The sequence below is a fragment of the Malus domestica genome, chromosome 03 (assembly GCF_042453785.1).
Source record: "Malus domestica chromosome 03, GDT2T_hap1".
In the NCBI taxonomy this organism is placed as follows: Eukaryota; Viridiplantae; Streptophyta; class Magnoliopsida; order Rosales; family Rosaceae; genus Malus; species Malus domestica.
Window position 1 is genome coordinate 10,348,413 of NC_091663.1, and position 69,998 is coordinate 10,418,410.

The 69,998-nt window shown below is 37.3% G+C and overlaps 7 protein-coding genes across 27 annotated transcripts; 3 read left to right on the forward strand and 4 right to left on the reverse strand.

The window, feature by feature from the left end:
- Positions 1-14,788: 14,788 nt before the first annotated feature.
- Positions 14,789-17,193, forward strand: LOC103422853 (uncharacterized). Of its 10 annotated transcripts, none has more exons than XM_070818957.1 (6): positions 14,975-15,143; positions 15,174-15,204; positions 15,304-15,538; positions 15,719-15,894; positions 16,072-16,363; positions 16,881-17,193. In XM_070818957.1, exons 1-6 carry the CDS (start codon positions 15,027-15,029, stop codon positions 16,945-16,947), a joined length of 918 nt encoding a protein of 305 aa, XP_070675058.1. In that variant the 5' UTR covers positions 14,975-15,026; the 3' UTR covers positions 16,948-17,193. The 10 variants fall into 10 exon arrangements, with proteins under 10 accessions (XP_070675057.1, XP_070675058.1, XP_070675061.1 ...); XM_070818960.1 differs by having other exon boundaries at positions 14,987-15,143; positions 15,174-15,208; XM_070818961.1 differs by having other exon boundaries at positions 14,989-15,143; positions 15,174-15,196.
- Positions 17,194-28,902: 11,709 nt separating this feature from the next.
- On the forward strand, positions 28,903-35,266 carry LOC103422909 (4-hydroxy-3-methylbut-2-en-1-yl diphosphate synthase (ferredoxin), chloroplastic). Of its 6 annotated transcripts, none has more exons than XM_008360975.4 (20): positions 28,903-29,429; positions 29,955-30,185; positions 30,694-30,851; positions 30,970-31,076; positions 31,164-31,264; positions 31,347-31,423; positions 31,710-31,829; positions 31,926-32,156; positions 32,463-32,579; positions 32,683-32,757; positions 32,842-32,919; positions 33,004-33,063; positions 33,149-33,211; positions 33,409-33,553; positions 33,628-33,766; positions 33,993-34,070; positions 34,148-34,307; positions 34,404-34,502; positions 34,584-34,688; positions 34,851-35,266. In XM_008360975.4, the coding sequence occupies exons 2-20, from the start codon at positions 29,978-29,980 to the stop codon at positions 34,950-34,952; spliced, it is 2,223 nt and encodes a 740-aa protein (XP_008359197.3). In that variant the 5' UTR covers positions 28,903-29,429; positions 29,955-29,977; the 3' UTR covers positions 34,953-35,266. The 6 variants fall into 6 exon arrangements, with proteins under 6 accessions (XP_008359197.3, XP_028955643.2, XP_028955642.2 ...); XM_029099810.2 differs by having other exon boundaries at positions 28,923-29,429; positions 29,960-30,185; XM_029099809.2 differs by having other exon boundaries at positions 29,058-29,535.
- Positions 35,267-42,434: 7,168 nt separating this feature from the next.
- On the reverse strand, positions 42,435-46,970 carry LOC103418849 (protein disulfide isomerase-like 1-4). Its single transcript, XM_029099811.2, has 12 exons — positions 46,116-46,970; positions 45,877-46,006; positions 45,141-45,306; positions 44,930-45,048; positions 44,735-44,815; positions 43,923-44,009; positions 43,718-43,792; positions 43,560-43,628; positions 43,395-43,475; positions 43,174-43,308; positions 42,940-42,996; positions 42,435-42,821 (listed from the first exon to the last, which is right to left on the reverse strand). The coding sequence occupies exons 1-12, from the start codon at positions 46,661-46,663 to the stop codon at positions 42,651-42,653; spliced, it is 1,719 nt and encodes a 572-aa protein (XP_028955644.2). The 5' UTR covers positions 46,664-46,970; the 3' UTR covers positions 42,435-42,650.
- Positions 46,971-50,955: 3,985 nt separating this feature from the next.
- LOC103405444 (uncharacterized) lies at positions 50,956-51,684 on the reverse strand. The gene is made up of 3 exons (XM_070819542.1): positions 51,642-51,684; positions 51,497-51,595; positions 50,956-51,407 (listed from the first exon to the last, which is right to left on the reverse strand). Exons 1-3 carry the CDS (start codon positions 51,682-51,684, stop codon positions 50,956-50,958), a joined length of 594 nt encoding a protein of 197 aa, XP_070675643.1.
- Positions 51,685-54,319: 2,635 nt separating this feature from the next.
- On the reverse strand, positions 54,320-60,625 carry LOC103422945 (probable serine/threonine-protein kinase PBL28). 7 transcript variants are annotated; one of them, XM_070818310.1, is made up of 10 exons: positions 60,417-60,550; positions 59,461-59,600; positions 58,798-58,933; positions 57,790-58,079; positions 56,788-57,023; positions 56,540-56,666; positions 56,387-56,458; positions 56,124-56,298; positions 55,430-55,562; positions 54,320-54,699 (listed from the first exon to the last, which is right to left on the reverse strand). In XM_070818310.1, the coding sequence occupies exons 2-10, from the start codon at positions 59,543-59,545 to the stop codon at positions 54,454-54,456; spliced, it is 1,500 nt and encodes a 499-aa protein (XP_070674411.1). In that variant the 5' UTR covers positions 59,546-59,600; positions 60,417-60,550; the 3' UTR covers positions 54,320-54,453. The 7 variants fall into 7 exon arrangements, with proteins under 7 accessions (XP_070674411.1, XP_008359234.3, XP_017183513.3 ...); XM_008361012.4 differs by having other exon boundaries at positions 57,790-58,145; XM_017328024.3 differs by having other exon boundaries at positions 57,790-58,145; positions 59,461-59,521; positions 60,417-60,545.
- Positions 60,626-63,351: 2,726 nt separating this feature from the next.
- Positions 63,352-65,565, forward strand: LOC103422934 (uncharacterized). Its single transcript, XM_008361002.4, has 3 exons — positions 63,352-63,507; positions 63,592-63,705; positions 65,252-65,565. The coding sequence occupies exons 1-3, from the start codon at positions 63,487-63,489 to the stop codon at positions 65,366-65,368; spliced, it is 252 nt and encodes an 83-aa protein (XP_008359224.1). The 5' UTR covers positions 63,352-63,486; the 3' UTR covers positions 65,369-65,565.
- Positions 65,566-66,553: 988 nt separating this feature from the next.
- Positions 66,554-67,231, reverse strand: LOC103422926 (uncharacterized). The gene has a single exon (XM_008360990.4). The coding sequence runs from the start codon at positions 67,156-67,158 to the stop codon at positions 66,748-66,750; it is 411 nt and encodes a 136-aa protein (XP_008359212.1). The 5' UTR covers positions 67,159-67,231; the 3' UTR covers positions 66,554-66,747.
- Between the last annotated feature and the right edge of the window lie 2,767 nt (positions 67,232-69,998).

The window sequence follows — 69,998 nt, forward strand, 5'->3', positions numbered from 1 at the left end:
AACCATCTCATACAAAAATACCCAATCAATGCATATTAGGGTTGCATTGTATTCATGGTTTGCATTAAATTCTTAGTCTAATCTTCAAAGTTTCATATCTTTCTTAGACTAAGCATTTGGATTCATGTTAGGTTCTTCTTCAACTATTTAACTGGACAACCTGACTAGTCGTTGAATCCTCATTTCATGAGCACATCATAACATCATATCATTTCATTGATCGTGTTGATATTCGGTGCCACAAGGTGATGAGCCCAGGAGGAGTTGCCACTTTGTGAAGACCAAATGAGTTCATCTCGTGTAAGGCAAGATTGCACAAAGGTAAAGCTGCTCCATAGATAGAGATCTAGGAATTGAGTTGGTGTGGTCTTTGTATGAACCTTGTTTACACTAGTGGATTTGACTCAGTGGAGAGTCCCCGGTTTTTTAACCCAGAGGTGGGTTTTTCGAGCCAAAAACTTCCTTGTGTTCAATACTTTGCAAATTTACCTTTATGTCCAAATAATCATTGTTAGAGATAAACTTTGTAGGGTGTGCTAGTATTGACACTTTGTTAACTAAGTAAACTTAACTCAAGAATAAAGGCTAAAACATTAACTGGAGTTCATTTGTCTTGCTTTAGCATTATCTGTCTACTTGGTTTATATGCTTGTGGCTATCTAACAACATGTACTAAGTTGACTAGTTCATCTGACTAGTCAATACAGTTGATTCTATGTTTTTATTGTAAGGTATTCCACCTGGTACCAATTTCAATTAGTATCAGAGCCTTGCTCTAGACATACATACAGTAATCTATGGGATTTTACTGGTATTGGGTGGTCTCACATCATGGATCGTGACCGTGTAACTCTCATCCATTCTTTAATGGTGTAAATTTTGCGATATGGAGTGAGAAGTTTCAAATATTCCTTGAGGCACAGGATTTCCTTGTTGTTGATTATCTTACTCTTAAGTAGAAGGCTCCCTCTAGAGTTGTTGATGAGGAGTTGGTGATCAAACTTAAAAGTGAATGAACTACTGGTGAAGTGACGTATGCTATGGCAAACAGGAAGGCACGAAATGCCATTATTTCAACCATATCATCAGCTCATTTTGCTCATAATCCCTATTGTATAACTGCCAAGCAAGTTTGGGATAAACTTCAAATCCTTCATGAAGATGACAAGCAAGTGAGGGATTTGAAGCTTCAAATGACCCTATCAAAGTCTGAAGATCTACGAATGCTTGAGTCTGAAACCTTCTTTGCCTTTTATGAAAATGTTGAAATGTTGATGAATGAAGCCTTGTGATTAGGGAAACGACAAGTGTTCAAAAGATCTTGAGATCTTTGCCCAAAATATTCCAAGCAAAGAAGGCTACCATCCAAGAGTTTCAAGATTTAAATTAGATTAAACTCAGGAAGTTAGTTGGGAAACTCATTACTTATGAGACGGAGCTTGATATGGATGATGGTGTCATCAAAAAAGGAAAAGATGTCTCTCTTCAAAGTGTTGATCACAACAACGTTACAAGCAACTCTTATGATTTGCTCTCAGAATATGATCTTGCCCTATTTGTCAAGCAATTTATAAGAGGTCTCAAAAACAAAGGAAGGGATGTCAAATGGTCTGATAGGTCATCAAATAATCATGGGAAACCTTTTCCTAGTGAAAAATCTAGTGATTCCTCAGGAAAGAAAAACAAAAAACCATCAAAATTTTCTGGTCCTTGCTATACATGTGGTGGAAGTAGGCATCGTGCCGCTGAGTGTGCCAACATTAGACTTCTTTATTAGAATCATGAAAAGGCTATGATAGCCACTTAGAGTGACAGTGATGATCAATATTTTATGTCATCAGACAAGTCATCAGATAATGAAGAAGAGATTGTTGCATTAGTTGCATTTGTTGATGGAGCATTTATCCAGTGAAAATGATGTGTTGTTGGATAATACTAATGTGTCATCGTCTCAGGAGTTGTCAAGCTTGTATGAATCGCTGTTTGATGAGATGTGTGTTTCAGCATTGGATAATGCTGAGCTTACCAAAAAGGTATCTATGTTGCAAGAAGAGGTTATGTCTCTTCGGCTAGTTAGGTCAGAACTGTGTGACAAAATTATAAGGTTAGAGGCTGAACTCTAAAAGTTAAATGAAAAAGGCTCATTCTATGGTGATGATGATGAAAATGATGACTTAATCACATCTCTTGAAGATCATGTTCAGAGTTTAATGATATTGCATGAAAGTTTGCTTCAACAAATTCATTTATTACGGGAAAATAATGAATTGTATCGGGAATCTAATTTGAAGCTAACTTCGGAATTGAATAAGGCTACATGCAAGTTAAATTGTCTGTCTATGGGTGCTGACTTATCAGAAAGAGTATCGTTATTGGAAGCAATTTGAAGGTGATAATGTGGTTGCTTGTGATGAAACCAGTTAAAGTTCTATGGGTGTGAACATGCATGCCTCTAAGGAACTTCCGGTTATATCTCCTTTGGCTGACTCTACTTCAATGTCTAGATTCATCCCCAAATGTCATCATTGTGGTGATCTTGGCCATACTAGACCTAGGTGTAGAAAACTGCATCTGGAAATGAAAAATGATCTAAATGAACAAGTTGAGCGTTTAACCATAGAAGTCAGCATAATGTCTAATATTGTTAATTCTTCAAGCTCAAGAGATGTCAAGCCAAGTTCAAGTGGCTTTCAATGTGGATTTGGATAGTGTTTGATTGCTCAAAGTCCAACATCATCCTTTAGGCCAGACACTTGGTACCTTGACAGTGGTTGTTCTCATCATATGACCGATGACAAAGATGCTTTTCTATCTCTTGCACCATTCAAAATTGGTATGATTGAGTTTGGTGGAGGAGACAAGGCTAAGATTGTTGGACAATGAGTGGTGAAGATTCTTGGACTTCTTATGCTTGAAGATGTTTGTTATGTGGTTGGATTGTCAACTAATCTCCTTAGTATTGGTCAACTTTGTGACGAAGTTGCTAATAAAGTTTGCTTTTCCAAGATGATTTGCAGAATTGTTGGTAAACATGGGAAGAACATGTTGGTGGTTCCAATATCGAAGGAAATTTACTATACAATTGTTGCCTCTAAGTATGATGATTGCTCAAGTTGGAACACAGATCTTTTTTAGCAAATGGTCCAATGTGGAAAATTGCAAGTCTTCATTTCTGAATGCTACTTGTGGGAACCTTACATTTTGGGAAGGCATCTTATTATATCTCACACAAAAGGGTATTGCTTTGAACTTGCCAAAGACTGTTGTCTAGATAATGAAATTTTGATCACTCAATCTTCATTGTTGATTCATGGTGAGATGCCACTCATATTGACTGCTGGAGGTATAACAACACCAAGGTAGTTTTCATTCTCTTTTCTGAATGCAAACTCTTCATATACCTTGTTTGATTGCATCTCTGCATTGTGGTTTGTTCTTCTATTTGTTGATATTAATTTGATTTTTGATGTGGATCATGATCAAGATTATGCATTAATTGTTTGGATTTTCATTTTCAAATAACCTTCAAGTGGCTTGGGAACAAACATTTGTATCTTAGGAGATTCTTGCAAGGAAATGTTGTTGATATAAACTTGGTGCCATTTGAGGAACAATTAGTTATGTATTTCATAAGTCTTTTGGAAAATCGAAGATGCAAAAATCTTCGATGGTCTATTGACTTCTGTGCCTTTGACTGAACAGGTTGAGTTGCCTTGCTTCCATTTCGTTATTTTTCTGCGTCTCATTTCTTGTTCTTTTGTCTGTCTTGTTAATCAACTCATCAGTTAAGTATGTTTGTCACTTTGTGCATCTCTTAACTGTCTCACTTATTGGCATTTTGTATATTCACCTTTTTTAATTCCTTTTCTGTGATGTCAAAGGTTCTCCTTGTTATGACTTGATAGTTTGTGAACAATCTTTGTCTCATTTGACAAAAACACTTGTTGATTTGAGGGTTAGACTTACTTTGGTCTTGATTGAGGTGTAGTAACAATCATTCTCTATAAATTGGGCTAAGTGTTTATTCCAATACAAAACACCACTTATTTTGTTCTTCATTGTGCTCAAATCCCCTCAAAAGTAAAATCATTTATCTGAGCTTCAATCACTTCGCTCATGAGCAAAGTTCTCAAAAATTCAAAAAAAAAAAAAGGGGGGGGGGGAAGAAAAGAAAATTCCAAATTTCTCAAAAGTATTGTCTCATGCAATGTCATGATTATTCAATTCCTCTCCCTGTCTCAAGAAAGTCTCAAAATGTGTCTTAGTTTGTCAAAGTGCAAGTCTTACCAATCCTATCAATGGTCATGTGCACTGTATCTCTTTTGCCAACTTATAAGTTCTTTTGGGCTTGGTTCTTCATTGTGAGTAGTTTTTTGTTTAGATATTAGCTCAATTTATGTTGTGAGGGTTGTGTCTTAATCTCAATAGGTTATTAAAAGTTTGATCAGCTTTTGAATTAAATCTTTGCTTAGTTGCGTGTAACTTAGTTTTCAATGGCTATCACCAATCATTTTCCCATACCTTGACACATCATGGATCTGGTATGAACGAGTGTTAATCTATGTTGTGCTATACTTGTGTGACTTTAAAGATTTATTCTTGAAGTATTGCATTGCATGTTTCTTTTCAAATATGCTTACTTTGTCAGAAAATAAAATTTAAATTTGTCGTGGAAACTTGGTTATTGAATCTGTTCGTACTTGGATTTTCTCTGTGAGGTTCCTAGTTGGTTATAACTCAAATGGTGCTACGTTTGTATATGTAGCTTGTTTTCTTATGTTTGCTGTTGTCTTCTTTTGTGATTACATCTTGTTGCACTTTATTAGTTGTGTTGTAGTAAATTCCAACCTTCTGACTAGTCACGCTGTCTAATAAGAAGGGTGAGGTTCATTAAGGGTATTCTTATCTTTACACCGTCTGTTTTTAATTATGTGCATCTCATTCATTGGTTTTTCATCGCACAACTTATATTTCTTCACAATGTCCTAGGTTTTAACCTTCTCTAACCCAGCTAAGTTTTTACCTTCCTCATTTTGTGCCGTTTGCTTTGAGTTCCTTTTCCCTCATTTCTCAAACTCTCTCGTCGGAAAAATTTTCTTACCAATGGTCAGCATCTCTACTTCTGCTCGTGCTTAGCCCTCTAGTCACTCTACTTGATCACAAACCATAAAGAATTCCTCTGAAGCTACAAGTGATGATCAAATTCCTATCTTTTCATCCACTCAAGCCAATAACTTTTTCTCTATGGTGGCTGCTCGAAAGGTAGTGCCTGAATGAAGGATCATCTGGGATGATCTCTCCTTGGCTGATGATATCCGTTCTGATGACTTAGTTGATCCATACAGACTTTATAGGGTAAATTCTCCTCCTAATTTCAATTTATCTATGGTTCAAGAGTTCTACTTTAACATTCCATTAAACTTTCCTGAGTCGGATAGGTCTATTTATGTTCATGGTATTATAATTGTTTTTTATCCATCATTTACGATGTCCTTAGACTTGATCCGTCTTCTATATTCGTGCCATCAAAACATAATGTTGCAATTAGTCAATATGACATGTGTGCTTACCATCTTGAGGCCTATGTTGATCCGTTTATTTCTCTTGTTAAAGCGCAGGTGTCAAAACCTCGTCTCAGACATTTCTGTATGATTTGGTCGGATTTTATCCGTAGAAATATCTTAGGAACGTCGAATAATGGTAACCCTACCCTTGAGTCAGCCAGAGCATTATTTGCCATGTTAGCTCACTATGATGTACCTTTTGGTTCTCTGATTTTCAAGTCAATTATGTCTAAGTCCAAACGTGTTGGAACTCACCAGAGAGGGTCCACCATTCATCCTTGTTTGATCACTCAGTTGTGTGAGCATGTTGATGTTCAAAAATGTTCTGATGATCTTTGCCTTAGAACCATTAAGGACCTTGATAGAAATGTGATGAACCTAAGCAATGTAATGTATGTTGTAGCTCAGGGTGATGCCAGACCAATTCCTCCATCCAATGCCTCTCAAGACAAAAAAAATTGCTTATCTTAAGTTTGAAATTAACTCCCTTAGAAAGCAATTTGTTGAGTTTAAGTCTTTGGTTGGTCATTCTCTGTCTTCACCACTTGTCAGTAACTCATTCTCTACACCTTCTCTAAGTCAAACTTCCCTGAATCCTTAATCATTCGTCCCTAAGCCTTCTCTACATCCTCCAAAGCTTGTCCCTCAACATCCCGTGGATCCATCCTCTGTATCTTTTCACACTGCTGCTTCCTCCTGCCATTCTAGTGTCGTTACTGCCAAGATGGCTGCTATCTACGCTGCTAAAGGAAATGGAGTGTCCATCAATGTCACCTAGCATTTCTCTTCCACTCCTACCTCGAAGGGAAAACACATCAGGTTCACATATTCCTTTGATGAAGATGAAGAAGGTCTTGGTCATGGTCCATGCCCTGGAGATATTCCTGTCGAAAATGCTATTGTTGTTGGATCTCATGTCAGCTCACATGTCTCATCACAATCAGATGAGTTATAGGTTTATGGGAGAGCACCTATAAGGGTTTAATATGCAAGTGTTGTGGGGGAGTTTCTTATTAGTTGGTTTTGAATAATGTTTCTGAAGTTGATTTTTATTTTTTTGCTTGGGCTTTTGATGTAATTAACCTTGCTACATTTGTTTTTGTTGTTGTTCCTTCATGCTACTTAGAACTTCTGAGCTTAATTTGCTAAATATCTGACTTTTTTGGTACTGAGAATTGTACTTGGTTTTAAGTTCTTTTGGTGTTCCAAATTTGCATTGTCTCATCATTGTTATCCCTTACCAGTTTTTGCGCTTATCTGTTTATCACTTTCTTCCTTTGTCTTAACATGACAAAATAGGGGAGAAAAATATCAACCAATATAAAAATTGTAAACATGCATCTTTTAAATTGTGTTTTGGAATATACACATGTTGGTATCACTTGAGCTTACTATGTTGTTTTAATCTCATAACCCATGATGAACCCCACTTGTCTCTTGTCGAGAAATATATGCTGTTGCAAGAGTTGTTACTTGCTTATCTCTTATCTTAGCTTGGTTTCTTGAGTACGAGTGATGTGTGAACTAGTTATAGGTTTGGGATTATTTTGTCAAGGAAAGCCAAAGGGGGAGATTGTTAAATACTAGTTTTATTGTTTGGCTTCCCTTGTCAAATCTTGTATTTGGTACCACACATGCTCATAGTTTAGAATCAGGGTGCAATGCTAATCTGGAATTACTATTAGGGATTGAACTTGTCAAGGCACCAGCCATCATCACTACAAAAGGTATGAATCATACATTTGCATATATGTCAAGCTTATTTTTCCAGAATCCTTTTGTCTAGTGTAGTTGTCTAGTTAGAATTTTTGTCTGTTTTCCAGCTATCTAGGCACTCAAAAAACGACAGCCCACATAGGCCATCTAACACCTTTTTTCGTGCATGGATCTCTGACCATTAATCTGAGAATGTCTCTTTGGCTCGTGACACGTGTCTCCTTGATCCCCTTGTCTAAATCATTCATCTCATCCATTATAAGGGTTTTCAAGGTTTCATTTGTTCCTTGGTTAGGATTTTCACATTTTCAAGAAAAGAGTGCATTTAGCCTAGAGCTCCCTCTTAAAGCTTCCAAATTGAAACTCTAGCCACAAAACCATCTCATGCACAAATACCCAATCACTGCATATTGGGGTTGCATTGTATTCATGGTTTTGCATTAAATTCTTAGTCTAATCTTCAAAGTTTCATATCTTTGTTAGACTAAGTTCTTAGTCTAACCTTCAAAGTTTCATATCTTTGTAGGGTGTGCTCGTATTGACACTTGGTTAATTAAGTAAACTTAACTCAAGGACAAAAGGCTAAAACATTAACTGGAGTTCATTTGTCTTGCTTTAACATTATCAGTCTACTTGGTTTATATGCTTGTGGCTATCTAACAACCTATTGACTAGTTCATCTGACTAGTCAGTACAATTGGTTCTATGTTTTTATTGTGGGGTATTCCACCTGGTACCAATTTCAAGCTCTCTATTTCTTGGTCTGACGTAGACACATCTGCACAATTATGTAACCATGAGGACGAAAAACGTAAAAAACTTATGGGGTAAATTACACAAAACTACCCCAACTATGGGTCGAAAGACACTATCATACCTCATTTTTTTTAAATGACAATGTCATACCTCATCTTACTAATTTATTCTAATGTCATACCTCCGTTAGTTTTTTTGTTAATTTCTCTGTTAAATGCTGACGTAGCTTGAGGTGAGGCTCACTCACTAATCCAACTAAATTAAAAAATAATTAAATATTAAAAAATTAAAAATTAAAAAACTAAACAAAACTGTAAAATTCTGTTTTAGAGTTTTAGCATGGGAAAACTAATATCAATCTCACAGATACAAAAAAACTAATATCAATCTCACAGATACGAAAAACCAAACATCATCAGTAAGTATTATTTCTCCACAGGTAATTGAAAAGACTAAGATTTCTGTCAGAGAAGTAGCTCTCACCTCTGTATCTATCTAACCAATTCGTGCGACTAGTTCCAATTCCCAAACATACTGAAACAATGAACCATCTCAAAGACTCAAAATCACTCTTACAAAAAAAATGAAACAGTGTCATGTGCATCACGACCAACCTCATTCAAATCATGAGCCAAAATTTTCAGTGGAGTCAAACAGATTTGTGTTATACGTTTGAAGTTTGTCAAATTTGGAAAGGATGCGAGGAATGAACCTATACAATGTCTTTAGCGATAACAATTGTTACGTAGTCAAAAGTGTGTAATAAAGAGGAAATGCAAGATCCCATGTAAGATATCCACCGAGGTTATATTTGTCTTGTTTTAGCCTCATCTCAAGGTAACACCACATGCTTCCTCTCCGTCCTCCCTGTCCTATTTTGGCAAAAGTCCTGCACTTCCTAGACTAGTTTCTTCTACATTTTGCTAGAGCAGCCCTATTTTTATATAACTACCTTCTACATTGGTGAAGTAACCATCAAATTTGGAGAGAAAGTGATCTATCAGATAAGAATATGACATTACTTTGGAGATCCCTACCGACAATTGTATGTATTGAACTTATAATATGCTTGCAACATTCTCTCCCAAATGCCAATTTGCTCAGCTTAGGAATTTCTTCTGCCAATTGATCCTTGGTCCAACGAATCTCCACATTCGTTGCAATTGCAAGAAAGTAGGCCCATGGAGTTAGAGAAACTGATGCTACATGTTAGAGTAAAATTGACAGTTCTTAAACAAAACGCATGAGTCTATAATCTCCGACTAGTGCTTGTTTTCAGTTGTTATTATTTTCGTCTAAGTTTGTCTCACGCGCTCTCGATCACAAAATAGTAAGCGTTTTCAGAGACATCTACTCAGGTAAATTTGGCATGCATATTCATATGATCTAAGTTTGCATTCAATGGGCCATTTAGTTTAACTATGCTTTAGTTTAAGCCCATAATTTTAAGTCAGCTTACACACATATAAATAGGGGTCCTAATTACTTGGTTTAGTGCGGAAGCAATAAAGATATGAAATATACGAATAAATAAGAACCGAAAGCTAATTAATGTGCACTAATAAGCAGAAAGTGCTAGGAATGAGATATAAGTGTAAATACACCTAATCAGAGCATAGAAGTCTAGGTGCAGACCAGTAGGACAAATACTAGTTATACAGTACCAGAAGAAGTCCTACGAATATTATACATTGTCATAACTGCCAAGATCCACAAATGCCACCAACAACAATTCTACCTAAAACCTGGAGGGCCGCAAAACATAAAGTGTGAGTGGGAAAAAAAAAAGCTTTTCAAAATCATTTCATTTATCAAATGCTCTAAACCCTCGCCGTAAAACATGTATAATTTTCCCATAAATGGAATATATATATATATATATATATATATATATATATATATCAAATCATGCTTCACATATCCATAATCATAAGTATGCCATGCCAAAAATATAAAACAGAATAAGTAACTCAGGTGAAAATAAATTCATGGAAAATAACATATTAGTCGGAACCCCTGTAGAAGTCTGTACGGTTGAATTCATAGCTCATTAATCAATTTAGCCGGAGTCACTACAAGTGACCTATACGGCACTACACTGCACACAAGTTGGAACCACTGTAAGGGTATGTACAACAAGACTGGGTGTAATATAGTTATACTCAATGCTATACACTCATGATAGCTATGCGATAAATCGCTAGTCACCTACGAGTCGAAACCACCTAGGATGGTCTGTACGACAAGACTGTGCACCTAAATTTGATCCAATGTGAGCATAGGGTGCGGAAGGTGACATTATAAACAGGCATGTACCATATCTCTGGCTAAATCACAATCACCCGGGATGCAGGTTTATGAGCTTTCAATCACATCTCATATTATAAATATCTCATATAATAAAATATAACTCACCTGGTACTTATCTGAGCGTCCACAACACCAATTCATATTATACATCATATACTAATTCAAATGCTGAATATAAATTTATATGCATGGCATTTCAAAGCATACTTTTGTTTAAACACATTTTCTGGGAAATATCAAGTATATAAATATATACTAAAAATTAAAAGCCCACTCACTGGTATGTCGAAGGGTCGTAGCCCCCGAGTCACCCTTGACTGCGTTTGTCCTCGGGATAGGTTTCACCTATGTGCGAAATAACTGAATAAACGTTATTTAAAGCACATAACCAATACTAGCTAATAACTTCCCATACATTGCTCAATTGGGATGTTTGAATATACCAACGTGATCTACACAACCTCACGAACATCTCCATATTTTTAGAAAATTTTTTCGACCACCCACACGCTGGCCAAGGCAAGGCCAGATGCGCCGCCCACGTACGGGCACATGCCAAGCACACTAATAGTAACCCTAACAGCGTTAAGGAATATTCTGTTAATTCATAGCATAAATCGTTAAAACTAACCTGACGCCGTTAGAATATTCCGTCAACTTTGACGGAATATTCGCTCGTCTTCTTCTTTTGACTCCGATGACCGTCGCCGTCGCCGGAAAACTGGGAATTTTGATATTTCAATCATTACTTGACCAAATTACCTCAAATTTGTCCTAAAATGAAGCTTGTAACTAAACGAACAAAATCTTACCAATTTCGAGGCTTGAAATCCACAGAATCTTGACGGAGAAGACTCGATAATCCGGCCAAAACTTACAACTCGTCAAACTCGACTTTCCGACGTCCAAATTACTTGGTTTTTCTTCTCCGAGCTTCGTAAGGACGTTCTAAAGCTTCCTAAAAGCATGAAATCCTTTAAAAATCATGCATTTACGACTGCATGAACAGTGCTCAAATCGAAGGGTGATGGTTTCTTGGGTTTTACAAGCTTTCAAATCCTAAAAATGGTACGAATGGACTCAGGAGCTTGTAGGGAACAAGAATGTTACCTTTTTAACGTCGATCCGCGACTTGTTAAAGGGTTTTGAGGTTGACCGTACAGTTTGTACGGAAATGGAAGGAAATCCGAAAGGGAAGAGAGAGAGAGAGAGTCAACGGGAGAGAGGGAAAAAGTATGGGTGTTTGTGTGTGTGGTCCTAGTTGATCACAACCAACAAAACTAAGTCCTAAGTATTCAAAAACTTAGGAAAATTTTAGAATAAACCTCAATCAACATATCACACACCATAGGTTCAAGGGTAAAACCGTCATTTCACACCATCGAAACTAAATATTTCGGGACGGGCTGTGACAATTTAGGTACATTAAATTCATTATAATACATTTATGTGCATAGATTTAGGTACACACATTTCGATACATACATTTCGATATGAACATTTAGGTACATTAATTCAATATAATACATTTCTGTGCATACATTTAGGTACATTAATTTAATATAATACATTTCGATGCATATATTTTGGTACATACATTTCGGTACAAACATTTAAATACATTAGTTCAATATATATTTCGGTACACACATGTCAGTACTACCATTTAGGTACATTAATTGAATCTTTCAAGTTTGAAGGATGTTTAATAAAATTAATAAATTAAAAAACTCTTTTTTGGTCAAAAATAAATTAAATTTTGTATATTAATAAATTTAAATATTTAATGGGAGACATTAAATAAAATGCACATTAATTACTTTGAATTAAGGACACATTTAGGGATTATAATCAATATGTAATCTAACACCAGGTTTATTTTTAATTTCTATCTTCTTGAAGGATTAAAGTTAAAAAATCCCAAGAATAAAACATCAAATCTTTACTTTTAATTTTCTTACTATGATAAATTACATGGACATGAGCAATATATTAACAAAAACAACGAGAAGATTTGTTGTATCAAGCACGTGCACATTCATCTTGTTGCATTCAAGTTTTTATAGTCTTCAAAGAGGTCATGAGGTTAAATCTTGTACATGAGAGTTAGCGAAGATCTAAAAAAATCAACTACATACCCTCTGCTCGGTCTTTGACGGTGGCTTGAGTCGTGACCCTTGAGGATCGAGCGGATAGCTGCTCCTCATCAGTTGCCAAGATCAAGCTATCTTCTGGTGAAGACATCAAGGTAAATGAGGAATAACAGCTTCTTTGCTAGAGAAAATAAATCCTCCGGCAGCGTCGACGTTGCAACCTTATGAAGAATCTAGGATACAGAGGTTGTGAGTCGGCATCTACTTTCCCTTCTTCCTCCCATGCGACCCATTTCTAGAAATTGTTACAAACTTGGGTAAACAACACAACTTCGAGAGCAATAAGCGATTTCTCATCTTTGTTGGGAAAGATGATTTATAGAGCAAGGCCTTGGAATGGATAACCAAAAGAGAGAGATGGTCACACTAATTATCAAGGTAAGTTTCAAAGAAAGACCGTTTCAAGAATTGTGAATGCATTATACGTGTCTTCGACATCAGAAAAGTTAAACTCTGTGTAACTGCAACATTTATTTCACAATAAATATCGGATTAAAGATTTGATCCTTGATGTTATTCAAAAATAGTATTTGATTGCCAAAGAGGGTTGGCTCAGTTGGTAAGGTTCCTGTTTTTTACGTCGCCTCACCAAGGTTCGAGTTCTGCTACCAGCAATCCTCATTGGTGTGTAATATGTAAATTCTTACGCAAATCCATACCAGTGGCAACTTGCAGTTAGGTGAACGCGTAAGTCTTTCCAACTCGAGGTTGTGGGTATGCCATGGTGTTGGTGGTGAGAGTAATCAATTTCCCCCTAAATCTTTGGTTACCAACAAAAAAACAAGAAATAGTATTCGATTAATTGAGTTAACTCAAATCATTTTAAAGAGCTTTTCGCTGTAACTAGAACATGGTTACATACGTTACTATTTTTCTCAAACGATAATACGTAATTATTGTTTTAATTAATTATTTATAAGAAGTAGGACATAGCAAGTGTATTGTCCATCCTCAGTATAACACGTTAATGGTACAACTTATGTTCACAGTACCTAATTTTTTTTCTCTATTTTAAGCTTATAGCGTCAACTCAAACAGATTAATTATATATTTAGATCCATACGTCAAGCTAGAATTGAGCAATATCACTTCTAAAGCAACTCAATACTTTTTTATAGCGTGACAACTATTTAACAAGAGTTCAAGATTTCGAGTTAGTTAAATTGATCATAACAATATGTTTTCTCTCTACACTTGAGCTCGAATCCTCTTCCGTTTAGATTAATTTGATATAAACTATCGCTTGCATCAAAAAAATAAAAATACAAGGGTTTATTTTAAATAAAAAGACAAGGGTTAATATTTTGCAATGTCTCTAAGAGCAAGTCCACCCCTAAAAAAATGCGTCAGCACCTAGCCCATTTAATTCACTCAGTGAATAGTGATAGACTCCAATGAACAGTAATAGGCCAAATGCATCTCCACTCCTAAAAAAGGCGCTGACACAAAGTCTAAAAAATGCGCTTGCACCCAACTCATTTAAAATATTATTAAGTTTTTTATAAAATAATAAATAAATAAAATAGTTCTAAATTCGAATATGATTTTTAATCAATCTTGTCACACCACGTATCATTGTCAAAAAGTACTATTTTGTGGATAGATTTCCAATAAGATTTTCAACAAATACCGACGCACCACGTAGCCATTTTTTCCACATAAAAATATATATGAAAGCTTTGGTAGAAAGTGTTGAAAATATTGAAATGTGGTGTAAGGTGGAAGATGATGGTTAGGTATTTATAGAAAAATAATAATAAATTTTTTTTTAATTTTTTCCGTATTTTTTAACAATTTTTAATAATTTTTTATTAATTTTAATTAAGTTAATTAATCTAGACCGTTGGATTTGAAAAATATTCAAATCCAATAGCCCAGATGTTGACATGTGACCAACAGCCATAATTCTAACTGTTATGTCTTTTTTTCTTTTTCTTTTTTGGGTCTAAAATCGTGGACGGTTGATCTCTGGATCGGACGGCCGACAACTCGCCACATCACTAGCTGTTGGATATGATTTTCAAATTTTTTTTACAGTTGGAAATCCAACGGTCCAGAAAACGAGCCGTTGGGAATTCAATGGCCCAGAACGAGCCAGTGGCTTCTACCTCACGCCCTCTGTCATGATTGCAACAGTGGGCCCCACCGCCTTTTCCCTGTCTGAAATGTGCGCCTGACGCAAAAAAAAAAAATCAGTGTGCTATGACGTCATGCTAACACTAGGGTGACGTCACAAAGCCCAGCTGATTGCTTAACACATTTTGAGCCAGCCTATGGCCTGGCTTGGGCTGGGTGGAGGATTTTTAGGGGGTGCCGGTCCATTCTTTGTGCTTTGTGCCGACCTACCCCTTGGGGTGGACATGCTCTAAAGGGTTCATTTTTGCAATGTCCCTAAACTCGGTTTCAATCTCACTTTTATCTTGAAACTCAAATTTTGCTATTTTTAAACCCTCTAAAACTCAATTTTTGTTTACCACTTTGAGAAAAAGAAAAAAAGAAATCAAACACTTAAATTACCGTTATGTAAATGGGCATCCGGTCCTCGTCGTTGACTGACCTACGAGGGAGCAGAATAACTCAGAGGGATGTACGTTCCAACAAGAATCGCAGCCAGACTTCCCCTACTCGCCTCTCCTTCGCTTCCCTCCTCCTCTCCTCTCCGCCTCCGCAGCTTCTCCTCTTTATTCTCTCACCACCGTCAGTCAGTCAGTCTGTCTCTCTCTCTCTGTCTTGCGCACACACACATTGAGTAAGAAAACAAGCATATCAAACTTAGCTATTTCTTCTTCTTTTTTTTTCTCCAGGCGTGCGCAAATTGGGTAATTTAACGCCAACAGTGCACATCATTAGATTGAAACGCTGCACTGCGAAGAAGATGGCTTGGAGTTTGGAGAAGAGCGACGCGGGGGTTGAAACCCACTTGGGGGTGGTCCGTCCAGCCACTGAAGCTCACGCTGAAGAGGCCGTCGGAGCTCTCAGAGCCGGAGAAGTCATTGCCGTCCCCACCGATACGCTGTACGGCTTCGCTTGTGATGCTTGGTATGGAAATCAACCCTATGCACTCCACCTGTTTGTTTAAATGCTTCAGTGTCTAAAACCCTGTTTTTGGATATCGGTATAGTGCTCTATTTTTTTGTTATGATGATTTATAAGAAAGCGCGTACTTTTAATTTGTGTAATTTTGTAACCCATCCCTGAAATGGTGGAGAATAATTGCAGCTCTTTGGAAGCAGTGAACCGAATATATGAGATTAAAGGACGTAAGCATACAAGTCCTCTTGCAATTTGTGTTGGGGATGTTCTGGACATTGAGCGGTTTGCTGTCACAGACCATTTGCCCCATGGCTTGCTTGAGGCTCTCCTTCCAGGACCCGTTACTCTTGTACTAAGCCGAGGTATAGCAACAGAACAGAAATTTCTGAGTTCAAGAAAGAAAAAAAAGTTTAAGATTTTTTTTCTGATAGACACCACCATTTGATTGATGCTTGATATCAATAGGGTTGATTTCGTTTCTTCTTTGTCACTTTCACATTCAGTGTTAAATAAGAAAAGCTAGTTTGGGTATTTTGCAGGGGAGTCAAGTATTCTTGAGAAGTCTTTAAACCCAGGATTGGAGAGTATAGGAGTCCGAGTACCTGACTGTAACTTCATCAGGGACATTGCACGCAAATTGGGGAGTGCATTGGCCCTTACAAGTGCAAACCTAAGTGGGCAGCCAAGTAGTGTTTCCATCAAAGATTTTGAGAACCTCTGGGAACACTGTGCCTACGTTTACAATGGTGGTGTGCTTCCTTCAGGCCGTGCAGGCTCAACAGTTGTGGACCTCACCAGACTCGACAGGTACAAGATTCTTCGACCCGGAAGGTAAGAATCCCCTTGACTACACTACCTTTTCTGTGATGTAAATGGCTGGGAAAATGAAAATATATGACATTATTGTTGTGGTTTGTTATTTAAATCTAGAAGTCCTTAAGGAAATAATAGTTAGCATCTCATTAGAGATGAAGTACAGCTGAAGTATAACATATGGTGTATTTTGTCTCATCAATGCATTCTATTTATGGGAAATTTATGAAGTTTGTTTAGTACTCACTAGTCACTACACACTCAAAGATGGCAGTAATAAACTAATAATTGGTCTAATGATGCCTTTTCTGCCGTTGAATTTAACAAAACTGTCAGGATAGCTATCGGTAATAATCATTTTTCTCCAGTTTTAAAATGCAAATATGCTTAGGATTGTTTTGATGGATCAAATCCCGAATGTTGATCTTTAGATATGTCTTCTTTATATCCTTTTGTTTCTTTTTGCTTTGGGCATGCTGAACTTTAGTACAACCAGGTTCTAGTGGTGTAAATATTCCTTGCTTTGCCATTGCAGTGCGAGAGACGAAACTGTTGCAATTCTCGGAAGGTTTTCTCTTGAGGAAGAAGGAACAGCTACTTAAACCCACATGCATTGCAACTCCCATGCTTTACATGCCTTAATGGCTGTGACCTGGGCAGCTGGAAGGTATGAATCGACGATATATACACACTCATAATCCGGAATTGAAGCAAATTTGTGATTGTAGAATCCTATTTGTTTTTGTAATTTTATATGACCTGAAGCGATAGATGAAGTTTGGATACAAGTTAGATTGGTTAAGTTCATTCACCACTAAGCTATTATCTCAAGTTCTGTTATATTTTAATACTTTTATATTTTGATACGAATTATTTTGTTTCAGATGTATTTCAAATTTGTACTTCTGCAAGTATATATAGGTGTTAGGGGAGAGCAACTATATGGAACAGATTCATCGTCATGTAGCTTCCCAATCCAATAATATATTGCCATGTGGAGAAAAAATTGCACTTAACATGTATTATTGGATACAAGACGCCACATGGCAGTGAATCCATTGCATATAAGTCCCCGTGTCTGGGATAACGTCGTTTCACTTCTAGGCCTTTTAGGCAAGCCATGTTGGTACAACGTTATTTCCTTTTGATATCATGTCAAATTTGTAAGTGGAGGCTGTCATATTCACAAGCACAATAATATGGTCATCAGGACGTAACACGATACGATAACACGATTCAAGCTCAATATCATTCCTTAATCAGATTTCTTAGTCTCACGAACCCGGGTTAGCACTTGCACAGAAAAACAACACTTCTTCTAACTTCTTCACAAACCAACATGATATGTCAAATACGCGTAACTTAGCCATTTGAACTCATATAGCCTCATCCTGCATTCAACTTAAATTTAAATGTTAACAGTCATTTTTAAGAGTAAAAATGTGGTTTTTCGTAAAAGTGAACAGTACCGAGAGCTTTTCGTTAAAGTTCCCTAAAAATAATGAACGTGGATTTCAAAGTGGTAACCTGAAACACTTGTAAATATCTAGGCATATATTGGGCCTCAACTGGGCTTCATGAAAAATACTTGGAGGACTTAGCCCATTATTTATGTATTAAGGAGCGAGCCCTTATTCTATAAAAATGACTCCCTTACCACCATTAGAGAGCATCAACTCTAGCCCATCATTCATGTATTGAGGAGCGAGTCCTTATTCTATAAAAGGGACTCCCTCACCTTCAACGCCACAAGCCGAGCCAACCAAAGCAACATAAGCCACGAGCCGAGCAGCCTCGCAGCATGTGCTACTTTTAGTTGAGCTTCATTTCAGATTGAGTACTGCCTCATATCGAACATCAGTTCAAGACAACATCTAGTTACTTTGGCCCACACATGGACTGAATTTCAAGTCTCCAGCCAAAAGAATCTTTTGACTGAAAACTTGGGGGACTACTGTTTATACCATATTTAGGGCCTCGTATTTAGATTTCGTACAAATACTCAGGGGATTTAAATGTAAATATATGATAAAGGAATGGGCAAATATGTAATAAGTGATGAGTCCTTATTCTATAAAAGGACCCATCACCCTCACAATTAGGAGAGGCCAATTCCTAAGGCTCTTCACCCCTTCTCAAAGCCTCACTCTTAAAGGCTCTCACATTCTCTCCCTCACCTCTCAGATAAATACATAATCAGTGTGGACGTAGCCCAAACCTTGGGGTGAACCACGATACATCTTGTGTTATTTACATTACTTGCAGATTCACGGTCAGATTTACGTTGTTCCAAGACCTTCGGTTTTGTGCATCAACATTTGGCGCCGTCTGTGGGAATCGACACGAAAAGCTATGTCGGTTTTCTTTCAATTTTTCATCTCACCACCATGAAACCTTCACAACCTCACCACTATCCACCGTAGATCTGAAAAAACCACACATAACACAATCTTTATCTCTAGCAAAATCTCATAAACTCGTTTAGAGATGAGACCACAAACCAACCACTCTCTTTTCCTTTTCACCTTTGACCGTACTTCCTGCTCTGCACGACGTGCAATATGCAGTAGCAGGGATCGGTTTCCAGCTGTCAGTTTTGCCTCGCACGACATGTCGCCTCACAGGATCTGAAAGTAAGTATGTTGTCCAGCTATCAGTACTGAAAAATCTCTGTCAGTTCCGCTACTGATTTCCGCTCTCGAGTGGCAGTTCTATGGACTACCTTAACCTTGCAAAATCTGGAAGCAAGTATGCTGTCCAGGCTTACGAGGATTACGTGCTCAAGCATATGAGAAGAAAATATATACCGTGACTTTTGTTGCTGGTTCTTCGCCATCTGGTACACGCAGCTTTGCTCGGTTGGTATGGTCCGATGGGAAACGCACAATAGGCAGTCCAATTGCATTCACCTAGATATAATTTTGAACAGCAGCAGGCAATGGGAACAAATTGAAAAAGAGCAAAGCTGGTCTTCTTTCTCTTTCTCTCTCTTTTTCTCACGGAACTCCACCAGTCCGAAGGCTCAACCCTCCTTTCTTTAATCCAGCTTCATCGCAAACCAGATGGATATTAGTGTTATACAGGTAGTCGTGGCTTGAAAGTTTGTACCAGTGCAATACAGCAACATATGGAATTAGATCTTCCTAACGTGACAAATCTGTTTGCCACGGTGTACATCTTCCTTATAGTAATTTATTTCCAAGGGTTCCATGTGGTTCTGTCAGTGAGATCAAAGAATGCTTGTGGACAGCAGGGTTCTTATCCTATCAAGCTGTTCTACACTTCCCACATGCCCATCATTTTGCAGTTTGCACTTGTGTCCAACCTTTACTTTATCTCCCAGTTGCTTTACAGGAGGTAGAACGGAAATTTCCTTGTGAATCTTTTGGGCAAATGGAATGAGTCTGAATTTTCAGGAGGTTAATTCGTTCCTGTCAGTGGTTATGTGCAAGAGGACCGAAGGTGGGGAGCTGCACGGGAGGAAGAATCATGGGGGAGCACATGGGAGACAACGCAAGAGATCAAGAAAAGTAAAAGGAGAAAGCCATCATTTTCTGATTTCTGAGAAAGCAAAAGAAGAAAGCCATCATTTTCTGATTTCTGAGAAAGCAAAAGGAGAAAGCCATCATTTTCTGATTAAAGAGAAAGCAAAATAGAGGCATGTGGGGACACTGCAAAAGTAAGAAATAAACACCCCACCAGAATGGTGAGATTTACTTTTTTTGTTTTTGTATGATGTAATTTATTTTTCGTATCTTTTGGAGATATATGTACAAACCCCATCAGAGGGTAATAAAAAACTAAAAAATACTTCGGGGACTCAACTGGGCCTCATGAAAAATACTTGGGGGGACTTAACCCATTATTTATGTATTAAGGAGTGAGCCCTTATTCTATAAAATGAACTCCCTCACTACCATTAAAGATCATCAACTCTAGCCCATCATTCATATATTGAGGAACGAGTCCTTATTCTATAAAAGGGACTCCCTCACCTTCAACGCCACAAGCCGAGCCAACCAAGGCAACATAAGCCACGAGAATCGCAGCCTCGCAGCATGTGCTACTTCTAGTTGAGCGTCATTTCAGATTGAGCACCGCCTCATATTGAACATCAGTTCAAGACAACATCTAGTTACTTCGGCCCACACATGGATTGAATTTCAAGTATCCAGGCAAATGACTCTCTTGACTGAAGACTTGGGGGACTACTGTTTATACCATATTTAGGGCCTCGTATTTAGATCTCACATAAATACTCAGGGGACTTAAATGTAATTATATGATAAAGGAAGGGGCAAATATGTAATAAGTGATGAGTCCTTATTCTATAAAAGGACCCCTCACCCTCACATTTAGGAGAGGCCAATTCCTAAGGCTCTTCACCTCCTCTCAAAGCCTCACTCTCAGAGGCTCTCACATTCTTTCCCTCACCTCTCAGGTAAATACATAATCAGTGTGGACGTAGCCCAAACTTTGGGATGAACCACGATACATCTTGTGTTATTTACATTACTTGCAGATTCACAGTCGGATTTACGTTGTTCCAAGACCTCCGGTTTTGTGCATCAACATTTGGCGCCGTCTGTGGGAATCGACACGAAAATCTATGTTGGTTCTCTTTCAATTTTTCATCTCACCACCGTGAAACCTTCACAACCTCACCACTATCCACCGTAGATCTGAAAAAACCGCACAGAACACAATCTCTTTCTCTGACAAAATCTCATAAACTTATTCAGAGATGAGACCACAAATCAACCACCCTCTTCTTGTTTTCACCTTTGACCGTACTTACTGCTCCGCACGACGTGCAATATGCAGTAGCAGGGATCGGTTTTCAACTGTCAGTTTCGCCTCGCACGATGTGTCGCCTCGCAGGATCTGAAAGTAAGTATATTGTCCAGCTGTCAGTACCGAAAAATTTCTGTTAGTTCGGCAACTGATTTTCGCTCTCGAGTGGCAGTTCTATGGACTACCTTAACCTTGCAAAATCTGGAAGCAAGTATGCTGTCCAGGCTTGCGAGGATTACGTGCTCAAGCATACGAGAAGAAAACATATATCGTGACTTTTGTTGCTGGTTCTTCGCCATCTGGTACAAGAAGCTTTGCTCGGTTGGTATGGTCCGATAGGAAACGCACAGTAGGCAGTCCAATTGCATTCACCTAGATATAATTTTGAACAGCAGCAGGCAGTGGGAACAAATTGAAAAAGAAAAAAAGAAAAGAGCAAAGTTGGTATTCTCTCTCTCTCTCTCACGGAACTCCACCAGTCCGAAGGCTCAACCCTTATTTCTCTAATCCAGCTTCATCGCAAACCAGATGGATATTAGTGTTATATAGGTAGCAGTGGCTTGAAAGTCTGTACCAGTGCAGTACAACAACATATGGAATTAGATCTTCCTAACGTGACAAATCTGCTTGCCACGGTGTAAATCTTCCTTATAGTAATTTATTTCCAAAGGTTCCATGTGGTTCTGCCAGTGTGATCAAAGAATGCTTGTGGACAACAAGGTTTTTATCCTATCAAGCTGTTCTACACTTCCAACATGCCCATCATTTTGCAGTTTGCACTTATGTCCAACCTATACTTTATCTCCCAGTCGCTTTGCAGGAGGTATAACGGAAATTTCCTTGTGAATCTTTTGGGCAAATGGAAGGAGTCTGAATATTCAGGAGGTCAATTCATTCCTGTCAGTGGTCATGTGCAAGAGGACCGAAGGTGGGGAGCTGCACGGGAGGAAGAATCATGGGGGAGCACATGGGAGACAACGCAAGAGATCAAGAAAAGTAAAAGGAGAAAGCCATCATTTTCTGATTTCTGAGAAAGCAAAAGGAGAAAGCCATCATTTTCGGATTAAAGAGAAAGCAAAATAGAGGCATGTGAGGACACTGCAAAAGTAAGGAATAAACACCCCACTAGAGTGATGTGATTTACTTTTCTTGTTTTTGTATGATGTAATTTATTTTTCGTATCTTTCGAAGATATCTGTGCAAACCCCATCAGAGGATAATAAAAAAAAATACTTGGGGGACTCAACTGGGCCTCATGAAAAATACTTGGGGGACTTAGCCCATTATTTATGTATAAGGAGCGAGCCCTTATTCTATAAAAAGGACTCCCTCACCACCATTAGAGAGCATCAACTCTAGCCCATCATTCATGTATTGAGGAACGAGTCCTTATTTTATAAAAGGGACTCCTTCACCTTCAACGCCACAAGCCGAGCCAACCAAGGCAATATAAGCCATGAGCCTCGCAGCCTCGCAGCATGTGCTACTTCTGGTTGAGCGTCATTTTAGATTAAGCACCGCCTCATATCGAACATCAGTTCAAGACAACATCTAGTTACTTCGGCCCACACATGGACTGAATCTCAAGTCTCCAGCCAAATTACTCTTTTGACTTAAGACTTGGGGGACTACTGTTTATACCATATTTAAGGCCTCATATTTAGATCTCGTACAAATACTCGAGGGACTTAAATGTAATTATATGATAAAGGAAGAGGCAAATATGTAATAAGTGATGAGTCATTATTCTATAAAATGACCCATCACCCTCACAATTAGGAAAGGCCAATTCCTAAGGCTGCTCACCCATTCTCAAAGCCTCACTCTCAGAGGCTCTCACACTCTCTCCCTCACCTCTCAGATAAATACATAATCAGTGTGGATGTAGCCCAAACCTTAGGGTGATCCACGATATATCTTGTGTTATTAACATTACTTGCAAATTCATGGTCGGATTTACGTTGTTCCAAGACCTCCGGTTTTGTGCATCAACATTTGGCACCGTCTGTAGGAATCGACACGAAAAGCTATGTTGGTTCTCTTTCAATTTTTGATCTCACCACCGTGAAACCTTCACAACCTCATCATTATCCAACCTCATAACTATCCACCGTAGATCTGAAAAAACCACACAGAACACAATCTCTCTCTCTGACAAAATCTCATAAACTCATTCAGAGATGAGACCACAAACCAACCACCCTCTTCTCCTTTTCACCTTTGACCGTACTGTTGGAAATGTGCCCTAAAACCAATCATATGATGATACTTTACGGACATTTCACATGTTAAACTAATCTAGTTTAATATAAAGGGCAAAGATTATTGTTTGAGCCGTCTCATATAAATGTTATATGCTTAAATGATAAAGTCCAAGGAATATGTGATTGGGAGAATGCAATCTAATGAAGTTAGATTCATGAGACCATTCTTTCGTAGACACATCCTAAATGTTCCTGATCATAGGATTGCCAATTGGGCATTGACAGTCCGTCAAGATCGGTACGTGCTATGTCTTCTCTCAGGGAGAGTGACTAGTCTCGAGTCATTGGTGTGTGTGACATCAAGACAAGTACGTAGGTGCTCAGTAGAGAATGAGTTCACTGAACGCGATCAACGACGAGTTCTCATACTCATGTCACATGAGAACTCATGGTTGGGATAATGCAAAGTAGTCCTTTGACCTGAGGCATCACAATTGTCTTGTGGTTAAGTCCTTGATCTTTGATTATGTCAAACGTCATTCCATTGGAGTGTCCACGGCATCATTGGGGTTAAGCCACTTAGCCATGGAGGCAAGTGAATGCGCAACAAGGGATCTCTAACCTTCAAACCGTTGGGGGAGAATACTGTATGATATGATTTAGAATCTCTGGCCAGAGTATGAATGAGATTTAAGAATGCGTTCCAAATCACATTCAAGGTAATCATATAAGCACACGAATCACATTGGATAGTAGACATGAATAAATAAACTATCAAACCAAACAATGTGGTCAAGAGTATTGTATTAGAGAAAGACCGTATTGCATTTGTAATCCCAAACTGAATAGGTTTTCTCTACCTCTTCTGATTAGTTTGGGTAACCATGATATGCTGCAAGGTGTCACTCATGGTTTGTGGAAGCCCTAAACGTGTTTAATCACTAAAGGGAGAATTGAAAGTAAGTTTCAATTCACAATCGATGTAAAATGGTTTTAATCGCCCACTGCCTCGCTAAAAAGAACCTAATGGATCGCACACCGTGTAAGGTGGAGATTGAAGAAACAATGGAGATGAGTAAGAATGATTAAATGGTTTAATCATTTATTTATGGCAAGGATTAATTAATATGTTAATTAACATTAAGGCCCAATGGGCTTCGAACGTCAAGCCCATTAACTTAAGTTGTATGACAACTTAATGAATAATGATTCACAAAGGCCCAATTAGTCCAAAATATCCTAATGGCCGGCCATATTGTTTAGGGTAGTGAACTTGGACTTATTTACAAGTTTGCCACTCAAATGAATAAAGGTATAAAATATGACTTTATAGCCAAAATTCATTAGGGTTTTGTTTTGGAGAAAATTGGTGAGAACTTGTCTCTCCATTTCTCTCTAAAGAGGCCGGCCACCTTGGGGGGTGCATCTTGCAATCCCACTACTCCAAGGTCACTCATTTCTTCTCCAATCTCTCCTTGGTGAAGAGACTTAGAGGTTCTCAATTTTGGGAACTTGGAGAAACCTATTCTTCCATCCAAATCCATAGATTTAATATGCAAGGAATGAAAGCCCTCTCTTTGGGTGATTAGCCTTTGCTTATGCAAAGAGGAATCTACAAAGGTACAATTTCAACTCACTTTGTTTTGAGTTGAGTTTTGGTTCACCAATCTACTAGGCTTTGAATTTCATGGTTAATGTTTTGTTTTTAAGTGCATGCAAGCATGATTCCGCCTTTAATTGTTAATTGCATGCTTATAGATGTTGCTTAAATGAACATGTTTTCACAAAATATTCCTTCACGTACTTCCTGCTCCGCACGATGTGCAATATGCAGTAGCAGGGATCGGTTTCCAGCTGTCAGTTTCCCCTCGCACGACGTGTCGCCTCGCAGGATCTGAAAGCAAGTATGTTGTCCAGCTGTCAGTACCGAAAAATCTCTGTCAGTTCCGCGACTGATTTCCACTCTCAAGTGGCAGTTCTATAGACTACTTTAACCTTGCAAAATCTGGAAGCAAGTATGATGTCCAGGCTTGCGAGGATTACGCGCTCAAGCATATGAGAAGAAAACATATACCGTGACTTTTGTAGCTGGTTCTTCGCCGTCTCGTACAAGCAGCTTTACTCGGTTAGTATGGTCTGATGGGAAACACACATTAGGCAGTCCAATTGCATTCACCTAGATATAATTTTGAACAGTGGTAGGCAGTGGGAACAAATTGAAAACAAGGAAAAGAAAATAGCAAAGTTAGTCTTCTCTCTATCTCTTTCTCACGGAACTCCACCAGTCCGAAGGCTCAACCCTCATTTTTCTAATCCAGCTTCATCGCAAACCAGATGGATATTAGTGTTATACAGGTAGCCGTGGCTTGAAAGTCTGTACTAGTGCAGTACAGCAACATATGGAATTAGATCTTCCTAACGTGACAAATCTGCTTGCCACGGTGTAGATCTTCCTTATAGTAATTTATTTCCAAGGGTTCCATGTGGTTCTGCCAGTGAGATCAAAGAATGCTTGTGGACAGCAGGGTTCTTATCCTATCAAGCTGTTTTACACTTCCAACATGCCCATCATTTTGCAATTTGCACTTATGTCCAACCTTTACTTTATCTCCCAGTTGCTTTACAGGAGGTACAACGGAAATTTCCTTGTGAATCTTTTGGGCTAATGGAAGGAGTCTGAATATTCATGAGGTCAATTTGTTCCTGTCAGTGGTCATGTGCAAGAGGACCGAAGGTGGGGAGCTGCACGGGAGGAAGAATCATGGGGGAGCACATGGGAGACAATGCAAGAGATCAAGAAAAGTAAAAGGAGAAAGCCATCATTTTCTTATTTCTGAGAAAGCAAAAGGAGAAAGCCATCATTTTCTGATTAAAGAGAAAGCAAAATAGAGGCACGTGGGGACACTGCAAAAGCAAGGAATAAACTCCCCACCAGAATGGTGTGATTTACTTTTCTTGTTTTTGTATGATGTAATTTATTTTTCGTATCTTTCGGAGATATATGTACAAACCCCATCAAAGGGTAATAAAAAAAATACTTGAGGGACTTAACTGGGCCTCATGAAAAATACTTGGGGAACTTAGCCCATTATTTATGTATTAAGGAGTGAGCCCTTATTCTATAAAAGGGACTCCCTCATCACCATTAGAAAGCATCAACTCTAGCTCATCATTCATGTATTGAGAAGCGAGTCCTTATTCTATAAAAGGGACTCCCTCACCTTCAACGCCACAAGCCGAGCCAACCAAGGTAACATAAGCCACGAGCCTCGCAGCATGTGTTACTTCTAGTTGAGCGTCATTTCAAATTGAGCACCGCCTCATATCGACCATCAGTTCAAGACAACATCTAGTTACTTCGGCCCACACATGGACTAAATTTCAAGTCTCCAGCCAAAAGACTATCTTGACTGAAGACTTGGGAGACTACTGTTTATTCCATATTTAGGGCCTCATATTTAGATGTCATACAAATATTCGGGGGACTTAAATGTAATTATGTGATAAAGGAATTGGCAAATATGTAATAAGTGATGAGTCCTTATTCTATAAAATGACCCATCACCCTCACAATTAGGAGAAGCCAATTCCTAAGGCTCCTCACCCCCTCTCAAAACCTCACTCTCAGAGGCTCTCACATTCTCTCCCTTACCTTTCAGATAAATACATAATTAGTGTGTTATTTACATTACTTGCAGATTCACGGTCAGATTTATGTCATTCCAAGACCTCCAGTTTTGTGCATCAACATAACTAACAAAACATAGAAGATAAAAACAACTGAAGTGAAGCCACTTAGTATTACAGTCTAGTGGTATTCCTCTTCACTTATAAGTGAAAGGTCTTAGGTTCGATTCTCACCAAAGGCGAATTTGAACCATATTATTGCTAGCTCATTGTGAGGTTAAATCTACTCCCTCCCCCTTAGTGTAGATAATATCGTTTGCTAAAAAAAACACGAAACTGAAGAAATGTAATTTTTGAGGTTTTTGAAAGTAGTTATCCATCAACCAATGAGAAAGGATTCATCTCCAGAAAAGTGAAGTCCAAAGACAAAGTCCTTGAGTTGTGCTTTCATGGGCACTTTCTTCTAAGTTGTATTTCTCTATATTTGTTTTTTCAAGTTTGGGAGCCATCAATTCTGGTTCAAAGGCTTAGATGGGCAGACTAGAGCGTGTATGGAAGCGTGTGGGCAGCAATTTTAGTTGGAAGGCCAGCAGTTTAGTTTGTTAAGTTGTTGTCCGGCGACAGAATATGCCAAAACGGTGTATACAAGATTCCTAGTTGTGCTTACTCTTTGGCATCAAAACATAGAGAACTCATGCTCATCATTCCTTCTCTCCAAATTACGCATTTAGTGACGGGTTAAATTTTTTATTGGGGAAATCACATTTTACCACCTCACTTTGGATCACATAACAAATGCATTTCTCATTTTTTTAAACATTGCAATGTTATACATCAATATCATACCTCCGTTAAATTTTATGTCAATCTAATCATTAAATGATGACATGGGAGCCACATGGTACACTTTCTCGGCCAAATTTTGAAAAATAAAAAAAAATAAATTACATTTTACCATCTTAACTTTGAGTCACATGACAAACGCGTACCTCATTTTTCGAACATTGCAATGTCATACATCAACTTACGAATTCGTTGAAATATTAGACCTCGTTTTCTTATCCGTTAATTTGTCAGTTAACTACTGACGTGGTAGGCGTGGGCCCACTCCCTTGCCTACTGGGACTTCACATTGTTGACATGTCGAAGCTAGCGAACAAGTTCAATGTAGAATCGAGAGAGAACGAGCACCAAATACCGCCTTCCCAACCGAGCGTGTTGTCTTCGTCGTCGATCGAGTCGTCCGAGTTGGAGTGAGCACTTCTAGATATGTAGGCGAAGCGGGAGATGCAGACGTTGAGAAAGTAGGAAGCGAAAAGGAAGCCAGATGAGAAGAAAAGTCAAGGACGGAATGATTCCCCAGCAGAGAAGCAGCCGACAGTGAAGAAAGAGAGAACAGAGACGAATGTGAATTTGAATTTGCGCTATCCGGTTCAACAATAGGGTCAGTACCCGTACTCCCCCGTTGACAAGTAAGTAGCATGGAGTTTCAATAGGACACGTCAGCAATTAACAGAAAAATTGATGAATAAAGAAACGAGATTTGACATTGCAACAAATTCGTAAGGTTGTATATGTCATTGCAATGTTCAAAATATGAAATATATGTTTGTTATAAGACTCAAAGTTGAGATAGTAAAATGAAATTTGCTCTTTGATAAGAAAGTAAGGTGTACTTATCATTTAACGACTAAATTAACAAAAAAATTTAATAAAGATGTGACATTGCTATGAATTGTAGGTTAATGTACCCAAAAAACGATTGGCAAGTTTACACGTTCTAAAAAAAACACATGCACAACGAACATGGACAAGCTTTGATTGCATCGTTGTGGCGTTGGTTCCATGGCGCATAGATCATTAGACCTATATTTAATGCCGCTACCTACCACACTAAAATTATGATTGGTGATTTCATTTGTTACCTTTTCTACGCATATCAAATTTAATCCACACTAAATCTCGATGAAATAATTTACTGTTCATAAGCATATTGTGCTTCCAAATCGGTTTCATATTTTTATGCTAATATCGATTGTGTCCCTGGAGTCCCGTCATATATATACTGTATTTCTCTCTTTTTTTCTACCAACTCCCTTCTCCCTTGTGGTTTTGGGGAGGAAGGAGGCTGAAAATTACTAAGAAGAATAACACACGCAATTATTAATGGCTTCGTGCTTTGTATGGTTAGACGACTCATTAGATACCAAGATTAAACATTTACCAGAAAAATAGATACGAAAACAAATGGTTTTGTCCATATCCTTGCAGCCCAGACAATCCACAAATTGGTACAAATTCAACCATTGAAAAACAAATTTCCAAAAATCCATTGGCAACTCCCTTCTCTCACTCCCCATCCCACCACCAAATTTTCCAACTTCTGGAGTTCTAGAGCCTTCTTCTTCCCCTTCTCACTCTCAGCAGCTCCGACTGATCAACTCCACACATCACTCAAGGTAAACAGAAAAAACCCATCAGCACAATCACCAGCACTCCAAGTGTCCACCAATTGAGCATCCTTTTGAGCACTCTGGTTGTTGGTTTTGTAAAAACGCTTTCTAGGTTTGTTGATTTTGTAAAAACGCTTTTTGGGTTTTGAATTGCATTTGATTTATTTGTTTTTGTTATGTTTTGTGTTTTGTTGATTGTTTTGAGGTAATATATTATGTGACTTTATGCAAAATTTGATCAGGAAAGCAGAGAATTCAGTTGGTGTGAATGTGATTAGGTGGTGGATTAGTTTAGTGTTTTGGGCTCTGGGAAGGCTGAGAAATTTGTGAGGAAGATCATTGTTTTGAAGTTTCTTTAGCTGCTCAGCTTAAGGAAAGAGTGAATTTGAAAACCCACAAATTCTTTTTCCTGTTTATGTTTTGGTTCATGATTAATCAAAGTTCTTGTCTTGACATGGTAATTCTGAATTTTGATGTATAAAATGATGAGTTAACTGAATTTCTGGCAAATTGTGCTTTTGAATTGTGAAGGGTAGAGCTTTGCAGTCGTGGAAATGGCGACCGGAGCTGTACCGGCTTCTTTTACGGGTCTGAAAAGCAGGGACTCAAGTTTCGGGTTTGCTAAAAGTATGGATTTTGCGAGGGTTTCTGATTTGAAGAGGTTCAAGTCTGGCAGAACAAGAATCTCAGTGATACGAAACTCAAATCCAGGCTCGGATATTGCTGAGCTCAAGCCTGCATCTGAAGGCAGCCCTTTGTTAGGTTGTTGAACTCCCTAATTGGTTTAGTCAGCCTTTGTTTTAATGCATGTGTTGTGTTTTAGTCCTTGAAATTACTTTTGGCAGCGGCAAAGTAAAGCAGATTGCTATGTTTTCTTTTGCCTTGTTTCTGGGTTTCTCAGAAATGTTGAACAAGAAATAATCGGTAGTTATCATTAGCTGGTTGTAATGTTCCTGTTAATCAATAATTTATTTACATGGTTGGAAATAAATAGCTATTAACTAGAAAGTTGTGAAATAATTGTTTGCTGGATGAGATATATCTATAACGAAACCCAAGGTAATTGTTATTGTGAAAATGGAATTCTTGCCTAAACAAAGCTAATTGTATTAGGATCAGTCAAACTAAGCCTTGGCTTGATCACTTTTATTCAGTTTTCCGAGAGACGAAATGGAATGTAAGGTAGTATATATCAGCCTAAGTATGTTTTTCTACCTTTCTAAAATTTCTTTCATATTGTCTAATAATTTTTTTTTTTTTTTCAATTTAGTTCCTAGGCAAAAATATTGTGAATCCATACACAAAACTGTCAGGAGGAAAACGCGCACAGTTATGGTCGGAAATGTGGCTATTGGTAGTGAGCATCCCATAAGGATTCAAACAATGACCACAACTGACACAAAGGATGTTGCTGCTACAGTTGAACAGGTTTGGTAGTTCCCTTTTTTTCATTTATATACTGGTGGATTGACCCAACTTGGTATATCTATGATACCTCTGGGTCTGATTCAGATTGTTGGCATATCAATTTCTCCTTTGTTTGTAGGTAATGAGAATAGCAGATAAGGGAGCAGATATTGTTCGGATAACAGTTCAAGGGAGGAAAGAAGCAGATGCTTGTTTTGAAATTAAAAATTCCCTTGTGCAGAAAAAGTAGGCTTCGTTGTTGTATTTTGAGTGGTTAAAGATCTACTCTTTATGTTGTTTAAGGCCTGACCATGTTTCAATCTATATGTGCAGTTATGATATACCTTTGGTGGCAGATATTCATTTTGCTCCTACTGTTGCACTGCGGGTCGCTGAATGCTTTGACAAAATTCGTGTCAACCCTGGAAATTTTGGTACACAGTTCACTGTTCAATGGTTTTGTTATATTCTATTTGAAGGGAGTGATTGTGGATTCATTTATGTGTTTTATTGCAGCTGATAGACGGGCCCAGTTTGAGAAGTTGGAGTACACGGAAGATGACTATCAGAAAGAACTTGGGCACATTGAGCAGGTAACCATATATCTATCTGTACATGGCCTCTGCTCATGTCCACTGTTAAAAACACACAATAATGTTTGAGAAATTGATGCAGACTTAGATTTTCATTAAAGTTTGATAAGTATGTGTGAACTGGTAACTATTTTTTCCAAAAGTGAACTGACTAAAATAAAGAGATTTAAGAGGCAAGTATTTTGTAAAGCCTATATTGTTGGGTATCAAACGATCTATTATGTTGATACACAATCATGCTCTAATGTGCTCAGTTCAATGAAAATTATGTTCTCGACAACGGCAGGTTTTTACTCCATTGGTTGAAAAGTGTAAGAAGTATGGAAGAGCAATGCGTATTGGGACAAACCACGGGAGCCTTTCAGATCGTATAATGAGCTATTATGGGGATTCTCCTCGAGGAATGGTGAGCAAAACATTGTCTTTTTGCTGAAAATAGTTCAAGCTTGTTTGACGTACATACGAACTCATTGGGTGTCATTGACATGTTATTCCTCAACAGGTTGAATCTGCATTTGAGTTTGCAAGAATTTGCCGGAAGTTGGACTACCATAATTTTGTTTTTTCAATGAAAGCAAGCAACCCAGTTATCATGGTCCAGGCATATCGTTTGCTTGTAGCTGAAATGTATGTTCAAGGCTGGGATTATCCATTGCACTTGGGAGTTACTGAAGCTGGAGAAGGTGAGGATGGGCGAATGAAATCTGCAATTGGTATTGGAACCCTTCTTCAGGTACAATTGAATCATTAGTTGAGGTGTTGTGATTGATTCAAAACCAGTAAACATCGTAGGGATTATTTTGATTTATATGCCAGTAATGCACTATTTTGTTAAGTTGGCTTTAAGAATAAGTATTTGCGTACTGCAACTGTGCTTATGACAGATGGTAGGTTTATGATAGATGGAAGGTTTGTCTATTTGTGTATGTCGTGTGATCCTGCACTTAGTTCAAGAGATTGAAGCTAATATAAATGCAACGGGACAATACATTTACAAGTCATGTCTAGCCATAATGGAACACTAGAATTTTGTATGCAGGATGGCTTGGGTGATACAATTAGGGTTTCACTTACTGAAGCACCAGAGGAGGAGATAGATCCCTGCAGACGATTGGCCAACCTTGGTAAGAGAGCAGCGGATCTTCAGCAAGGAGTGGTAGGATTTTACAATCTTTTGTTAGTTGATTAATATTCTTGATCACTTCTATTTTAGAAATTGAAAGTCCAATCAGCTTTCTTGATGGCATTATTTGTATCAGGCTTCATTTGAAGAGAAGCACCGACATTATTTTGAATTTCAGCGTCGATCTGGTCAACTGCCAATACAAAAGGAGGTTAGCCAAGATCTTGAGATTGCATCACTTAGTGCATCATATTCTTTTTCCTTTAGCAGAGATAATGATGTCATCAAAACACAGGGTGAAGAGGTGGATTATAGAGGTGTCTTGCACCGTGATGGCTCTGTTCTGATGTCAGTATCCCTTGACCAGTTGAAGGTACAGTTGAAATCATACATCCATTATTTCATTTTATTGCTTTCGGGTGGAGAAAATAAACTGACCTTTTTGCTTTCGTTATAGACACCAGAGCTCCTGTACAAGTCACTAGCAACAAAACTTGTTCTCGGAATGCCATTTAAGGTCTACTATTATTCCATTTTAAGCTTCATATTGTACATCATTTAGGTTTACTGGGATTTTCATTTACATAGTTCTGTTGATACAGGATCTTGCAACCGTTGATTCAATCTTATTGAGACAACTTCCACCTGTTGATGATGCTGATTCTGTAAGAACCCTACTGTACTTTTCTTCATTGCTTTTGGAAATAATCATGTTCTCTCTCTCTCTCTCTCTCTCTCTCTCTCTCTTGCTCCCCCCACCGTTCCCCAAAATTTTAGTTATATCGTAAAAATAAGCTGCTTGAGCATTAAGTTCTTTGCAAGAACAAGAATAATGTGATAGTTTTCTTTGTATTATGATCAGCGGCTAGCTCTCAAAAGGTTGATAGATGTAAGTATGGGTGTTTTAACACCCTTGTCAGAACAGCTAACAAAGCCATTGCCCAATGCCATGGTTCTGGTAAATTCGAAGGAGTTATCAACTGGTGCATACAAGCTTTTGCCAGAAGGTGAAGCTTTGTTACTGAATTGAGTACTCCTGATCTATATTCTGTATTTCTTATTGCGAGTTATGGCCTTGTAGGTACACGGTTGGTGGTCTCATTACGTGGTGATGAACCTGATGAAGTGCTGGATATTCTCAAGGGCATTGATGCTACAATGATTCTCCATGATCTGCCCTTCGGTGAAGATAAAATAAGCCGAGTGCATGCTGCGAGGAGGTAATGACTTTATAACTCATATAAATCATCGAAATAAAATTTCCATTGTAAGAATTTCAATCTAGAATGGCATTTTCCTAGGCCCTAGACACTTCAACCATATGAAATTTGTTTTCTCCGTTCTTTGGGGCCATTGATTGTTAAATGATAGTCCATGTTTTAACTTCTTGTTATTGTTATGCACATCTTTCCTTCTCCTGATAATATGAAGTCTATGTTTCTGTAGGCTATTCGAGTATCTGGGAGACAATGCTCTAAACTTCCCCGTAATACACCATATTCAGTTTCCGAGTGGAATCCATGGGTAATTACATGATTGACTCTACCTTCTGTCAGAGATCCATGGTATTAGAACTTCTGGCTTAATTCCACTTCGTGCAGGGATGACTTGGTTATCGGTGCTGGTACCAATGCGGGGGCCCTTTTAGTAGATGGACTTGGAGATGGTCTTCTATTGGAAGCCCCAGACAAGGACTTTGATTACCTGAGAAACACATCTTTCAATTTACTACAAGGATGTAGAATGCGGAATACAAAGACGGTAGGGAGTTTTCTTACGAAATATAACTGAACTTGACATATCATGAAGAGAGGATGGTCTTAAACAATCGCTGTACATGCCTAAATTTCATTTCAGGAGTATGTTTCATGCCCATCCTGTGGCCGAACTTTGTTTGATCTTCAAGAAATAAGTGCACAAATACGAGAGAAGACATCACACTTGCCTGGCGTTTCGGTAATTACCTTATACCTTTCCTTGCAACTCAATGATCTTGAATGGTGATTGTGTAATTCGTTCTCTATTTCCATTTTCTAGATTGCGATCATGGGTTGCATTGTAAATGGACCCGGGGAGATGGCTGATGCAGACTTTGGGTATGTTGGTGGCGCTCCTGGAAAGATTGACCTCTACGTTGGGAAGGTATTTCCTCCGCCCAGCGTGAAATTTGATATCGGTTTAGTTTGAAGAACATAAATTAAATAACACAGAAGCAGCGCTTCAGCTTTATATTAGTCATTGCTACAGTTTGTTTCCAATCTTCAAAAACGTGCGAACCTGATACGAGGTTGAAATGTGTTTCAGACGGTGGTGAAGCGTGGAATTGAGATGGAGCATGCAACCGATGCCTTGATCCAGCTAATAAAAGATCACGGCCGCTGGGTTGACCCTCCTGCGGAAGAGTAAAAGCCGGTAATTTCTAATAACCGCAGATTGAAAACAATAAACGATGACTTGATCTCGAAGAAAATGTATTGCCTTAAATGTAATCCACAGTGCATGAAATTAGTACCGAGTTGCAGTGCAAGTATACAAAACAACAACGTAATTCTCCCGTTACTAAATTAAAACCTTAGGTTTAGCCGCTTTCATGTTGATCATATCGAAGATTGTGCGAGTGTCTGCTTCTGAAGTAAGTACTTTTGATTATAAGCGTTTCCATTCGAATGTTTTTATTAGACTTTATCTCCATCTACTCAATACGTGATATAATTACGAAATTTCTCTTACTTTGCACATATAACGTCGTGGCATTGAACAATTTTTCCTTTTCGTTTGAAAGAAACAATCAACGCTTGCTTTATTTTCTATTTGTTCAAGTTGAAGTTAAACCATCAAGGCTACTGTCGCAGAAGACCATTTATTGCCACCTATTTCATGGCCTCATTTGCTGCTGCTCAGTCGTCGCAAAAGCATTTTGCGATGGAAAAACCAGATTTTGCGAACATTGACGAGCCATAAACATGGTATATATTGGCACCAGTCAACATTCACAAGAGGCCAAAAGTTGAAAATGCCCCGCACTTGCATACCAAATTTATCGTTGACATATTTTTTTTATAAACGCTATTTATCTATACTAAAAATTTGTTTGGATGTGTTTTTAAAATGATTGAAAGCGTTTTTTGTTTTTTTAGAACCAATCTTTAACAAAAATACAAGTAAATCTTGAAAAAACACTTAAAGTGTTTATTGGAAGAAGCGCATAACTGGTGTTTCTTTTAGAAAGCACTTCAAGTGCTTTTAGAACCCAAATAATTTTTTTTTTAAAGCGCCTTCAATCATTTTAAAATTACATCCAAATGAGTATTAAGATGATAGGAGGGTGGGCTAAACTTCAGAATGACACCAATGCGAAAAGTCAAATACATTACAGTTTGACTAACTCTCATTCTTGGTGCAATTTCCTAATAATATTTGTGTGTACCAGTGTTACTTGGTGCAATTTCCTAAAAATATTTGGCCGACTCATTCTTCCGCATTTACATATTAAAGAGAAGATGTGTACGAACGAGATATCCAGCGACAAGAAGAAGAACGAGATATCCAGCGACAAGAAGAAGAAGGAAAAGGATTGAATAGGGTTATTTTATGCAGCGAACAACTCCGATCCAAACTACAGGACTAAATAGTTGTCCGACTGGACAGACACAAAACACCTGCTCCCACCCACTCATATTGTATGGTGCCTTAAAAGAGGTTCCTCCACTTGTGAATAAGTACGAGTTTGTAATTTACGAACTTTAATGTAAGAAGAAATTTCTCATTAGATATGAGTAGTGGCCGAGCCATGTTCAATGATGACCCAAAAGTGAAATTTACAGATGCATGGTAACAAGAAAAAGACGTCCTTTAGCATCAGGAGGTTTTTCATGACACGGATAGACCACCACCACGATATCCTCTGTCAGATTCAATGACAAGTCACAAAGTCAGCAGTGGCCATATTCTCTCTTGTGGAATTTCCTCACTTTTCACTTTTTAAAAGTTTATTAGAATAATGATTTATTATAATTGATCGATATCAAATATGTGTAATATTCCCATCATATGTTGACGTCAAACTAATCAAATATTAAAAATCATCACTTTAATCGATTTCCCTATTTAATTTTGGCCATAAGGAAGTTGTGGTCTTTGTGCATAGGGTTGGACACGGTGCGTTCCGCTTAAATTGTTCAATTTGAAGCTGTTCCGTTTAAATTTATTACTCAAACCATACAATTCAACTTACAATAGTTCCGGTTCGATTCTGAGTGGTTCCACCAACATAGAAGCTGAAACCGATATGAACGATTAGGTTCGATTCTTGAACTTATGTTGATTGTTTTTTATCAGAATGAATTTTTACAATTTATTTTATCATGGGTCGATTCGATTTTGGGATCCTACAGTTTTATGCCCATCCATAGCCTGTGCTCTCATTTAATCTTTAAACTTTAAAGATGCCGAAGCAAAAGTAAAAGCTACAAAAGCATAAAAATGGAGAGAAGGTAGAAAAGAGGAATAAGGTTACAGTAGCCCAAGTTTTTTCACTTTACCAAAAAAAAAAAATTCTTTGCACAAAGTCGACATATCCACTTCGAAAAAAAAAAAAAAAGCAATAAAACGAAACCAACAAAAAGAATAGAATATAGACCAAAACAGTAAAAGTAATACCCACAAATCTTCATCGCATTGCAATCAACCGGAAAAATCAAATAAAAAACAAAAAAAATTAATAAAAATAACTTAAAATTTTTGAATTTTAATTATAAAGACAAAATAAAATGTAAAATAAATAATAATAGATTTAATTTTTTAGTGTTAAAATGTAATTTTTCGTTAAATGATCATTACCGCAAGTTTTTCGTTAAAATTTCCTTACATATAATCGAAATCGCAATTAAAATGACACATAATCATCAAATTAGAAGAAAAACGAGTAACTCCACATCTGTAAATCCAATTATTATATTATTTCTAAAATAGAGAAGCAATACATCACTCATATTTGACTAATCAAGTATCTTACCCCCAAAATTTAAAAAGAAAATAATAAAAATAATCTACCTATCACCACTCCTCCGCCACCGCCGCCGCCGGCGCGCCAAAAAATCAAGAATCGAATTGAATCACCATTTTTCACCGCCGTAGAAAACCCCAATTCAATCATATACTAAACATGCCCAGAATTTAAACAAAAAATTACGAGAAATTAATACCAGAAAATTTAAGATTTAACAGTAACCTCCATAAGTAGAAGAGCTTCGCGTATGAAGACGATTGAGTGTTTCTTCAGAGAATCTCTCTCCTGGCGGCGTAACTGTACTGAGATCTACGGACGTTATCTTGACGCTTCTTGTACACGAATCCTCCCAGCCCTACCAAACTGACTCCGACGATGACTCCGAACGCGATCCCCGCCTTCTTTCCCGTGCTCATTCCTCCTTCGGAGGACTCCTCTCCGTCGCCGTCGGCGCTGATGTTATTGTGGTTGATGTCGCTAGGAACCGACGGAGGTTCGCTGTCAGGCGACGGCGATGGAGTCGATTGCGGCGGAGCGGGAGGAGAAGATGGTATTGGTGAATCAGCCGGAGCGTTCGACGGAGATGGAGGGAGGGAAATCAGGGATGGAGATGGCGGTGAAGGTGAATCGGCGCCGGGTTGCGGCGATGGAGTCGGCGAGGGCTCTGGCGAAGAGGAAGAAGAAACGGCGGTGCTGAATTGGATTAGGAGGAAAGCGAGAAGCAGAGGCGAGAGGAGTTCGATGAACCTCGACATTGTTGACGGAGGAGGCGGCGTCGGCTCGAGGCGTTTGTTTCCCGAGAAAATGTGGATCTGATGGGAAAGTGAGAAGAGAGGAAGTTGAGATTTTGGGAAGCAGTTTTGAAATGGAGTGGAGGAGATCTGAATTTGAAAGGAGGAGACCTCGGGAGAAGGGAAAAGGGGGACGGCCGAGATTGAAGGGGAGGGAAGAGGCGGATTCAGATCTGGACACTTAGGTGGAGTAAAAAAGCAGGGAGAGGAGCGATACACTGGATCTAGAAAAATGCTGAGGGGATTTAAGTTGGGTTTTTTTGGAAGTGTGGAAAAGAGTTGGATGATATTGTAATTCTATTATTTTATTTGGTCTTATTTATAAAGAGTTGTGTTTTTTTTTCTTTTTCATTTTTTGTTGGAAAGGCAACCCTATTATGAACTATATTTTATTGAATTTGAAATGAAAACGGTATTTTAGACTATACTATTTTACGAGATTCATTCAATATTATAGTCTGATAATATTCTTTTTATTTGTAAATGAAATTTTTTTTTTAGTACATCGATATTTTACACTAAGAGGAGGAGGAGTTCAACAAAACCACACAATGGGCAACCTAATTTGGTATTGAATTCGCCATCTACGATATTCGAACCTAAGATCTCTTACTTCCAAGTGAAGAAGAATATTACCAAACTTTAGTACTGAGTGGCTGTAAATGGAAGTTTTAAATTCAATATTATTAACAGTTCAATCTTTAAATATGTGTAAATGAAGATAATAATATCACTTACATTTCAAAAAAGAAAATACATTATTGTATAAAAAAATGTATCAGACTCCAAATGCAAAGGGAGCGGCCACTTAATACTAGGGACGAATGATATATCTCTTCACTTGTAAGTAAAAAGTCTTAAATTCGATTCTCGCCAAAAGCGAGTTTAAATCATATTATTGCTAATCCTAAGGAAGATAAACTTACTTCATCCTCTTTAGTGTAGATAATATCGTTTATTAAAAAAAAAATTGCAAAGGGAGTGAACACACGAAGGAGAGGAAGGGACAACGTTTAAAAGGTGAGTTGGAGATGACTTGAATTGTAAGGACATGAGAAATATGAGCTTTGGTTGCTTGGTGGGTTTATTATGAATATTAATTTCTTTATTTATGGGATGACTTGAATTGGAAGGAGATAAGAAGTGTGATTTATCAAACACAATAAACGCGGCAAGAAATATCTTTATTTATGTTTTGCCAGCTACTGTTTTTTATGCAATTTGCACATGATATGATGGGGACTAATTTGTATTTTTGTTACCTTTTAAAAACCCTAACTCCAAATTGGAAAGGAATATTTGATCATCCAAAAAAAAAAAAGGAATATCTAGGAAGAAAAATGTGGAGTGAAATAGGGATGGATGTGTGACTCAACCTGAACTTGACCTTAGATGGGTGGGTGGTCGAATCCAAGGGCCACTAGATCGTGTTTAGTTGTCACACGGGAATCGCCGTATCGGGTACAATGGTTAACAAGTTGTGTTTGACAATAACCAGATCTTGTTCTTAGCTAGAGTTATTAAGTCATGTAAGTCAATAATTAAGTCGAATGTGGAGTCGACGTGGGTTTTATTTGTCGTAACATGAGGACCAGAGTATTGACAACAAAAAAAACACAAAAGAAAAATCCAACATGAATGCTGAGAACAAAAGTTTGGAATCAAAGTTATAAGTTTTAGTGTAAATGTTGGGGTTTCCAAATGAATGTGGCTTCATAATCCCCCTCCCGACAATTTAGATAAATTTGAAGTAGAATATTGCATTTGGTTCATAATTTTTTCATTTCGGAAACAAAAACCGAACAGCTGTTTTATACCTTATCAGTTATGGCATTACAAATACGTGACAGGATGGCAGTGCTAAATTGCTAATGGCTTAATTTATTTTTCTTTTTTGAAAGAGGACAAATATGGAAATTAAACTATATACACCATTGATACCAACCACAAAATTAAAAACTTTATTATCTTTTGTCAAAAAAAAAAAAACATAAAGTACAACAAAAGAATGCATTATACATGAATTTATGGGACAAGGATCATTTTCAGATCTTCTTTGTGGGGATCTGGAGATCAATCAATCGTGTCCGTTCAACGTACATTATACGGCCAATTTTCGTTAGGTACTATTTATATTTAATTTTAAATTTTAAATTTCATAGGATTTTTAACCGCACAATGTACGATGAACAAACACGATTAATTAAACTTTCAAATCCCCACAAAGAACATGTAGAGAGGATCCTATTCCTTTATGGACATGATTGTCCATCCAAATATAGGATAAATAACGAACAGTGGAGCAGAGAGGTGTGGTTTTTTCGTCATTGACAATATGGCTGTCCAACTATATATGATAAGATAATTAACAATTATTATTCACTTAATCTAAGGAAAACTAATGAAAAAAACTTGAAAACTTTGAGTTTTAATGATAAAGACAAAATAAAAGCTAAAGTGAATAGTATCAGGTTTGACTTTTTAGTGTAAAAATGTGGTTTTTCATTAAAGTGAATAGTACTGCGGGCTTTTCGTTAAAACTTCCTTTAATCTATACCATTACACTATTATTAAGAGAACCCTCTTTGTCAACTTTTTTCCCTTTTTTTCTTATTTTGCCCTCATTTTTGATACACTATTGACAAAAAGGAGGGCAAAATAATAATTTTGTACATTTTGACAAAATGACAATCATATCCCTATTTTTCCTATTTTACCCTCTTTTTTTTTTTTTTTTTTTTTTGAGAAAATGACAATCATATACTTATTTTTTCAATTTTACCCTCACTTTTGATACACAATATTTACATAAGGATGACAAAATAGGAAAAAAAAAAGGGGGGAGGGGGGGGGAAGCTGATAAGGAGGCTTCTCTTAATAATAGTATAATAGTATAGAAAAAAAATGCACTTATTACAAGAAATTGTTTAAACACACAAAATGTGCGCTCTCTATGAAATTAATTATGCCCATGCAAAACATATTAGAGTCCATTTGCACATGGATATGGTTTCACAAGCATTATGCATACATGGATCTGCTTAAAAAGCAATAACAATTATTAAAATTCCAAATAATGGCTAATGGGTATTGAAAAGAATTTGCATGACACGGATTTATCTTCATGTGCTAAATAATATATAGAGATGTGTACGTTTTTATCCGCCTTACTACTGTAGTGTGTAGAGCCATAGTTGGTAACATGTCGCCCCTAGATTTTTAAATCCGGTGGGCATATTTGAATAACACTGAATATAATTTGAAGCGTTAGGATGTTCATTTTCTTCTTTACTAATCCATCTTAAATTCTAAGGGTGACAATTTTGTTGTCTTATCATGTAACGCTACTAGATCTTGATTGCATGAGAGGCTGTTCTATTTATGCCAACTCACATTGGGCTACAGGTGCCCTCCAATGTTTGACCCAAACAAAAAAAAAGGTACCCTACAACCGATGGACGCCCCTACCTAAGTCTCTAGATATGCAAACGAGAACGTAAAAAGTGTGTATGAGACGAAAAAGAACATCTTTTTCTTGAAAAATAGCCTTAAACCACTTAAATTAAAGAGAACTTTAGGGTGCGTTTGGTACGCAGACGGGACGGGACGGGACAGGACGGAACGAGACGGGACGGGACGGGACGGAACGAAGGTGTAATTTTTGAAAAAGACATGGGGTATATTTGTCTTAAAATGGTAAAACATTGTGTTCCACATACGTGGAACAAACCCGTTCCAGGGGGGAGGTGGAACGCAAAAACACCCAAAATCTGTCCCGTGGAACAGCCCGTTCCACCCATTTTTGGCGCACCAAACGCGGGACGGAACGCCTCGTCCCGTCCCGTCCCGTCCCGCGTACCAAACGCACCCTTAACGAACAACCACATTTTTACATTAAAAAATCAATTCTGATACTATTCATTTTTCAAGTCATTTTCATTAGTTTTCCTTAAATTTTAAAAACCATTTTTATGGAAGTGTCAATTTTATTTTGGATAATTAGCTACAATAAACATATTTTGACATTTTATCGATGTCGTGGTTGGATTAAATTGATGCTATTGTAACAAACTAAACTGAAATAACACATTCATCACAGCAACGAGAGATTATTCAGGTTAAGTTTCTTAAAATTTTCCGGACATCTTTTCGGGGTTTATATTGCGAATCTGAGTTTCTCATATCATTTCTGATCTCCCTATTTTCTCTTCTATGTGACAAGTCTCTTTCTCTACCACACGGATGGTGATGGCAAATACTAACTAGGCAGACAAATTAGCAATTTAGCGCACACTACTATATTCCTCACAATTCATCCTTCGAGTCTTCGGCGCGGCCGCTCCCTTTGCTCTCTGTAGCGGCAGAACCCTCGGATTTTGGTGTTGAGGCTGGCTTTTGGAGCTTGAAAGGGATTGATGCGTTTTTCTTGAGGAATTTGTAGAATGCCACCACTGTGCGGTCGCTGTCAACGGAAATCTGTTCGGCATCAAGGAGCCAGATAGTCTACGTCAGACGCAAAACAAGGAAGAACGAGAAGATATATGCAGAAGCACGTTAGAGAAAAACATAATGAACGATTCTAAATGCCACTTACTGGATCAAAGCTCTTATTTCCCGCTGGAAAGAATAGAAGTGTAGGGAACCCATCAGCCTGCAAAATCAAATGAGCAGCAATTAATTGCAAAGTTTTTACCCCAAGAACATCGACATTCGGCGTTAAAACCATAAATCTAATGCCTTTTCTTCCAGCACAAATTTGGCCCCATAACTCTCTAATAGGCAATTGAAATACGCAAACTATCATTTAACCACAGCAATTTGACATTACCTTTGCCCTGGGATGCTCATTTGTGGTTCCGTCCATCTTGGCTATAACAATAGAGTCAATGCCTCGTAGATGTTTGGCAAGCTTGTTGTAGGTTGGCTCCAGAGATTGGCAATGCCCGCACCAGGGTGCATATATCTGAGATAATGATTCTTCAAAAATGAGGACCTTGCAAAGACAAATTTTAATCAACTATTCGTTTGTTTCTTAGTTTGCAGTGTTACCTCGAGAAGAACATCCTTTGACTCGTCCAAGACAATTTCATCAAAGTTATTCCCAACAACTATTTTCACATCCCCGTCGTTCTGTGCCAATCAAAGAAAACATATAAGTTTGAATAGAGAACCAAGACAACACAATTAGGAGGATGAAAGAAATTTATCACTTACACTTTCAGGAATTGGGTCCGACTTATAGAAAGGTTTAAGCTTGTCCTCAATAAAGTCCTCCCCAAAAGCCTAATGAAAAATAAATTCACAACATACAGTTAGAATGTAAAAATGAAGCACACAGAAGAGAGAGAGAGAGGGAGAGAAAGAGTAGTCACCTTTAAATTAGCTATGGTCACCTCTCCGTCAAGAAAAAATTTCCTACCATCGTCATTTCCAGTGTACCCAAGAACCTATAAGGAACAATATTATTCATAGCAACAAATAAATCCAGGAACGTGTAAATTGCAACTGTACAATCTATCTTCTATCTTTCCAAAGTAAAAGTAAGTGAATTGAATATAAAGGTTAGGAAAAGCTCACTGTTGGAGCTTCACTAGTGACACCGAAATAATCCGAAACTGGCTTTCCGATATCTTCATTATCCGTTTCCACATATACAAAGATAAGCTGCATGCAACCACACACACACATTATACAAAGTTAAGTTGCAACCCTCATCCTTTGTTAACAAAATAAGAATGCAATGTGTAACTTAGCAGCCAAAAAAGATCAGATGCTCAAATTATGCAGGTCATATATAGTGGCCACAGAGAACAAATGCAACAACACACTCAAAGTTAATAGAAGCTGACCAACCTACTTAAAGGTCAAGGTATTTATTTTATTTACTTTTTTATTTTCTATTGAAACAATACTTTGTTAGTAAAAAGAGATGAGCACAAACCGAAAACACAAAATTTAGCAGAGCACAAACTGAAAACCCTAATAAGGCCCCAAAAAGAGTTCCCTGGAATTTTTCAAAAATCAAAGCTGGATTACCAAATTGAAACTTTACACGACAAAACATCCTCCACATGTCCCCTAATGCACTAAAAATCCTTTATTTCTTCCCAACTACACCACCCCCAAACACAGCCATCAACCACATCTTCATAGGACTAACACCTCTTCCCTCACCCTCAAAGCATGTGGATTTCAATAAGAAACAAAAAATACACAATGCTGGAACTACCAACCACTATCAGCTTCTCCTTTACATGTGATGTACCACGAACAAGGTATTTCAAGCCTAGACTGTTTAAAAACCTTTATGTAATTGTTATTTTAGATGCTCGTGAACAGTTTCTGTGAAAGCAATCCAACTCATAGCGAATGGCAAATAGTAACCATACCTTTCCTTTGAAAAGTTGTGCAGCCTTTTGAAAATCAGGGAGAACCTTCTCTGAATCTTTTGAAGAGGCAAAGAGCAACAGCTGAGAATAGAAAGATTACATGTCAATCAGCATGCAATATTTAATACTCTGTTTTAAAGAGTTTCGTATTGAAGTCACATCTACGAAAAAAAAATTTACACATGTAACAATTACCTGTTTCTTGATGGTACTTTCAAAAATTTGTGGGGCATTATCCCTGGTAAAGGTGATAACCAGAGGTAGCTTGTTCGCAAAGACAAACTCCGCAATTGCAGTCTTATCAAATTTACCATCTGCAGAAATGAGAAACTGAGTATATAGTAATGCAACCCAAAATCTCAATCTCAGACATCTTAGCCAATGTGAAAACAATAAAGAAACTAACCGAAATAGCTTAGTTTCTCAGCCTCCTTCTTTAGCAGGACCAAAACAGGGCGCTTAACTTCAGCGTCAAGATGGAAAAGTTTTGCCACCTTAGGATCTACAGTTTGGTAAAAGGACACCTCATCTTCAAGTCTTGAAGCAGCGGCAAGCTCGTCACTCTCAGGACCCTTTTATCATAAGAACAACACATAATTACAACAAGTATCGTATCATGGGAGACAATTTACAAAAGTTAACCAGACTATATTCTGAGATCTTCCAGCGACCTTTGTTTTCCTTTTCTGTTTCGAAAAATCATTTTACAGATACCAACTTTATTATTAATTTAGTACATGAAGAAAAATCCAAGTGTTTTGTATGCTTCATTGATCACCTACTTTTGAATTCCTATTCTAGATTATGTGCAATTAATCAAAATGCAAAATTCAGCAGATCCCCAATTCGGCATTTGACAGCCAGACTTTTCCTAATAGATTCGGCTAGTCCATGTCCACGTATATTACTCAAACAAACTCTAGGCCGTCAACTAAAAGCCGACTGCTTGGACCACATTCTAAATTTAAGATTAATTCCATTCCTAGACTATGAAGAGGCAACCGTAACCTGGAAGAAAATTTTCAATCTCCTTATTACCGCCACCAGAGTTTACGACCAACCAGTGTATTATGCACATTAATTATAATCTAATGCATTATTATAAAATCACAAAATTATACATTTCAGATTTCATAACATACCACCAAAGAGTTGAGGTAGCCCAAAACGACTTTGCTTTCAGCAGTCAATATGCGTTCCGCATCCTCCAATGTGGTCAAGTTTTGGATGCCAGGTCCAATCTTCTTCTTAATCCAGGTTACAATCCCCTCCCTGAATTCACATTTCCAAAAATTAAAAACAATCCATAAAATTTAAAAATTTAAAAATCAGCCTCTGCAATTTTGATAATTCTATCAAATTAACCAAAAAAGAAACTCACTTGGTCCTTTGGCCTGCGTAAGGCTTGTGAACGCCATCAATGAAGAAGAAGATAGTCGGGAAACCCTCGATGCCGTACTCCTGCGACAGCTCGTTCTCCTCCGTCGCGTCGACCTTGGCCAAAATTACATCTTCCCCCTTGAGCTCGGTAGCTGCCGCCGCGTACTCCGGTTTCAAAGCCTGGCAGTGTCCGCACCACGGCGCGTAGAACTCGACCATGACGAACCTGTTCTTCTCCACCACATCGCTGAAATTCGCCGCCTTCAAAACGGCGACGTCCTTCTCGTCCACCTCCGGCTCCTTGTACGAGTCCTCATGATCGCCGCCCTCGTCAAAATCGGAGTAGTTCTCGAGATCGTCGTAATTGTCCTCGTCGTAGTGATCCGGATCTGGATAGTGCGGCGCGTCGTCGCCGTGGTCGGTGGGCTCCTCGAGGAAGCTGAGATCCTCATCGTCGTCGTCGATGGGGTGCGATTCCTTGCAGAAAACTGAGTGGGAGAAGAAGAGGAGAGCGCTGAGTGCGAACGCGAGAACGAGTCGACTCGCCATTTTTGAGCTAGTGAGTGATCGAGCGAGTTCGGGGATCCAATGAGTGAGAGTGAGATCCGGTTTTAGCAGGGGTTTATAGATAGTGGAGGAAGGATGGAAGACAAGCGGAGTCAAGGCCTCGTACGACGTCGTTTCGTAGGCGTCAAGAGAAATGCTTTACCGTTGGAGTTGCCGCTGGTTTTGATTCTAAAGCGTTAAAGCATCTTTCACGTTGACCGGCAATTAACTCAAAAGCACTTTATAGATTGGAAAGCAACTTAAGAAATTACCAAAGACAAAAAATGTAACTTGAGACATTATTTTTCTTGAGCGCTTTCTCGTACTTTGAATCTTCAAGTGATAAATCGCAAGTGGCGTGGCATAGAGAAGTGTTATTCTTGACCTAAAAAAAAATTTTAGGGCGTGAGTTCAAATTTTATAAGCTTAATAATCTAACAAATTTATTATTTAACCTAAAAAAAAAATATCTTAATGTCATAAATCGAATTCATCCAACCATTGTTAAGCAAAAATTGAAATCTCACTAAATTAAAAGAATTTTGGTATCTCGCTTTATAAATTTGAATACATATAAGCAGTTAAACTCTTATCGATAAATTGATCTCGCTAAATTTATAGAATTTAAGTAGTATCAAGGCTATTAATTTAAAGACGTTAAATTGTATTGCATCTATATATGAAGCTGGCAGACTTTTGAACAGTATTTTTTTTGGGTCACATGCTTCACCAAAAAAAAAGTGGATAGAAATACCCCTCAAACAAAAAACTTCAAAAGCAGCTTAAAATAATGCATCAAATGTGGCAGGGGTATTTTCATCATATAAACAGTGACAAACAGTGTTTTTTAATATTTAACTATTTACTATATAGTGATAAACATTGTTTTTAATATTTAACTTTTTCTTGTACAATGTTTTTTATTTTATTTTATTTTATATTTTTTTATAATTAGTAAATCACAATCGGTTCGCAATAATGTCATTCAATCGGTTGTTTGTTAAATATTATTTTCTCTATTCTTAATGTAAATTCAATAGAATGTAGATCGAAATTGAAAACCGATTTTATTATATAGATTCAGCTTCTTTAATTGGTTTATGAAGGTTTTTTTTCTAGCATGGTCTAATATCATTCATTTTAAACGTGTAAGTTACGCGTAGCACGCCTTGATTCAAAAAATGTATGCTCGCGCATGCATGAAGGCTAGTATAATCTTAAGTTTGCATGCTTACAGCTATTATAATTCATTAGACTCCAACGGGGTTTTAAATGATTTAAGAACCAATCCTATTAGCCTGTGTATAAATCACGGACTTTAGAGTTTTATAAATTTTGGGCTAAATATATAACATAAGTAGATGATAACTTTAAAAAAATAAACAAATAACGATATTATTTAAACTAAGAGATGGTGGGAGTAGACTTAGCCTCACAATGGACTAGCATAATATAGTTTAAATTCGTCTTTAGCGAGAATCGAATATAAACTCTCTCACTAATAAATATAATACTGTAATACCCTAAAAATTTTAAATATATGAATATGTGGAGAAAATTGAAAATAAATCGATTTATGATTATAAAGAATTAAATCGAGAACTTTTAAAGTTTTGTTTCCAGAAATTATATTAATCAACGTATTTGTATTATTGAGTTTTTATATGATTTTTCAAGAATTTATAATAATATGTGTAAGTGTAGTTTTAAATTAAACTAGTTACGAGGTTTAAAGTTTGGACCTTAATAATTTAAAATACGTAGACCTTTCGAGGTCAAAATTTATAATTTTCAATAGAGCTCGACCTCACGAACGCGTAGGCGCAAACTGTTCGTGAAACAGAGTTAGAACGAAGAAGTTATTAATGTTTAAAGTTAGGGGCATTTTAGTAAAATAGTTGAGTTCAATATAATTCCAGATTTTTGAAGAAAAATCTGGAAGGCCACGTGTGTGGCCGAGATTTAAAGACAGAAAAGATGGGCGGTGGAGATGGATTATAAAGGAGAGAAAGGAGGGAGGAGAAAATGAGGGGAGAAGAGGATGACCAATGGGGAGAGAGAACCGGGAGAGGAAAGGAGAGAATGGGGGATCCTGCGACTCGGGTGACCAGACCCGACCCGATCGGGTTTCCTTTCCCTTGTCCAACGAAAGTAGCCATTTTTCCGGCAAATTACATCAAATTAACCATTGTAAAACCCTTCATAACCTTCATTCTTCCTACTACACCTCGAAATTCATGAAATTTGGCCTTGAATTTGGGAAAATCACACCGGTGGGTGCGATGAACTCGTGACTTTGTTTCCCCTAATTCTAAAATGATTCCATCAAATTAATATCACCATTAGACTCCCCTTAAGAGTTGGAACAAAGCCCATTCATTGGTTGGGGCGTCGGAGTTGTTTCGGAGACGAATCAAGAACACCCAAAAACAAGGGTTTCCAACGGTTCGTGGCCATTTTGAGGTGTTTCCCGGGAAAATTGGCCTTGGTTGCAGGTATGAAAGTTTCTCTACTCATTGAGATCTTCATTTCTCTAATTTTTGAGAATTTTTAAAAATAATTGAAATTTTCGGCGAACCGGGTCGGCCGACCGCAACCCGCGGCGGCGGGTGCGGTGGCGCACGGCCAGGGAGCCGAAAATTGTGTTTTATGTGAATTTCGTTATTCTAATTATGTTTTTGAGATCAAATTGCTGTGGTTTGAATATTAATACGATTTTGGTATATGTTGGATTAAATGAATATTTTCGGATTTGGTTTAAATTTTGAAGTTTTGAACTACGAAAGGCTTGATCCCTGTTGAAGGTACGTAGGTAGTCTAACGAGACGTTAGATGCAACCATAAAATAAATGTGTTTAAATATTCGAGAATTAGTATATAGATAGAATTTGATCCAAGAGAAGGAAATAGTTCTAATTTGGAAGTAAAATTATATATCATGGTAAATAATATTTTTATCGAATATATGTGGGATGAAGAGAATTGTTTGGAGAATGATGACTATTAATAGTGCTTTCAATTGTCAAATTAAATGTATGTTTGACATTTAAGAGTCTATGGATAGCTTGTAATAGTAAGTAATATTGAAATAAATTAGCTATGTTTTTAGGTTGGGCCTACCATAATTATTTTCTGAAATATATAAATATTTCGGGACAAGGGCGTTACAAATACTCTTTAAAAAAAATGGGAGCTTTAATGAAAAGGGCTTGAGCCAATAAATATTTAACAAAAAATCATCCTAAAATGTTATTTAACCAAAAGGACTCAAAATTTAATTAAAAAATCATCCAAAACTATTGTCTACCTTTTTCGTGCCCTTCTTCTCATCTTCCTTGTCATTGTCCTCATCCTCATCCTCTTATCTGGACCACGAACAATTTATAGTGTTAGTATTTTATTCCAATCAGATCCAATAAGGACCTATGAATCGGTGATGTACGTACATGTCAGGCGTCTGTAAATAGTAAAAAAAAAAAGAACCAAAACATAAAACTGTTTTTGGAAAAAAAAAAAATCAGATACAATGTTTGTTTTTTCTGTGCATAAACAAACATTGTATCTGGAAAGAAAAGAACCAAACAAACATTGTATCTGGAAAGAAAAGAATCAAAATCTAGAAACAGTGACTTAAATTCTATAAACAGTGACTTAGATTTCAGAAATAGTGACTTAGATTACAGAAACAGTCTATGTTTTAACCTTTGATTGTTTCTTTTCTTTCATGCATCCGTTAATTATATTTAAGTAACATGATGCTTATTTTTCTTTGAATCCAAATACAATGAATTTCACTATTTCTTTTCTAACTTACATTTAAGAAACAGTGTGTCTATTTTATTTGGATCCAGAAACAGTGACTTAGATTCCAGAAACAGTGACTTAGGGGGTGTATTCAATTAAGATTTTGAGAGAGTCTCAGAGAGTTTAAATCTATGGAATTTGAGAGAGTTTGAGGGAAAAAAAAAAAGAATTTCCAGAGATTTTGAGTGAATTAATTATAACTTCCAGAGAATTCACATGAATTATGAGAGAATTCTTTACATGAGGTTAGAGAATTGCAGAGAATTTGATCAACAATTTCCTTCCCTTTACAAGCCAAAATCAGTTTCATCTTACTAATACCAAATCGCAATACCAAGTTCAAATGCAATGTTTTCAAGTAGCTATCAAAGTGAAATTAAACATTGGCATCCAAAATCTTGAAAGTTAAGGCTTACAAAATAAACTAGCTATCAAAGTTTTTCAAACACAAATTGCATACTCCAATCCGTAAAAACAATTAATTCTATTTCTCAACTTTGAATGCTATCACTCATAACATCTGTCCACATATTTGTAGCTATGCCAGCTCTCCATGCATTAGCAATTTGTCGTTGTTGTTCTTGAGTTTGATTACCTAGTTCATCATCATTTTCTTCATCTTCAGATTCATCATCTTCTTGTTCGATTGAAAATTCATCAGAACGGCACTCTTTGCGAAGAAAGTTGTGCAACCCTGCAAAAGCTAACACTAACTTTGCTTGTGTTTTAATTGGAAATGGAGGTGCGGACTTAACAATTGTAAATCGAGATTTAAATACACCAAATATCCTCTCCACTACGTTTCTCAAGGAAGCATGTCGAAGATTGAACAACTCATTCGCATTTACGGGGTCACGATCGTTACCAGCAAAATCTTGGAGATGATATCGAACACCTCGAAACGGAGCTAAAAATTGACGACGATTTGCAAATCCACAATCCACTAGAAAAAAATTTACCTAAAAATAAAACACATAAAGTTATTATTTATGGTACGTCCTAGTGTAAATAAATCAATGAATGAATACAAACCTTCTGGCACTTTAAGTCCGTTCCTCCTTGATACAGCATCATGTAACAGTTTGGAGTCATGAGCTAAACCCTCCCATCCGCTAAGAATATATATGAATTCTAAATCAAAGTTACAAGCAGCTAATACATTTTGTGATTATTTTACCATGACGATCACGATAGCTAGCTACTTCGGGTCCTGATACCATTGCTGGTATATGTGTTCCATCAATAGCTCCAACACAATCCTAAAATAATTATAAGAGTTAATACATAGCTAACAATATGTTCATGAAAGTAAAAAAGACTCTTGAGAAGGGAAAATACGAGGAGGTACCGTGGCATATTATTAACCCTAAAGCTTCTGGAGAAGGGAAAGTAAAAAAGATTGGGACAAAAGATTGTTATTAATAGGTTTCACGGTGAAGTTAGATTTTTCCCTTCATTTGAAAACCCTATTAAGAAGATGGCTAGTTATGCAAGGAACCCTATTAATAATATGTCAACTTCACCGTGAAGAAATCGTGGGCATCAAAGTTTGGCCCGGCAATGGCGAAGAACCATTGGTTAGGTTGCAGGGTTCTGGTATCTGGAGAAGATGACTATAAAAAGGATTGGGATAACAGATTGATTATATTATTAATAGGGTTATATGAATGGTAAAAGAAACAAATTCGCAGCTTTCACAACAAGGACAAAATCGAAGCAGAAGAATAATGGGAAGAAGTTGCAGAGGAAGAAAGATTGTACCTTCGCTCGGAGAGACTGGAGAAGACGCTCTCTGGAGGAGAGAGCAGCACACTCAAAATCTCTCAAAGTTTCTAGGGTTGAGGTGAGATTTGCCAAGCTCTTTGGTATTTATACATATCACCTTGAAATCCTCCAAAATCCACCAAATCACAAATCCGCTCAAATCCAATTCCTTTTTCAATACACCTAAACTTTTAGAGACTTTCAAAAAGTTATGATTGAATACACCTAAATTTATAGGGAATTGTAAGAAGTCTTTAAGAATCTCAATCGAATATACCAAGATTTTTATAAAATCTTTTAAATTCCTAATTGAATACCCCTGGAATTATTAATTCCCTGAAACTCTCTGAGAATTCTAATTGAATACACTCCCCTTAGATTCCAAAAACAGTTTTACTTAAAATCCAGAAACAGTTTATTTTTACAGTTCAGAAATAGTGACTCGTCGTTATTATTGAATAACATGCATATCTCAAATTTATTTTCTAGAGAAACAAACGATGAACTCCACTAACGAATAAAAATTGAAAAATAGTACCTTGAATACTTTATGAATAATAACGACGATCACGTTTCAACAAAATATAAATTAAATAGCATAAGGATCTATATTTTTGTATCAAATAAAAAGAAGAAGGTCTGCAAAACAACGATGAACTCCATTAACGACGAAAATCTGGAACTCAACCTAAAAAGTTAGGGGTAAAATCGACAAATCATATTTTATTATAGTTAGGCCATTTTTAGTTAGACTACTTTAATATGGGTCTTGTACTAATCATTAAACAAAACTTATAACATGATTTTTTATTAAAACTAATATTTTTCAAGCCCTTCTCATTAGTTTTTCTTAAAAAAAATTCAAACGACTCCTTAAAATGTTTTTTAAAAGTATTTTGTTTAGTCTCGTTATAGCGCATTTGTACTATTTGAGTGGTAGCTTTGTTTCGCTTGAATAGTTAACGACTGATTCTGAAGTTTCAAGAACATCGTAAAATCCCTCCAGCTTCAGACCCTCTTGCGTAGGGAAACAAGTATGATGAACATCTTATGTATTTTAATGACTTGATGAAGAGGAATTTAGACAAATTTAATCATGTCTACTTCTTAATACCCAATGACATTTCCTGATCCTAGCAATCCTCAACTAGCAAGTTGCAAGTCTTATGACGCGTGAAGAGATAAGAAAAGCAACTAGGAGTTGGGATCGGCCCCATGATATAAATAAATATAAATTTTATGTTGTAGATGTTGGAAAGGGGTCCTCTCCGGATCCCTTCCTCTTAGTCCATCAAGTCCAGAGATCTGAGCTATGAAAATTTAATCTAACGATTAAAGTTATTATAATTTTTAAAGTGGATCTCTGTTTGTAGTCGTCGGATCAAATTTCAATGGTCTAGATTTCCAAACTTGATGGATTAGGAGGAAGGGATGTGGAGAGGATTCTTTTCCGTGGATGTTTACATGATCTCTGCACGTTCAATTTCTTGCCATGGAAGCAGCACAAAGCTAGCAAGCAAAGGATTGATTCAGCAATGGATCTCAACAAATGGTTTCTTTACTTTACTTCTAACGCAGCTTTTGCTATCTAAAATAGTCTAATAGGAAACCTCTTCAAGGTTTGGAGTCAGGACGACATAGTCCAACTAGCTCCTGATCTAATAATATTTTACTACTTTGTCTGTTAAATTTTGCATAAATTGTGTGTTGGGTAATTTGTACTGTAAATGGAGCTTTTCAAGTGGTTCCAATTTGTTAAAATCGTTCTTATTAGACCCCATTTTGTTTTGTTTTCATTTTCACCAAAAAAATTGCTTCACTTTAAAATTAGAGTTAGTTACATTTGTACTCTCAAGTTTAGGTACCATTTCAACCTCGTACCTCAAATTACAGTTTGCACCCCCTCCTGTTGGTCGTTTCTTTTTATAAATTCATTGCAATGTCTTACCTCTAGTTGTTAAGCTGTTTATTTGATTGTTAAACGATGGATCGGAAAAAATGTGCCAGAGATTGCACATCAAAAGCCAGTGATTTTCTTGAAGACCTGCACAGCTTTTAGAGAATTGCTAATTTATACATTGAACCCTGAACTTTTAAACTTTTACTATTTTCATTTGATTCATGTACTCAACAATGCTTTTAGTATCATATATTTTTCTTGTGTAATTAATTACAAATCAATCAAATCTATAAAAGAATGAAGAGAAGACACTGATACAAGGAACTCATTTGAAAAGCTCACTCCCAAGAGTCACAGCACCTATCTCCTCATCAACTTCTATATGAAAATGGTTACTTTCTCTCCCTCGACGAATTCGTTCTAGCTCCTCCACAACAATCTGCATCTGCGGCCTTCGTTCGCTCCCATCTACACACATCAATGCCAGCTCCATCATCTGTTTTGCAGTTTGCCTTGACATGCCACCTAATGTTTCATCAACAAATCTGTCCAAATCCTTGCAATCCTTCACCTACAAAAGCAAACGGAACTTGATAAGAAATGAAAGGGTTGAAACGATAACTATATAGGCTGCACCTTGGCTTGTTGCTTTCTCCTTTTGTTTACAGTTATGTCACATAAGCAGATCTTAAGAACGAACGAAAAGGTAACTTCTTTGTATGACAAGCTTGCAAGTACGAATAGTCAGTGAAGTTTCACACCTACGCATAAATGCATATATAACGATGAAAGCATGTCCAACATATATAACTCATAACCTAAAGCGAGCCATGATCTTGTAAATGCTAGAGTGACTGTGTTGTTCAGAACCGACGACTCATTCTCCCTCTCCACAAACTTTTGATCTCCTTCGTTCAGGAGGTACTAGGATTTTCTCTCTACTACATCTCTCACAGTCTCTAAAACCTTCATTCTTTCTTTAAAAGCTCTCCAATTATGTCACTTGATCTGATCCGAAAAGGATAAGAACAACCTGCAAGCTACTCTGGAATCTTGAGAATGTACATTAAATTAGAGAGAGCTTCAGCTATCATTTTGCTTGCCTTAGAGAAGTGAAGTGTCCATCCACATAAAGACGTGTGGAGTGCAAGAGTGTAGATGGGGAGGCGTTTGGCATTAAACGCGTTAAGTCTTTCTGCAGTGCATGAAAAAAAAACAGACAAGTTCCTGATGGCCTATACCTAAAAGGTAAAGACTGGGGGAATAAGAAGTTAGCATTAGGGAAAGATAGAGATAGCCACCTGCAATATTAAATTATCCCCCGAGTTCAACTGGTTTCTTGCATTTGCTTCACGTCCACTGATCAATTCCAGTAAGAAGACCCCGAAACTGTACACGTCACTTATCTCTGAAAACTTCTTTGATGAATCCAACCTTTATGAAAAATAAGGAGTAGATTAGATTAGACATCATCGACAAATTCAGTCTAAACAGAACTACCGTAGTTCTATAATGAAGGAGATCTGTAGGTTTTTTCTTAAATCGAATTAGTCAACTTAAAATTAGAAGCAACTTCCACTATAAGAACTAGAGGCATAACTTGATGAAGCACTCAGAAGCAGACTGTTACTAGCTGCTCAATGTAGTACTAGAAGAAAGTTAATCATACCGTAATACAATCAACTTCTAATCTTGATAGTTTGGCACTCAACTGATTATAGAACTCGACACAATCAATGGTACTGTTTAGTGTTAGACTGTTTTCACCAATCTAGATTGCATAACGTGCGAAAATGACCTGCAACGAATTGACCAAGGAATCTTTGGTCAATAAGTTAGTGGAGGAGGAAACTTACTCTTCTATTCCACGCAGGCAATTCTTGCACATCAAGCAATCTTGATCATTAGTGACAAATAGCATTACAGGCACAAAGAGGTGCTATCCGCATCCTACAATCTAGCATAGACTTAGCATTTTGAGGATAGATTACATACTCTGGGTCACGAAAGCAATCTACGGCTGAAGATGAGCCAGCATGATGACCCACTAGCAATTTGGTTAGTCCATAATCAGACACCTTGGCAGTAAAGCTTTCATCCAGTAGAACATTGCTTGTACCAAAATGCATGTGCAGAAGAGGAGGCACCAAACTGTGAAGGTGCGCAAGTCCTTTTGTGCAAAATAACCAAAAGAGGAAGTTCAATTATTTAATGCAAAAGAGAAAGACTTGCACAAGAACTTGAAGCAGGTGATGTACCTTTGGCTGCTCCCAAAGCAATCGATAGCCTGTGCTTTATGCCCAACTTTCCAATAGGTAAACCTTCAGCATCTGCATAATTATGTTGTTAAAGAGGGGAAGAGAGAGAACGAGAGAGAGAGAGAGAGAGAGAGAGAGAGAGAGAGAGAGTACCATATAGATGATTCCCAACATTTCCATTTGGAAGATAGTCATATACAAGTAACTGTTGAGTAGCATCTTGACAATAACCAATAAGCCTAAGAATATGCACGTGGTTGACACGAGCTACGTGCTTCACCTGTATCACATCAAGAGAAGTCAGAATACTCAGAAGTTGCTACCAAATCATTTTCTACGCACTACCTCTCTAAGAAAGTCATGGTTTACTAGATAAGAAATATGAATCGGCACTTGCGAACCTCATGAAAGAAATACTGAGTTGGGGCATGTAGGCGTCTCTTGATAGCCACAATAGTTCCATCTTGGAGCAATCCCTTGTAGACCAAACCAAATCTACCTTGGCCTATGATATTAATTTCATTGAAATTGCGCGTCGCTTGCTCCAATTCCAATATTGTGAGTTGCCTCAAGTTTGGTGCACTGTATGGAGAATGAGCAACGGCGTAGGGAGATGTGTCCCCTCTTTCCCACTGAACTGAAAGAAATCAAAGAAGAAACCAATTCACCAAACTTACCGCAGTGAGCCAAACCAAATTTTAACAGATAAAACACCAATTAATATTTTGTACAACATTATCAATCAAGCATGAAACAAACTTTGCATCATTTTCAGTCACATCCTACTGTTACATCTGTAATCTTTTTAAGACATCATCAACGATAGAGAGTACTTTTATGCAGAGAGGCAGAAGTGACGTACACTGGAACTGAATTCTACAAGACGCACCGCATAATGCCAACTTTGGACCATCTAGCTAGGAAGATTCCAACTTTTTTTTTTTGGTTAATTAGAATGCAAAGTGGTAAATACAAATAATCGAAACACATGGATGTTTTGCTCCCTTTCGTAGAAGAAGCAAGTTGATTTATCTTGAGGACCTGTTTGGGAAACCCCAATTTGAGAAAGGCATTTCCGTATTGTACCAAAGTGGGTGTGTGTGGCCAGAAACTCATTACTTACCCCAGTGCTGCTTCAATTTGAAGCCTTCGAAACAGTATAAAATTGTATTGTTCATCATTTGACTTAACAAGAATACGGACGGCAACTGGTATTTCACATGTTTTATGTCATGCCCCTTTCAATAAACTGCCTGGAAGGCTGAAGTGAAGGCATATGCGATGCAAGGAATCCACGGAATTCTTTGGCTAATGATCAATGCAGTTAGATGTTTTCCTCATTTGAGTCATTTTACATACTTTCAGGGCCTGAAAATTCCTCAAATGGCTATGAGCTATCTTACCAGTGGGTGATGGTGGAGATGACGCTGTCTCAGATGTTCGCCTAGTTAATCTTTTTACACGCATCAAGCAGATGTAAACGAGCATCACTATGATAATCACAAGCAGAGTGGCAACAACTCCACCGGTAATTGCTGCAACTTTCGGTTTTGATGAATGGTTACCACGAACTTCTTCCACGGGTGTGAGTGTTGGAGTAACGTTATCCCCATCAACTATGGCTTCTATCCTCCTGCTTCTTGGTTTATGGTGCTCTTTTCGTAGTTGAATTGAAGGGTGCGTAACGAAAAGTCTTGGAGCAAAAGGTGGCAAACTGACTGCGTTAGTCCGCAAAGAAACTGAACAGATACCAGAAAACCTGTTGAAGCATAACATCTAACATACTTCTTACATGATTACAGAAATATGATCAAAAGACGAAACTGTGAACAACACATTATTTAGAATCTAAGGTACTTGCAATATGCGTCAAAGCTCAAGAGTATAGTTCCCTTAACCATACTAAAATTATTTTAGACTTGTGGCAGTCTTCATAAAGCTCTTCAGCACAAAAACCAGACTTTGTCTCCTAAGTTACATTGGTAGTATCGTAAAACAAAAATTGAACGGGGCTTCCACACAATGTGTTTTATGTAACTAGTTGAACACGATTTTATACCAACTTGGATTCTTAAAGTAACACCCATAGAACATCAAATATACAGGTCCCCAAGGAGCCGATTTGTAAAACTAGCATGTTGTTACAAACTGGGGATTAACTTTTTGGCTAGTAGACTATAAAATTCAGGATATGTTCAACATAAGTACTGATATGCATTACTACGAGACTTTAATTTGTAGTCAGCTTCCTGGCGGTAATCAATTTGTTCGCTTACGTCTTATATTAATGCTATGAAGGCAATAATTGTTCTACCCTGAATTTTTTAATGAATCATCATATACTATTAACTTCTACATATTACAGACTGCACTGCTAGAGAGAGAGAGAGAGAGAGAGAGAGAGATCTTACAGAGGATAAATGCAAGGGTCCTTCAGTTTGTGACAGTTGACAATTTTCCATTGTCTTGGACAAGGACATCTTCCAGTTCGACCATCAAACAGTTGAGGACTTCCACCTCCTCTCTTTAAACTTAGTACAGCTTCAGCTATATATTTCAGAGAGGGAAAAAAGAATAAGAAATCAGCATTCTTCCACATGCGAATCGCAATGAAGATTATGCAAAGCATATTACTCAAAACCAACAAGAAGTAAGAATATGACAGCCTAAACATCATGCACATTTTGCGTCAATCGCATGCCTAGCCAAACCATTTCGGACATGAACAAGAAGTTGCAGCATAGCAGTTTACAAGGGAATTCCGATATCCAAAACAATTCTAAACACCGAGTACATATTGGAAGCAGCAACTTAAACATATGATTTCATCCTATGAGTCAAATAACAGTAGGAAAAATGATTGCTTTTAGTTCTTACTGCAGAATCTGGATGAGAGAAAATGATTTCATCCATTTCATTCAAATAATATGCACAAGAAGACGAGGCAATAACAAAGTTGGATAGAGCAATATGCTCCTACTCCGACTCAAGCTCGAATCCCGTTTCTGGCAGTTTAGATTAGATTAAAATATCGCTCGAATAAAAAAGAGGAAGCAAAGTGAGAGAAAAAGTACCATAAATTTTGTAGCTTGTTCTGCTGGGTTCCAAAATCTGGATGAGAAGAAGCAGAGGCAGCTGTTGCCACCAGAACAAGCGCATTGTCAATAAGCCTCAACCCATTTGAAAATCCCCCCCCCCCCAAAAACAAACCACCCTGCAAATTATAAACCAAACAAAACCCTAATCAGCCACCCAATCCAGATTCTCGAGACTCGAAGAACCCTGAAAGACCGACAGAACAGGCTGTCTTGTCTTTTGTGGGACCATTTGCTGTGTTTCTTGTACAACGGCTAAAATCCCAACATAGCATTCACACTTGGCAAACAAAATCACAAAAACCCCACATCCCAAGAGATTCCCATGGGAATCGCAGAAACATCCACATGAAACAGTTCAAAACTTGGGAAATGTTCAAGTCCCAGAACCCAGATAGTGAATGATGATGATAATTGATAAGAAAGTGCTGTGCTTTTCCCTCGGGTTTTTCACTTTTCACCTTACGAAAAAAAAAACAGCTTTTTCTGACAGGGCTTTTACTTCTGCTGTACAGAAAATTCTTAGGATTCTCGCTAAAGTAATGAGACCCCAAATTTCCAAATCTTTGCAGATTTTTGGGTTTTTGATTGTTTCACAAGAACAGTGTAAAACCAGTCCTGATATGCAGAAAAAGTTAGTCAACACAAAGCTAAAGGGTGACTAAATGGACCTTCCCTTCAATGTTAGAACATGTTTTCTGTGACAATCTTTTGCAAACTTTTTTTTTTCTTCTTCTACATGTCAAGGAAAATAAAATAAAATAAAATAAAATAAATATATATATACACACACACACATATATATAGTCTAGAGAGACGGAGAGAGAGGGACAAAAAAAAAAGCTGACATGCCCTGCAAAAATGGAGCTGAAGAGATTCATAGATTATGGAAAAAACAGCTTATTTTGTTGCTGCCATAGAAGGCTTCAGCTTACCGGAGAATTCTTGTATTTTGAGCTTGTTGAGGTCCCTTGTGCAGGTTTACATTGGAAACAAAGACTTCTTCTCCCAGAAAAGCAGCTAAACACAGACATAATGAATGATATGACACACAGGACATGTTCCAAGTAGGTCCGGATGTTCCTATGCTATGACATATTAACAGTTGTTCTTCAAAACCCCTCTTTGTTTTTGGGCCTCTTTCACATTTGTTGACCGTCTCAGATAACTATATAGCATTAAATTATTAATTTTTCAAATTTAAGAAATTCAAATCATTGTTTGTGTTGCTTTATAGAGAATTAGAAATGATTTGGACAGTTATTATGTGAGATTTTAACTATTAATTCAAACGAGTATCACAATGTATCAACGGTTGACAGTCATTTATGTACGTATGAACGAATATTACTTGCACAACTCTTATATAGATTCATAAGAGGTTTTAGTTTTTAAGTGTTTGTCAACTTACGTAGAAACTGAGCATGTTGTGTGTACTTTTTCATATGCCATTACATTTATTATATAGGGTATTTGAGTCTACATGATATAAGTACAATTCAGTCAATGAGAAGATGTGTTGGGACACTTACTTAAATAAGAGTGAAATTTCATCCGTTGATACAAGCTAATCTCACAATACATTAATGGCTAACAGTTTCACATGTGCATAGACAACGATTACAATGATCGAATTTTTTGATGAATTTTCTCTTTCCAAAGTAAGAACAAATTTGAGATTGTATTCTTTGCCAAGCAACAGATTTTTTTTTTTTTTTTAACAATCGATATTATCTACACTAAGGGAGAGGAAGTGAACTTAGCCTCACAATAAGCTAGTAATAATTTAGTTTAAATTTGCCTTTAGCGAGAATCAAACCTACGAACTCTCACTTACAAGTCAAGATGAATATCACTAGACTGTAGTACTAAAGTGGTAAAACAACAAACTTTACTTTTTGAATTTGAAGAATAACTTGCATGCAATTAGGACGTCAATATGGCACAAACCCACACCAATTACTCATGAGTAATGCCACTAGTTGCATGTAATAAAGTTTCTCTCATAAATTTGAGGTAGTTGTGTAACCAGATTATAACTTCTTCCAAGTTCCAACTTCTAACTTCCAACCCAAGCTATTATGGAATTCAACATCTAGACCGTAAAGATTTTTTGTTTAACCGGAATTTTCTACGGTGATCTGATACTCCGGAGTATCATAGTACATTCTCATGTGTTATTGTGTGTGTTTGTACAGAAAGGGCTTATCTATGGGTCTACATAATACATGTACTAGTGAGTTTACGAGGAAGGAGGGTTTTTGGGTACCAAGTCGTTGTCGGACTCGGACTGGTCCTGCATAATCCTGCGGTTCATGAAGTCCAAAAGGTCCCACAACCAGCGACAGTCACATGACACTGGGTTGCTGTGCTGCCGAGCGTTGGCAGAGGGGACACACATGCATAACGCCTTCCCTCCTAATACTATTCTCTCCTTTATATCCTTTGTCTGCCGAGCGTTGGCAGAGGGGACTCTAATCTCTATCCTTGTTTTGAAAAGTTGGTTTTTATGGAAATAAAATAAAATAAAAGAAGCACTCTTGTGACCTAGTCCTTTTCTTCCTTTATGCAAAGCCTTATTGGGAGGATATTAACATTTTTAACTATTTGAGTTGCAAATCTTTAATTTGGTAGTTCAAAAAATTCATTTTATGTCTTCTGCATCTTTTCAATTTGGCTTGCGCAAAAACCGAAATTAAAGTAAAATCTTAGGTTTTTAAGCTGCTTTTGAAGTTTAGCTTTAAATTAACTTTCTCACACTGCAACTTTCTCATTTAACAACTTTACCAAATAACCTAACAATTAAAACTTTTTTGAAAAATAAAAAATTGTCCCAAATAATCAACCCGAAACAGATAGTAATTCTTGTGATTTTAGGTTGAAACTAAATAATGTAATTTGGGAATGAATTTGTTGGAGGATTTCTCAAAGGCTATGTCTTTTTTGTTGTTTTGATATTTATGATTTGCATTTAAGGGAACAAGTTTAATTCCTTAAAAGTTGCAATGTTTGTGTCAATTACACCAAAATAGCATCCAAGCTTTGTTTCAATAGCCTTGGTGTGTACTAGGTACCAACCCAACCCAACCTCGAATATTTATTGGGAAGATTTGTAGTTAATAGTGTGAGAATAAATAATGTCTTATTAGAGCATCTTTAATAGAGATTGTCAAACGTGTTTTGACAAAAATGTGATTTTCTGGTTCCAAAGAAGATACCAAAATTTCACATAGATTGAAATTCTCCACTTTGCTGCCATATTTGAAGGTAACGTCAAAAAAAATTTTGTTTTATTTTAATGATGAGCCCATACATTTATTCTTTATTCACTTATTGATTATTTTATTATTAAATTCTGACTCACTTGATTTTATAAATAACCAAAAAAACATTTTTATTGGACATCTTAGTTGGAATATGAAACTTTACAAAATGTTATTTTGCCATATCAGCTATAAAAAAATAAAATTTGACATTTTAATGTAACATTTCCATTGGAGATAAACTTTCAGTACATTTATAAGGAGTTTAACTAGTTTTGCTTGTCGAAATTGGTTTTAAAATGAAATTCCAACTATTTTATTTATCTGAAAGCGTTTTTAACACTCCAAGAACAACTAAGAACGCGAATGAAAAGAGTGTGCCGATGAAGTTTTCTATGACCAATCCATAACATATGTCACAAGTTGGAATTGCTCGAAATTGACCGAGTCAGACAATTCGTGAACCCGAGCTCAACCCATCCTCTCACAACCCGTCTTATACGGGTTGATATTCTTAACCGGATTCAGTTAGGGTAACGGGTTAGAACCCATTTATGCATTATACTGGGCCTGCCCATGTTAATCTCTTTTGGGTTGGGCCTGGAGTTTATAAATTTAAACCCAGCCCAAATCAAGTCCTCTCCCCTGTCGCGCGAGCCGAACAAAATCAGCTACCCATTGTTCTCCTCCATCTGCACATAAATCAAATCGAACAGCCCCAAATTCCATACGCACATCCGCCATGATTAGCGTTCTTGCTCAGGTAGTCTTCAATCGAAATTACAAATTCAAACCTTTTTGTTTCGATTCGTGATTTTCTCGTATGAACAAAATTTGAAAAATGCAGGAGCGTCTGCTGGGCGCTGCACTCGGAAGCATTTTCACGGGGATCGTTGTGTTCGAGCAGCGCCGATGCATCTACAACTCCATTTCCGGCACCAAACCTCAACCAGTTTCCCGGGTAATTACCAATTTGCTTGTTTAACTGTTGGTGTTACGGCGTCGTTTGTGGCGACTGAAAACCCTAGCTTTAGTGGGTAAAGTCTTAATCTTGTTGGTTTGTAACTTTTCCCAATTGGTCGTATTTACCAGATAATGAGGTTATGGCTAGGATTAGGATTGCTTAAAATCAGTATAATTGGATCGTTTGTTGTGGAAAATGTTTGATTTTTTATTTGATTTTATTATATTTATCTATGATAATCATTTTCTGTACATGACCACCTCGAAGTACCGCTGTGGATTCGATAAACTCAACAAATTTTACCCAATGAGGTCTATAACAATGTAGAACTGAATTGGTGATGATCACGGTTATCTGGGGAATGAAATGGTGGGGAAAATCAGGGGATGGATATTTGTTCTTATTCGTTTCGGCGAGTAATTATATGGGTTTTCTGTCTTTGCTTTCTCCTCAAAGCTTGTTGATATGAAAATCTTTGACTTTGATGATGTACAGTTATAATCATAGGTAGGTGTATAGACATATGCATCTATTTCAGTTAAGCTACATCCCAAAAGGAAAGTTAGAGGAGTGGAATAGCTAAGGCGTGGGGTGGAAACACTTGCATACAATTTGTTACAATTTACGGTCCTAATGGTTGTTTGGTAGAAATGTTTGTTCCTCATAGGACATTTGATATTAAGCAATACCGAAAACAAAGTAGCATCTTCTCAGAAAAGAGGAACAACCTTTTGGCAATGGGATAAATAGAAATGTGGCGTGTCCCAACCAATATAACAATTCTCTTGAGTTTGTATAGAAAGCATTATTGTTTCGGGACTTGTGAGTATTGTGTTGTAATATAGGATCGATGAGATGGGTCTAATCTAGTTTATACATGACCTATTAATGATGTACTTGACGGAATATTCATTAATATAAGAAAAAGAGTTATTACTTTCTTGAAATTATTCATGGTCAACTATCATTGTTCATCGCTAATTATAGGAACAACTATTACGCAAAATCCAAAGTTGATCCTCATTCTTTCTTGTAAACCATATACTGGCAATTTTTTGGTCTGGATCTAAAATTTTCCATTTGCTAATGATATTGTAGGAAGAACTGTCAAGTCCTAAACATTTAATAAGGTGGGTTTGGGGGAGGAAAACTGAAGTTGGAGTAGGTTAATTTTCGCTTAAATTTCTTTGATGCAGCTATTGCTCATGTAACAGAAGTTGGTGAAGGATAAAACTCTTGGTTCATGAAAGTCGAAGAATAGGTAAGTTGAGTGTAGAATCCTTTTTGGCTGGGCACTCTGTGTGCACTTTTCAAGTCAGGTCGCAAACTTTGGATTTATGCCTTTATGTTATGGACATGTGTGCACTTTGTGTGTTTGGCTTCTTTCTTAGATCATCTCCATCAAACTTATCATGTAGCTGGAAACTATTAACTGAACTTACCATTAAGCATGCGTGACATAGATTGAAATATTTCGTGATTTATTGAGTTCCTAGCTTGCTTTGCTTGAATTCTAATAATTTCGGCTTTCAAAACTCTGCAGATTACAGAGCCCATATTTGGAAGGAAAACTCGTGCAGAGCTTGCACATCTTTGGAACAAAGCTGTGGACCAGACATTTCGACCTGTGATTGAATCTCTTAGTTCATCTGGATGGTAGATAGGTTTGAATTGCTGCACTGCACCCCGTATGGAGTTCTATTTGCGTGACATTTATATATGCTGAGCTAAACTTGCCCGCATTGTATTTTTTTACATATTTTGAGCAAACCAGGAGAGAATGCATCGTAACCATCATTTTAAAGGCATAATAATTTTGCCGGTAAACTTTATTATATATATTTTTAATTTACATCAGTGAATATGTCTTTTTCTTGATGGTTCATGACCTTCGTGACAATTCAAGATTTACCAAAGATAAAACGAGAGAATGGGACCCGAATGTTCTGGCCCTGGTTGTCAAACCAATCCATCTGGATCTTTTCTTCCATTGCGACCATTGGAAGTTAATCCATAACTGAACGTATATCTAGCTTTATGGTTGTTACTACAAATACCCCCAAATAGTGAGTTTCCTTTCAGCTGTTTGTGACACTTTTGGTTTACTTTAGGAATGCCCTTCATCCATTTGAAAAATGACACGATCATTTGCGGATTCTTATCTCAAAGTGCGCTAGGTGGGGATTTTAGAACACTGGTTATGATACGAGTTCAATGTTCAAAGGCGGAGTCATGAAAGGACTAAGATGGTCATAGGCCCATCCTGAGATTTTTCACGCATAAAAGCTTAGTGTTATGCATATGATTTTCAAGGTTTATCGTAAGCTCAGAGCCCCAATCTAATGTTTTTACCTTAATTTCTTTCATTGAGTTTGATTTGAGGTTTGTTGCTCCTATGGAGTTCAAGCAATCCTTTTCTTGTGAGCTTTGAGGAGGCCTTTGGTCTGAGAATCAGTGGAGGGAGAGAGGAAGAAAGTTAGAGAGGCTTGGGGTTTAAGTTTAAGGAAGATGATGATGAGGACAACACCATACCATACCCGAACGACGTTCATCAGTTGTTCATCACACAACAGAGTAATTTTTGTAAGATTAGGAGAGCGTTTTTCAAATTGAGACATTTGGACCCCTCCTAGGCTAAAATTCTGGCTCCACCACTGTCGATGTTGACGTTTTTAAAAATCGTAGGACATAATCATGAAACCTTTTTTTGTTTTTACCTTCATTCTTGTGGGTTACTTGCTATTTAACTTGTTAACATGGGACCTCCATTTTCTATCTTTGACTGCTCTCAATGTAGATTGCTTGGTAATCATTTGGTTTCTCAGTTTTGCTTGAATGCTAAAGGTGAACAAACTTAATTGCCATTAAGTAATATGTTTAACTCGCAGATACCGTGCACTGATCACTAATTAATTATAGATACACACTACATAATCTGGTTTTAGTACAATGAAATGAAGGATAGATCATAGAGAGATCCAATTAGGGTTGTAGATAGCTTGGTCGTGCCATGAAGCTTCATGCAGTGAGAAGAGAACTTCATACATCGGGTTTTACCGTGTTGGTTCGACTCATATTTGCTCTGCGTGTGACAAGCACATAGTAAACGCCCATTGCCATAAAGACTGCAAATGCTAAACCGAACATAATGCCAGCAACCCCACCAGCTCCGAATCTCGCTCGCCCATTCTGTGATGTAGAGAATCTGCTCTCGTGTGCTTCTGTTGATCGTACTTGAGCTGCCACAGGCAATGGTGAGCAATTGGATTCAACACATGGGTCTTTGGCATTGGGGTTTTGGGACGTTGGATGGAAAAAATTGTATGCTGAAGGTGAAAACGCCGTCGGGTTTTCTTTGGCAAGGCCGTGGGGGGCTCTTTCCTCGGCAAAAGCAACGGAGAGAAACGTCAGAGAAGCGAAGAAGAGAAAGATAGAAACCCTATAAGCCATTTTTTCTCTCTTGCTAATGTATGTAGTAGTAGTTAGTCTTTTCGTATGAAACTTTTGGGTGCATTAGTGTGGCTTTTATAAGGTCCGAGGAGGGAGTGGTTGTCGCTTCGCTTGGACTAGAATTTTGGTGATGGAGAAGAGGTCGAGGAGGGAACAGAATGATGGTGGTGTACTGTACTGATCTCCCCGAACCCTAATAAGAATGTCTAAATTTCCAGAAATACCCTTTAAAGGTTAATTTTGTTGCATTTTTTACGAAGCATTGTATCATATGGACGGTGCGTGCCGGTCCTTGAAGAGGTTGTGCAGGGTATGATTGTCATTTAATTTGTTCACAACCTTAATATCTTCAATACTTTAGTTTCTCTTAATCATGCTTTTGCTGTACTTGAGTGCCTTAATTCTTAATCTTCTAAGAACCACTATGTCCTTAATTACTCCTTAATTCATAGGTTTTCACACCCATATAAGCATACGAGAAATTTTTAGTTGTGACTGGAATACAAGTGATACACTACGTGTTTTAATAGTAATGGTGGGAAATTTTATTTTTTAAGTTATTAACCTTTTAGCACACATATCCTACCATTTGTTTAGTGACACGTGGTGTACCACCCCGTGTACCGGTCACACTGAAAAACCTCTCATAAACATACTAATTAAATTCATGGTTATCACGAGCAAACCACTTTTTGACCCCATCTCTTTAACTAAGATCTATAGGGTGGTGCTATCCACACTCCGCTCATAATTTTCGGCTGTTAGTTCGAATGGATTGAAGAAAATCGACACAAATTAACAACAATGTGTGGGAGGTAATAAAAAGAAGTGTGTAAATATCACTACCCTTTTTGTTTTGGCTCCCCCAAGTATTCCCTTTGTAGCTCAAATGAGAGATGAAAATGTCTTTGAACGGATGTAAAATACATATTTTAGTTGAAACGTGTAAATTACATCTTTCTTCTTACATCTTTAGGAGTTCGGCCTTGCCATTTAAAGATATTGAAGTAAATAAAATTCCAAATTTACATTGAATAAAACTTATATTTACATCTCCCACAAATGTTAAATGAGATGTAAATATAGCTTTTACATCTCAGATTTTCATTTCTCCATTGAAATACTCTAGACGGTGGAGTTGAACACAAAATCTCGAGTGTTAGATTAAGAATACATAACCACTCAAGCTACAAAAAGTCACAAGTCTTGTTTAATTATCATTATAGAAAATCAAATTTAAAGTGGTCTTGTAGTACCTTACAAGTACAATTAATATATGCATTGCAAACAAGCATGGATGTGATTTATGCACTGTTTCAATGTAATTGATGGCAATGAAACAGAAAAGCAATTTGGTGGAATGTAGGGTGTAAAAGGAGCTAAGTAATGGAAGGAGGCTACCATAAGCATGGCGTGGAGGTTTCTTAGCTTGAAGGGGCAGCAAGGGCAACGTCCATGTACATTCATTCATGATGGGCTGCCAAGCTTTTTGTGTGTGTGCCACCGGCCTTGGCAGTTGACATTATTGCAGATGTTTAAACGCATGCCGTTGCCAATTTGCCAAACCTCAAATAAATATTTCCATTCTCCCTCACCCACTCTAATGTTAGAGTCATGATTGATCATGAGTCGTGACTCTCTCTCTCTCTCTCTCTCTCTCTCTCTCTCACACACACACACACACACACACACACACACACACTAAGGGCATCCACAAGATCCTTGTTAATTGGTTCAGGGCATCACATGTTTGAGCACTGCACCTTCCAAGTCACGAGTTTGGTTGTATGTGATAAACATCTCGGTCTTTTGGCTACTTCAACATTTCAATGTTTTGTTTTTGTGTTTGGTGAGCAAAAACTTTGATATCCAAATAGCGCTCCTTTGTTGCTTAGGATTTAAATGGATTTGACAACTTGTAAAACTCAAGATATATTGAAGAGAGTGATGGATGATTTCTCTTTGAGAGAGGATTAGACATGAAAAACTTATGTCTACTTATCCTACTATTTTTTTAAAGAGAGAGATTTGTAATATATATGATTTCTTAATGAGTAACTCATTTTCATTTTTCAAGTTGGACATAAATTATTCTTCTATTTCTTTAATATAGTGAATTATCTTTTCTTCGTCATAGAACTCCAAACGAGACTATGTTCTTTGGGACTACTCATGTCCTAATGATATAGCAACAATTCATTTGTTTACAATTGGGCATCCTATAAAACTCATTTATTTGCAGACAATACGAAATGTTATCTGATATGTCACGTCAATTGGTCTTGTACAAAAATTAAAGGTGCAATTTGGGTTGGGCCAATTCGAACTCATTCATGTCCAACCCAACCTTAAACCCAAACAAGTGAGTTTTTTTTTTAGTTATAACCCGTCCGAACCCAACTCAATTACAACCTTGTTCATTGATTGGGTTGAGTTGGGTTGATCATTTGCCCGTCTATCCCCAACCCAACCCAATCCGATTAACTAAACACAATCTAACCAGATTGTAACCCATATCAATTAATTCTCATACTACACTCAAGTGGGCTAAGTCCAAAAACCAACGCCATTTCTAATACTTTTTTTAATAAATTACCATTTATAATTACTTAAGCTTTTAGGGAATAAGAGGCTTTGATTAGTCAACTCATATTCGTAGTCTCTAAATCCTAAAGCTTTATAGTAGATTGTTAGTCTCCAAAACTTAAATTCTTTGTGTCTTAAAGCAATTCCTCAGCAACTTTGATTGATTTATGAAATTAAAGTTGACTAGCTTTGATGTTACGTGGCTAATTTTTTTAGGAATTCTTGAAAACTGAGTTGTTTCATGATTAAACTCG

Excerpts from the sequence above, each read along its gene's own strand:
- LOC103422853 (XM_070818956.1), top strand. The coding sequence starts at position 15,027 with ATGGGCATCCGGTCCTCGTCGTTGACTGACCTACGAGGGAGCAGAATA. Across the intron at positions 15,539-15,718 it reads GGCTTCGCTTGTGATGCTTG|CTCTTTGGAAGCAGTGAACC; the intron begins GTATGGAAATCA and ends GAATAATTGCAG. Across the intron at positions 16,364-16,880 it reads AAGATTCTTCGACCCGGAAG|TGCGAGAGACGAAACTGTTG; the intron begins GTAAGAATCCCC and ends TTGCCATTGCAG.
- LOC103422909 (XM_008360975.4), top strand. The coding sequence starts at position 29,978 with ATGGCGACCGGAGCTGTACCGGCTTCTTTTACGGGTCTGAAAAGCAGG. Across the intron at positions 32,157-32,462 it reads GTATTGGAACCCTTCTTCAG|GATGGCTTGGGTGATACAAT; the intron begins GTACAATTGAAT and ends TTTTGTATGCAG. Across the intron at positions 32,758-32,841 it reads AACTGCCAATACAAAAGGAG|GGTGAAGAGGTGGATTATAG; the intron begins GTTAGCCAAGAT and ends ATCAAAACACAG.
- LOC103418849 (XM_029099811.2), bottom strand. The coding sequence starts at position 46,663 with ATGGCGAGTCGACTCGTTCTCGCGTTCGCACTCAGCGCTCTCCTCTTC. Across the intron at positions 43,629-43,717 it reads TGACCATAGCTAATTTAAAG|GCTTTTGGGGAGGACTTTAT; the intron begins GTGACTACTCTT and ends ATTTTTCATTAG. Across the intron at positions 43,309-43,394 it reads CAAAGGATGTTCTTCTCGAG|ATATATGCACCCTGGTGCGG; the intron begins GTAACACTGCAA and ends TCATTATCTCAG.
- LOC103405444 (XM_070819542.1), bottom strand. The coding sequence starts at position 51,684 with ATGGTATCAGGACCCGAAGTAGCTAGCTATCGTGATCGTCATG. Across the intron at positions 51,596-51,641 it reads TAGCTATCGTGATCGTCATG|AATTCATATATATTCTTAGC; the intron begins GTAAAATAATCA and ends ACTTTGATTTAG. Across the intron at positions 51,408-51,496 it reads CGGACTTAAAGTGCCAGAAG|TGGATTGTGGATTTGCAAAT; the intron begins GTTTGTATTCAT and ends ATTTTTTTCTAG.
- LOC103422945 (XM_017328024.3), bottom strand. The coding sequence starts at position 60,515 with ATGTCTGTGTTTAGCTGCTTTTCTGGGAGAAGAAGTCTTTGTTTCCAA. Across the intron at positions 59,522-60,416 it reads CAAAATACAAGAATTCTCCG|CTGCCTCTGCTTCTTCTCAT; the intron begins GTAAGCTGAAGC and ends TGGTGGCAACAG. Across the intron at positions 56,459-56,539 it reads TGTTGGGAATCATCTATATG|ATGCTGAAGGTTTACCTATT; the intron begins GTACTCTCTCTC and ends ATAATTATGCAG.
- LOC103422934 (XM_008361002.4), top strand. The coding sequence starts at position 63,487 with ATGATTAGCGTTCTTGCTCAG. Across the intron at positions 63,508-63,591 it reads TGATTAGCGTTCTTGCTCAG|GAGCGTCTGCTGGGCGCTGC; the intron begins GTAGTCTTCAAT and ends TGAAAAATGCAG. Across the intron at positions 63,706-65,251 it reads AACCTCAACCAGTTTCCCGG|ATTACAGAGCCCATATTTGG; the intron begins GTAATTACCAAT and ends AAAACTCTGCAG.
- LOC103422926 (XM_008360990.4), bottom strand. The coding sequence starts at position 67,158 with ATGGCTTATAGGGTTTCTATCTTTCTCTTCTTCGCTTCTCTGACGTTT.